The sequence below is a fragment of the Mustela nivalis genome (assembly GCF_964662115.1).
Source record: "Mustela nivalis genome assembly, contig: HAP1_SCAFFOLD_112, whole genome shotgun sequence".
Classification (NCBI taxonomy): Eukaryota; Metazoa; Chordata; class Mammalia; order Carnivora; family Mustelidae; genus Mustela; species Mustela nivalis.
In genome coordinates, this window is record NW_028136504.1 from 1,024,436 (window position 1) to 1,096,524 (window position 72,089).

The 72,089-nt window shown below is 37.6% G+C and overlaps 1 pseudogene across 1 annotated transcript; it reads left to right on the forward strand.

Moving 5' to 3' along the window:
• The first annotated feature begins 35,965 nt into the window (after window positions 1-35,965).
• LOC309856992 (small ribosomal subunit protein uS5 pseudogene) lies at window positions 35,966-36,893 on the forward strand (annotated as a pseudogene). The gene has a single exon. The product of its transcript is annotated as a small ribosomal subunit protein uS5 pseudogene (transcript).
• The last annotated feature ends 35,196 nt before the right edge of the window (window positions 36,894-72,089 follow it).

The following is a 72,089-nucleotide window of genomic DNA, read 5'->3' on the forward strand; positions in this document are numbered from 1 at the left end:
GCAGTCAGGCCTGGCCACGCACAGGTGACCAATGAGATTTTAACACACACAGGAAACTCCACAGTGAGGCTAGGTGACCAATTGAGGTTCAATTTACCCTAGTATAGACATTTGACCCAGCCTATTACACCTTGATTAGGATTAGTGCCAAAAAGGTTCCCAAAGAGCAGAGGAGTGGGGCATACTCATTAGTATCTAGGGAGACAATATGCAAACACCGCCCCCCCCCCCTCTGCTCATTGATGTCTCCACCTGGCCTGACCCACCCTTGTATATGGGCTTTGTTACCTGGAGCTGATTTCCAGGACTTGTTTTTAAGTGAATCCCCTGGGGGAAGGGGAGCAAGGACAGTTTAAGGGTTAACCTCAATGAAAGCCTCTTGCTAAAATATAAAAATATAAAATAGGTCCTTACATTACAACAACTCAGTAGGGAAAGTCCCAGTGTGGTGATAAAAGAAGTGAGGTAACTTGCATTGCACATTTTTTTTTAAAAAGTGTAAGTTGTATTATTCCGTGCCATGACATCATACTTTATCTTCATCTCTGTCTACTAGTTTAAAACTAGTTAAACAAATTCAACAATTTTTTTAAAAATATTTTATTTATTTATTTAAGAGCAAAAGCCAGAGAGAGAGAGAGAGAGAGCATGAGCAATATGGGGCTCGATCCCAGGACTCTTGAGATCCTGATCTGAACCAAAGGCAGACACTTAACTGACTAAGCAAATGAGACTCCCACAAACTCAACAATTTTATAAAATTTTTATTTGTTGGGGTGCCTGGCTGGAACAGTCAGTAAAATATATAAATCTTGATCTTGGAGTTGTACGTTTGAAATCCACCTTGGGTGTAGAGGTTTTATTTAAAAATAAAATCTTTAACAAAATTTTTTTCATTTTTTTATTTAAGCCATTGTATGGCAGTGTTGATCACTATATTGTACACCTGAAACTAATATTAACCTTATTTTAACTAACTGGAATTTAAATAAAAACTTTAAAAATAAAATAAAAATAATAATCATAAAAATAAAAAAGAGGAAAAATTATTTGGCAGGAAATTTTCTTAATTGCATTATTATTTATTATTATCATAGTCTGTGTGTGTCGGTGGGAAGTGGCTGGTATTACAGTGAGTTCCATATCTGTGTTACACTGAGTTCCATGTCTGTAGTCAGTCTTTTTTTTCTTTTAGTTTATTTTCAGGGATCCAAAATTCATTGTTTATGCACCACACCCAGTGCTTCATGTAATAAATTCCCTCCTTAATACCCACCACTGGGCTCACCCAACCACCTGCCACCCTCCTCTTCAAAACCCTCAGTTTGTTTCTCAGAGTCCACAGTCTCTCATGGTTTGTCTCTCCCTCCGATTTCCCCCAGCACACTTCTCTCCATCTCCCAGTGTCCTCCACGTTATTCCTTATGTATTGAGTCTTATAAGAACTTTTATTTCTTTCCCTATTCTGCTTTGCATATGCTTACCTTAGATGTTAAAATGTTATAAACCTCTCCTGCCTGGTCCATTTTCTCTCTCTTCTCTCATGATTTCTCATGCTCTCCCTGCCAACCCCACATGCCTTACAATATCTGGATATGACTAATTTCTTCCTGAGCTACTTTATTCTACTCTGCCATATGGTTGCCCTTCCCTCTTCTGTACCATAACTTCTATCCCCTGCATTTGTGCTTTAACAATACCTAATTCTTTTCACTGCATCTGTATCTTTGAGGTCAATACTCAGTAGTGCAATCGCTGGGTCATAGGCTAGCTCTATTTTACTGGAAAGAAGGGCCATATGCACCCCAGTGTTCATAGCAGCAATGTCCACTATAGCCATTCTGTTGAAAGAGCCAAGATCCCCTTCAAAAGACAAACGGATAAAGAAGATGTGATCCAAGGATACAATGGAATATCACTCAGCCATCAGAAAGGATGAATACCCAACTTTTGCATCAACATGGATGGGAATGTAGGAGATTATGTTAAGTGAAATAAGTCAAGCAGTGAAAGTCAATCATCATATGGTTTCACTTATTTGTGGAACCTAAGGAATAGCATGGAGGACATTAGGAGAAGGAAAGGAAAAATGAAGTGGGGGGATTGGAAGGGGAAATGAAACATGAAAAACTATGGACTCCAAGAAACAAACTGAGGGTTTTAAAGATGAGAAGGATGTGGGGATGGGTGAGACTGGTGATGGGTATTAAGGAGTGCACATATTGCATGGGGCATTGGGTGTTTTACACAAACAATGAATCATGGAACACTACTTCAAAAACTAATGATGTATTGTATGGTAACTAACATAACATAATTAAAAAGAAAAGGAGGGGGACAATACCTAACACTCAATCTTTGCTAGTTTCTTGTTTACCTCCTTTTAAGAGTAAGCTCATTAGTGTTTTTTGTTTGTTTGTTTGTTTTTGTCTCAACTAAAAGAAGAAAAATAATACACATTATTTTGAAAACTTTTTGAACAGTGTACAAACGTTAGTCAAGTCCACAATGTCTCATCTCTTCTGCCTCCTAACATGGCTAAGTTGAAAAACCCTTTATCTGGGAAAAGATCATTCTCCAGCCACCTTGTGTAAGATTTTGGCTTTAGCTTAGATTATCCTTTCTTTCCTTTTCTGAAAATAAGTTGAAAATATTAATAGCCTCAGTTTCTTCTTCCAAAATATGACTGCTTCTTTACCAAGTGCAAAAGCAACCCATTTTGACCATAGTAAACAGCTTGGACCTACTTTTTTTGGCTCACTGTTTTAGTGAGACAAGTGGAGTGAAGATGACACACCATTTCCAAATGTATTAATAATTGGTAGACCATACTTCTAAATTGAAGATTTGTTGCCATTAAACTACGACCAGACTCGCTATAATTACAGAGGTAAATTCTTTATATTTACTATATTTGAAATTACCATATAATACCAAAATAAAATTATGATTATGTGAAGAGTCTGTAATATTAAGAAGATGACTTTGAAATGATTGCTTATCTAAATGAAATTTCCCATTTTATAATCTTGTATAAGCTTCCGTTGTCATTTCCTATTTAAAATCTATTAGAAGGCACTCTTATTTTCCCTTAAGTGGGAAGTCAAATGTGGAACAAATTCATCCCAAAGGAACTGATTCTATATTCCACTGAAGACCAGGTGGCTTCCATGTGGCATTTTGCCTCTTGCATATTGTTCATCTCCTACAACAAATGGGGGTATGCTCTTTAGTAAACTAATTCAACTCAATTAGAGGCATTGTCTTCAAGGGATAACATCATAGAGACTAGAATCAGAATCATACTTTTGGGAAAATTGGGCCCAGGATTTTTGTTTTGTTTTGTTTTAAGATTTTATTTATTTATTTGACAGGCAGAGACCACAAGTAGGCAAAGAGGCGGGGGGGGGGGGAGCAGGCTCCCTGCTGAACAGAGAGCCTGATGCAGAGCTTGATCCCAGGATCCTGAGATCATGGCCTAAGCCGAAGGCAGAGGCTTAACCCACTGAGCTACCCAGGGGCCCCTGGGCCCAGGTTTTGATGGCTTCTTTCCTCAATCTTATAAAACCTATTTGAACTCTACTGGATGCCAGAACTGCTTAAAAATATTTGGTCCCTTGTAATTTTAACCTTCCAGTATTCAATGCACCTGATCCATGTAATATCCTATAGTATTTTTGTCAAATGAAGACTCTCAAAGTGTGTTTCTTGGGAGACACTTTTCAATTGGTTGCTTACATTTCTGCATTTATTATTTGTTCTAGGCCATCCTTTGAAGATGGTTGTATTGAATAGACTTGGAAGATAGAAATAGTATCTTTTTTTTTAACTTAACCTGTTGTGTTTGCAAATATTATCTGCCTCTGTTTTGATTCTTCTTGTGGGAACTGAGGCTCAGAACTGATATATAACTCCCACCCCTACACACACACACACACACACACAAACACAAATACACACACACACACAAATACTGTTAATATTCTGGCTACCTCTATTGCTGTGAATAATAAACTATATTATTTCTGAACCATGAGTCTGCGTCTTCTATCAACACCCAAGAAACTACGGCAGACTCATACACGAGCTTTCAAATAAGGGAAAATAATCTCAGATGCTTTATATTTTTTGATAGTGTTACCTACTTCTGAACATATGACTGAACACATATAAAGCTGGAGCCCTTTCCATTTAGAGCTTCTTCTGTGGAAGAACTATGCATTCACTAGTAAACAAAAGTAGATTCATCTTTTTTTTTTTTTCCTCCTGACACCATTTCCTCTCTCACACTGTTGCTCAAATTGGATGGAGTCTAAGGTCCTTTGAGGAAATTTTTGTTTAATGACTCAAAATAAAATAGGAAGAGTCTAAAGTGCTAAAAATACTTCTAGATAAAAGGTATAAGATAATGCCAGAAAGGATAGTAATTTTATCTAACAACTGCCTGTTCACCCCTTTTTTGTTCATTAACTAATCTCCAAATTCCTGACTAAATCCCTTTTGTAAGCCAGAATGTGAGCTAAAAACTGGGATTTTAAAAAATTTTCATTTGAAATCCAGTTAGTTAACATATATGGTTGTATTAGTTTCATGTGTACAATATAACATATAGCACTCAGTGCTCATCATGACAAGTGCTCTAATTAACCCCCATCACTTATTTAATCCATCACTCCTTTCAGATCCCGTCAAGTAACCATCAGTTTGTTCTCTGTAATGAAATGTCTGTTTCTTGCTTTGTTTCTCTTTCTATGTCTTATTATTTCCCCTTTGTTTGTTTGTTTTGTTTCTTTTATTCCATATATGAGTAAAGGTATTTGTCTTTCTCTGACTGACTTATTTCACTTTTAGCATTATACTGTCTAGTTCCAACCATGTTATTGCAAATGGCAAGATTTCAGTCTTTTTTATGGCAGAATAATATTCCATTGTATATACATACCACTTATTCTTTATTTATTCATCAATTGATGGATACTTGGGCGCTTTCCATATCTTAGCTTTATAAATAATGCTGCTATAAACATAGGAGTGCTAGAATCCCTTTGAATAAGTTTTCTTATATTCATTGGGTAAATACACACCAACAGGATTGTTGGATCACAAAGGACTTCTATTTTTAAATTTTATGGAAATTCCATACTGTTTTCAAATATGGCTGTATCAGTTTGCATCACCACCAACAGTTCACAATTGTTACTTTTTTTTTTTAAGATTTTATTCATTTGACAGAGAGAGATCACAAGTAGAGAGAGAGAGAGGAGGGAGCAGGCTCCATGCCTGGCAGAGAGCCCGATGTGGGACTTGATCCCAGGACCCTGAGATCATGACCTGAGCTGAAGGCAGAGGCTTAACCCACTGAGCCACCCAGGCAGCCCCCACAAGTGTTACTTTTTCACATCCTCTCCAACACCTTTTGTTTCTTGTAGTGTTGATTTTAGCCATTCTGACAGGTTTGAGGTGGTATCTCTTTCTAGTTTTGCTTTGCAATTTCCTGATGATACATGATGATGGACATCTTTTCATGTATCTACTGAACATTTGAATGTGTGCTTTGGGGAAACACTTGTTCTTGTCTTCTATCCATGGTTTTATTGGATTATTTGTTTTTGGATGTTGACTAAAAACTGGATATTAAGTAACACACAAGACAGGTTTCTTGAGCTTAAATTTTATTTGCATGAGTATCATTAACAGGAAAAAATATGCATATGGGTATGTACAAGTGTGTTTATGTATACATCTATCTATCTATCCTCTATCCCATGTCTTCTAATTGTGGTAAATCCTGTAAGGTGGGGAATGGGATAGTCTGAAGAAATATGCTTCTGGATATGCTGGGTAAGCAAATTTAATTGCACTCACATGCATTGGATATAAGTGATTCACTCAAATGAGTTATTTAATATTATATAGAAACAAATTAAAAGTTTATGTAGTTGAAAATAATAGGTAGTTAAAATAATTTTTTTGTTTGTTGTTTTTGTGTCTTTTTTTGTTTATATATACTATGGTGTGAATGTTTATGTCTCCCAAAATCATATTATGTAATCTAACTCTGGAAGTGATAGTATTAAAACTTAGGGGCCTTTGGGAGGTGATTAGGTCATAAGTGGGATTACAGTCCTTTTAAAGGAGACCCCAGAGAGTTCTCTTGATTCATTCATCATGTACGTTTACAGTGAGAAGATAGCCATCTATGAGGAAGTGGGCTCTCCCTGGATCTGCCCATTCCTTAATCTTGAACTTCTCCGTTCTAGAACTGTGAGAAATAAATTCCTGTTCTTTATAAGCTATTAAGTCTATATCATGTCCGTTATAGCAGCCTGCATGCAGAAGGACACTATGACCTAAAATGAGAGCAATAAATATAAAGTTTCAGTAAAGTCAGTTGGTACAATGTTTTTTTTTTTTTTTTACTTAGAGAAGACATGCTGCTTCATGTTAAACCTTGATATTGTATATGTTTCTTGAAGGGCCACTTCTTACTCCTTTGTGTGTTTTCCACAAAGTCCAGGATGATGCCTTACATAAAGGTAATATTTTATAAATACTGTTGGAAATATATACTTCTCTAAAATCTTATTTTGCCTACAGATTACTTGGATCCACTTTGCCTTGTGTAGAATATTTGAAATATATTAAGAACAGAATGTCTCTCTAAATAACATTTAGAATCATCATTAGTTTATGACTCCTGACTCATTTGTTTATGCAGTGATACTTACTTCAAGAACACTGAAATTTGTAATATAATTTTGAATTAATCACCAAGCTAGTTTATTTTAACTTATGAAAAAATAATTTCTCAGGTTGGTTTAATTCTGCTCTTATGTTATGGTCATGACATTTTCATTAAAATAAAGTAGAAAATAGAAGTAAATAATTAATGAAAAATAAAAAATAATAAATAAAAAATAAAAGCAAATCTCTTGTGAAATGTTAAACTTTTCTTACTTATTTTGTTTTGCTTTTCCTCTACCATGCTGGCAAAGCTGTATGTTGCAGATAAGTATAATTTTCTAGGTGGTAGGTTTGTTACTTTTACTAAAATTTTCAAAATATAAGGAGTTGAATAGTCATGGATTGTTTATTAAACTCCTTATCTACACATATAAAAATAAAACAATGATGGTGACCTGGGTATTTCTAAAATTGTATTCTGTTTTTCCATATTATGGTTTACAATGTAATTAATAAAGATTCTGCATATATTAACATCCATCCCCTTCTATCTCATCTGTATGTCCATACAGAGCATGTATGATTTCTATTCATTTCTATGTTGTGGTGAAGAGATTGTCTGAAGTAGCCTATATTTATGCAGGTAGATCTTAAGCTACGGTGCTCTTGTTTATTTGCTTGTTCGTGATCAGTATGTCTGAAAGATGATAACTATTGCATCAGGTGTGACGATTAAAAAATATTATTGGTGCCTGATACACTGTGATGAAATAGGTAAGTCAATTCATAATTTGCTAATTAAATTAGAAAAGAAATTCCTTTGGATTTGTTCTTTATTAAAGTTTTTTTTTAACGAATTCCTTGGGATGTTTTTTGTGTAATATATATCACATGCCTCAACCTTTAAATTTGAATGTAGAAAAGAGTTATCAGAATGAGCCTAGAAAATATTGTTATGGGGGCGCCTGGGTGGCTCAGTGGGTTAAGCCGCTGCCTTCGGCTCAGGTCATAATCTCAGAGTCCTGGGATCGAGTCCCACATTGGGCTCTCTGCTCAGCAGGGTGCCTGCTTCCTCCTCTCTTTCTGCCTGCCTCTCTGCCTACTTGTGATCTCTCTCTGTCAAATAAATAAATAAAATCTTAAAAAAAGAAAACATTGTTTTGAAATATTTTTGTTCTGTTATATTATGTTAACTTAGGAAATAATGGTAGTTATTTTTATTAGCATTTCCTACTTTCCACATGCCCTTACAGATGAGATATCATGTTTTTCCTACTCTTTTTATCGTGGTTGTTATATTCTTCATGATCAATAACAATCAATAAAAATTCATAACATTAATTTTCTTTGGGAAAGTGATATTTTAGCAAGAATCCATGACCAAAAATTTTAGCTGTTGTTCTTCCAGGAGATGAGACTATCAATGTTCCCAAAATTTTAAGAAATAGAACTTATTAATTGTGTTGGTTGATGTTTATTGTCTCTGAACTTAGAGGTGCATAATTCAATTTAAAATTTATTTTGGGGGCGCCTGGGTGGCTCAGTGGGTTAAAGCCTCTGCCTTTGGCTCAGGTCATGATCCCAGGGTCCTGGGATCGAGCCCCGCATCGGGCTCTCTGCCTAGCAGGGAGCCTGCTTCCTCTTCCCTCTCTCTCTGCCTGCCTCTCTGCCTACTTGTGATCTCTATCTGTCAAATAAAATAAATAAAATCTTAAAAAAACCGGAGTGGACATTATGGGGGTGCTTATCTGAAATTGAGGGACATTATAAAAAAATAAAAAATAAAATTTATTTTGAATTGAAAACAAGATCTTACTGAAGTTTAGGCATCCCACTTTATATCAGGCCTCCAGTACATTCTAATTTATTTATAGAAAATATCATAAACATGAATGACACTTTTCCTATTGCATTTATATGAAACTACAATGACTCAAAGATGTCAGATTTGAAAAGCACTACCTTTCTATAATTTCTGTTTCCTAGGAGGAATGGATATACCATTTTAGCTCAATTATCCAACAGTATTCAAAACCACCATGAATTTTAAAACATAGTTATTACACCCTAAAAATCAAGTATGAAAATGTATAAACAACCAAATCTCTATCTGTAAATGAAATACTCCCACACAGACGGGTTTTAAAACTTTCTAACTTAAGGAATTTGATAGCACAGACTCAGGGTAGTAGTTTCAGTGCCTACAGTATACTTTCAGGGAGAGAGTAATGGAAGCTCTGAGTCACTTTCTGCCTAGAGATGACCTAATAGTGGTTCTGGCATTGTTTGTTTGTTTTTGAAAATACGTTCCTGGGCGTCATTCAGAAAATGCAGAGTTTGGCATCTATATAAATTAAGGATGATCTTTTTGAACTTTTGTCTTTCATTACATCAAATTACCATAATTGGACAGAAATTCCACTAAATTAAGCATTGTTAGGAAATGTGTAAATTGGAGCTACTCAAATTAGTTGCTCTTTGAACTATGTGCTGTTGGTTCAGGATTAGATAAGGAGTTTGAAGGCAAACCTAAATCATTGCTTCCTTTTTTGAGAGATTCTCAGCATATTTTCTTAAAATTAGCTGAAATAAACAATGTGTTTAGTCGCAAAGTGATTTGCATTTTTGCACAAACTCCCTATCTCCTTGAGAATTATAACAGATATTTCATGAAACATCATTGATCTTTACTTTGTTACACTGCTGTAAAGTACATTCAGAGTTGCCAGTTAAAGGTGTTAGTGTTGAGATGAAATGTCATGCATTTTTCTTCACTTCCATGCAAATGAACACAGTAATTTATTAAGACACAATGAAGAAAAAAAAATTGACAATGAGTTCCAGATTTTAAAAATCACTTGCCATTCAATCCAAATTGTGAGTTTGATCGGTTACCGAACACTTTATAATGCACCCCCGGTAATTTTACAGAGATTACTTTTTTCTTACCAATTCTTGATTATTCTGTCTTGCAATGCAGAGAAAGCTAACTAATTTAAAATAAACTTCCGTTAATTGTGATTGTTATAATCTTAAAATTGACTAATTTCCATATACAGAGTTTAAAATGTTCACAATTTACATTAAATATATATTCTGTGTATACCTTGGAAAAATTATACTGAAAATTGAAATTAAAATGATGTTGTATATAGCTGCAAGAAGCCGCCTGTCCCATTTCATCTTACTATATAAGTTGTGTCAGGTAATTTATAAAATCCCTGCTGCATAACAAATCTATTTTTTGTTGGAATGGGTAGTAATGTTTCTTCTTATTTCGAAATAAGAGTTGGTCTATGAGTGCCTCTGCAACTGTATTTTTCCTAAGTGGCTTCATGGTCTTGAACTGAGAAAGTTCAGAGCATTAAACATCAAAGTAATATATTTTGACATAATTAGACATCAAGGAAATGCAATTAAAATGACACTGAGATATCACTACACACTTACCAGAATGGCTAAAATAAAATATAATGACAAGCCCAAAAGAAAAAAATATACCATTTGATGATACACAATGGCAAGTTGTACCATAACTTAACCATCTCAGACTAGTGTAGTGTTAAATTTGTTTTTCTAAGCCATGTTTTGGGTCACTTACCACTTTTCAAGGATATAAAGTGCTATCATTTTACTTAAAACTGTGAAATTTGGTCAGATTTAAATTTCAATTTATGTTAAAACATTCTGTAAACTGTGTTAGACTTTGACATTTGTTCCCTCAGTTCAGTGAATAACACTATATCATATTCTGAAAAATACGCTAATTTTTTATTATTTTGAAAAATATCCCTTTTTCCTCTTATGGTAATTATGAATATGAATTAATAGTAGAATTTGATATGGTCCAGTATGACCATAAATACTTTATTGTATATTATCAAATTTAATAATGAATATAAGGTACTTCTTTGGACAATTTTTAAAGACCAGTCTACTCTTAAAACAAAAAAAATGGAGATGCACTTCTTTAGTTCACACAAATTTCATTTTATTATATATGACCTCAGATAAATTTCAACAAATCATAATTTATTAAAATCATGTCTACTTAAAAATCTCATAGAAGAGTTAAACCATCAAAAATAAAAATAAACACACACAACACACACACATCACCCATGTATTGGCAAATCACAATTGCTGTAACAATACATTAGGCATTCCACAGTTAAGGGCTATCAAAATTTCCATCAGTGACAAAAAGATTTGTATCCAAATGGACTGATTTTCCAGAATCCAAGAAAAAGTCTCCTAGGATTTATTTAAAGATAAATATTTGAACAAATACTTCTTAAATTTAGGAAATTCAGAACATACGATTAAAGAATATTTGCAGTGCAGACTATATTCAATCCTTCCTTCAAAATGTGCCTTTGAGTACATAATTCTGTTTTCTCGATCTCAATTGAGCTGTCTTCCAAGGAAGTTTTCCAAAATGTGTGTCTCTGTGTGATAAATGTTCTAAGACCTAACATGCTTCATTGTATTTTTACTGTGCTCTCAAATTTAATCAATAATTTGGATTGATGTATAATACCTAGTTTCAAATATCTTTTCCATCTATAAAAACTCCCAGCTGTCTCTTTATATGCTATTAATATTGAGAATTGTGCTGTCAGTATTATTCTTGTACATTTTAGGTGATCTGTTCTTCTCTTGGGCATCATTTATGCTCTTCTCTGTTTTTGATATTCTTAAAACTCACCATAATGTATACGAGTGGTTTTTAGTGTGTGTAGTTTTTGTTTTGTTTTGTTTCTGATATCTCATGTTTGGCATGATTTTAAGTCTAGTATCTTTTATCTTTCTTTAATTCTCCAAAATTTATCTCAGTACTTATTTAAATATTTTCTTTATTTTTTTTTTCTCTTCTGCTGTATTTGGGCAGAAGTCATTAATTTGTTTGTTTTTCCCAACTCATTTATTCATTTTACAGCTATATTCATCTTAGTCTCCATTTATTGTATTCTTTATTTCAACAATTTTCACTTAATTTATATTCACAGTATAGTATCTTTCTTTTCCTTGTATATGTATATCATTATTTTATCATATACTTTTAAGCTATTTTTAAAAATATTTTATTTATTTATTTGACAGTGAGAGATCACAAGTAGGCAGAGAGGTGGGCAGAGAGAGAGGAAGAGAAGCAGGCTACCTGCTGAGCAGAAAGCCCGATGTGGGGCTTGATTCCAGGACCCTGAGATCATGACCTGAACGGAAGGCAGCGGCTTAACCCACTGAGCCACCCAGGCGCTCCTTTTAAGCTATTTTTTAAAAGTACAGTCATTCTTTTTTTTTTTAAGGTTTTATTTATTTATTTATTTGACAGAGAGAGATCACAAGTAGACAGAGGGCAGGCAGAGAGAGAGAGAGGGAAGCAGACTCCCTGCTGAGCAGAGAGCCTGATGCAGGACTTGATCCCAGGACCCTGAGATTATGACCTGAGCTGAAGGCAGTGGCTTAATCCACTGTGCCACCTAGGCGCCCCTAAGCTATTTTTTTAATTCCTGTTCCAATAACACTTGGATTGGCATATAAAGTTAACCACATCATATTTTTTAGGTAAGTAATTGTACTTTTTATGTGCATAGTTATTTTGGTCCATGAGTTCAGCTCTTCTTAGGATCATCAAATCTCTGTAAAGTCTGGGTATGCTAGGATTTTCTAAGCAACAATAAAATACATTGAAACCTGGTAGCTTAATTATAATAATGTTTTCTTTCTCAATCATTCATAATAGTATTCCATTCTGAGTAGCTTCCTTCTATTTTGCAGCTTTAGTGTTTGGAAAAACTTGAAATGTGATATTACTGTGATAATGTGAATTAGTCAGGGTTTTTCAGAGAATCGGGAAGAGAAAAAAAGGAAGATATTCTCCAGGGCCAACTCTAGAAGTGACTATTAAAACATCTGTCCAAATTCAATTGAACAAAACTCAGAAATGCCATCTCCAGTGAAATACAAAAAAGATTATATATAGTTCTGGGCACACACATCTCATTTGACCCAATGATGTATATCAATGAAAGACTGAAGGCCAATCACCACTCCATGGGAGAATTTAAAAATAAATTTACTAATGAGGCCAAGAATTCAGAATCACCAATACTTCAGAACTAATAATAACTGCCTTCACTTGATTTTATTCTATAAGATAAATCCTATGATCAAGTTTCAATTTTAAATTCTTACAATTTTAAATTCTTAAATCCTTATGAAGAAGCATCATTTGGAGGGAGCAGTTTTCATAATTTATCATCCATCAGCTTTTTTTTAAAGATTTTATTTATTTATTGGACACAGAGAGAGAGAAAGAGAGAGAGAGAGAGATCACAAGTAAGCAGAGAGGCAGGCAAGCAGGGAGGGAAGCAGGCTTCTTTTTGAGCAGAGCCCGATGTGGGGCTGGATCCCAGGACCCAGAGACCATGACTTGAGATGAAGGCAGAGGCTTAACCCACCACCCACGTGATGAGAGAGCCACTCAGGTGCCCCTCATCCATCAGTCTTAATTGATTGGAGGAAAATGTGTGGAGGAATAATGCCTTAGGGAGCTAATCTCTCTAAAGAATTTTCAAGTCTTTACCCCTTCAAGGTTTTTGTAAAGTTCTGATAGCCTCTAAACATCTAGTGGATTTCTACAGTGACAGGCCTGTTAAAACCTGTCTTCAAACCAGGAATAGAGCTTGAAACATACCAGTCAAGGGCAACTTTGAGTCTTTTAAGGAATTTATCATCATTTCTTTCTTTTTGGTTAATATCTGAAATAGTTCCATATTCCACTGGCATAATTTCTCCAGAGCTGACTTTGAAGGAGGCATTCAGTTCCAGCTAGTTCCATATTTTGGCAAGAACTATACTTCTATATTAAAAAAAACATATTTTAGGGCACCTGGGTGGCTCAGTGGGTTAAAATCTCTTCCTTCGGCTCAGGTCATGATTCCAGGTTCCTGGGATTGAGTCCTACAGTGGGCTCTCTTCTCAGCTGGGAGCATGCTTCCATTCCTCTCTCTCTGGCTGCCTCTCTGCCTTCCTATGATCTCTGTCAAGTAAATAAATAAAATTTTTAAAAAAACATATTTTATACCAGTTATCCATGTTTATTAACTAAGATATCACAATACAAATAATACAAACAGTTGCTCTTTATTAATACCTTCAACCAAGATCAAAAAATATGTCATATTTTCTCCAAAAATTTTATATCATCTGATAGGTCAGATATATATATAAAATTACTTTTAAAGTTTTAAAAATATCAGCAAATATTTTCATTTAAATGCAAATTTGAAAAAAAATCTACTTTTCCAAACACGACTTTTTATCCTATTTATTTTGAATTTTGTCAACAACTGATAAAATGTTTAGCGAGACTATAAATGTTAGATCGAAAAAAATGATTAATAGATGTAGGTTCAAATTATTATGTTCCATTAAAAATGATTTAGTCTTTGATGAACATCTGTTTGGTAATATATTGATCCAGATATAGTAAATTAAAGACATATATAAAATTATAGGGAAATGACATCTTTCGTTCCATTATGAGTAGAGCTTTTAAAATGCTATTTGTCACAACCTGTCATCTTGTCATTATGTAGCATTATGTAGCAATTAAAAAATGTATACTCTTCACTTAGAAGTCTTTTAGAAATCTAAAATATGACTTTCTATGTTTTGTGTCTCCATATTGCTTTATTGCCAGTTAAAACAAATCCACATGCTTTGATTCAAAGGTAATAAATTCCTCTTATTTGGAAAAAGGATGTTTATTTTTGTTCTCTCACCCTTAGCAGGTGGTTTCATTTTAGCACACTTCAGAGTTATAATTTCATGCTTATTAAAAATATTTATTTTGATCTACATAGATGAATGAAACTTTTATTTTATTAAATTATTTGCCAAAAATCTGTGAGTTTTAAAAATGTATTTCCTTTGAAGGGTTATTTTAGAGCATTCAAAGAGGATCTAAGAGTGTGGTATTATGCAGTTTTTAAGTAGGTATGAAATGGTTAATTATAGGATTGTTTCTTTAGGCTTATGTATATTGTCCATTATATGCTATAAAATATTTTGAAAGTAAATTTAAAGTATGTTTTATGTAGTTTATTTTTTGGAAAAAAATATTGAAATGACTTATGAAATTCAGTATACTCTCAACATTGATTTATTTTGAAATTTACCAGTTGTCTACTGAACTATTATATGGCAGATATTACTTCAGACTACACTGGTAAATGAAATACTTGGCTTTGTAGAACTTTTATTTTAATGGGTGAGACAATTCAAAGCTATAAACCTTAATAAAAATGGTATAGTGCATTCAAAAAGGAAGAGTACAATGGGGAAAAAGAAAAATTCGATCAGGGTGAGAAAAATCAAGGTTGCTAGGCAGGGGATGGGGAGTTAAATCTTTTAATAGAAAGATCAGGGTAGTTACAATGAAGCTGACAATTGAACAAATGTATGGAAAGGTGATGAATTTGCGCAGAACTATCAGCAATAAGGTCACTCCAGACAAAGGAATTGGCTATCTTGAAGGCCATAAGGTTGGATCATGCCTGGCATATCTGAGGAATAGCAAGGAGGCCACTGTGAGTGACTGAAGAGTAGCAGGGAAAGAGGTCACAGAGGTTAAATGAGTGGCTAGATCATGTAAAAGCTTCGAAGTCATTGTAAAACTCTGGCTTTTATATTTGGAAACTTACTGTGTGATAGAATTTTTGCTAATAACTGAGAGTTCAAATGTCCATAAAATTTCAAGGATTCTTATTCTAGTAAGACAGAATAAAGAGAAAGAGTTCATATTTTCACATGGTGTAAGAAATGCTCGGAGATCCAAGTGTAGGAAGCTATGGGAGCACAGAAGAAGGCACTAAAATCACACCATATATTTGATGACTGTGACTATATATAAATTTGTATTTTCTAGATTTTTTGTAGTCATGGAATCACACAGTATATACTATTCATGGCCTGGATTTTCTTTTCTCGGCATCATTACTTTGAGAATCTCCAATTGTCTTTGCTCTATGGATGGACATTGATGAACATTTCCACTGTTTTCAATTCTTAAAAATAAAGCTCCTATGAAATTCACATACAAGTCCTTGTATGAACATAGGGATTGTTTCTCTTGGTGAAATGCCTAGAATAAAATGGCTATTTGTGTAACTGCAACATATTTTTCATTTAAAAAAATTTTGAAACTATTTTCCAAAGTGGTTGTATCATGATATATGCCAACAACAGTTTAGATTTTTTGTTTCTTCTCAATCTAGCTCAGACCAAGTACAATTAGCCTTTATAATTTTAGCCATTCTAATAGATATGTAAGCATGTCTCATTATGATTTTAATTTGTATTTCTTTAATGTTTAAATGTTGAGAAATTGGCCATGTGCTTATAAGCCATCCATATACTTTTGGTGACATGTCTCTTCCATTATTTCCTTCACATGTAAAATTGGATACTCTGTTTGGTTATTAGTAAGGTTTTTTATTTTTATTCATTTTTAAATAATCAGAGTAGATGTCCATTATCAGATATTTAATTTGCAAATCCCTTCTCCATCTTTACGGATTCTCAATGGAGCTTTGATAGCTGTGTCTTTCAAGAAATATGCTACTTCTTTCCTGGTACACGGAGGTATGACTAGAACATTATCAATGTTGACCTTTGCAAAGAAAATCATGGCTTAAGATATATGTAGTCTGCAGTTGTTGGGAGTGTTCACCATCCTTGCCTCTAACTCATCTCTCACTGCCCACACATTCAGGTATAGGGGAATATTGATTGACAAAATATTAATTGCCAAATAACACTAGTTAGAGAATAAGAAAAATGCAGGCACCTGATTATATAATATTCCTTAAATAAAATATGTTTTTATAAGTGCTATTGGAAGTAAATTCCTCAATACTTTAATCACACAGAATGATGGAATCCTAGATTTTTTTTCCTTGTATTTACTAAGAAAATGATCATGCCTCAAGTATATTAAAATGGAATAGGGAAAATTAAAAATTGCTTTAAGTCGATTTGCGTGTGTTGTGCGTATGTGAGAGAGAAAGTGAGAGAGAAAGAGAAAGAGAGAAAAAGAGAAAGGGAAAGACAGAGAGGTGGCTGCAGTGAATTGATGAGTTGCAGGATAGATTTTAAAGTTTTTTCTTTTGCTTTCTACATTTCCTTTTCCTTAGGTTCAAGAGAACAATCAGTAATATCTCAGATGCCTGCTGGTAACATCAGCAGAAAGAGTTAGAGGTTCCTAGAAAATTAAAGAAGAGATATAGTTTTCCTGACATAAGAAAAGTCATTTTTTGTCCCCAGCTATTTTCAATGATCTATACCCCACCTGTGTACTTGCCCCAGCACACTTCTTCCAAAAATTCCTGGGAGGTTCTTACAAAGAAATGCAAAAACCTCACTCCTAAGGATTTTGAGGGAACAAGGCAATGGGAAAACTAACAGTCACCACCAGAGCAGGAAATAGCCTAAGCTATTGAGACAATAAATCAGTGGTAAAACTCCTAGTGCTATTTCAAAAGCAATCAAGGCCTTTCATTCCTTGTCCCAGAAAATGAGCCCAAGACCCCATCTAGTTTCTATCTGCTCTTGAAGCCTGCAGAGTTCCTTTCCCTTGTCCAACAGTTACCTCTGCTTTATTCTAACGTTGAAGTTTCTGCCCTCGGTGGAATACAAGCTTCATTCAGGTGAACATGCAATACATATTGCACAAATACATATGTGGATGTGCATGCATCCACAACCTTATGACCAACCATACACGGGATAATAAAACTCTCCCTTCTGAGTATTCATCTTAAATACTAAATAAAAATCTCTCTCCTGTTCAAACAGTCAAGGCTTTGGAACTTATTCCCTGTGAACTCCTTGTATGTTGTAAACAAAGATTCCTTTGTTTGATAACTCCACCTGTTTCTGTGATTCACCAAAGACTGACCTCAGTTAGTTCAGTTACTGTAATGTAATATCAAGCATATCTAGTTAGTTGATCATTTTGTTCAAGTCTTACATATCGTACCAATATGATGACCATTTGTCTATGTAATCTTAAAATAAGGGTGTTGAAATTATTTTCCATTTATCGTCCAAGGTAGAAGTTATGATTTTTGTTCTTAGTTTTTCCCTATATATCCCCAAATCTGTTGTTACGTATTAAAATTCAAGAATTATTATACTCCCGGGGCGCCTGGGTGGCTCAGTGGGTTAGGCCGCTGCCTTAGGCTCAGGTCATGATCTCTGGGTCCTGGGATCGAGTCCCGCATCGGGCTCTCTGCTCAGCAGGGAGCCTGCTTCCTCCTCTCTCTGTCTCTGCCTGCCTCTCTGCCTACTTGTGATCTCTCTCTGTCAAATAAATAAATAAAATCTTTAAAAAAAAAAGAATTATTATACTCCCTGATGAATTCATCCTTTTACTCTTCTGTAATTTTGACTTGATCTTTATGTCTGATAATGAAATTTGCTTTAAAATCACTTTTCATTATCTTGATATAACCACCAAAGTTATAGTGTGATTAGAGTTAATATAGCATATTTTTTCTTTTACTTTTTAAAGCACTTCTATATTGAATCCTGACAAAGAAACAAAACAGCTTTTTAACTCTGGAAGCATCTTTCTAAATTATCCTTTTTTTTTTTTAATGAAGCAGTAGCAATTTTTGTTAAGGGACCTAAACTGAAAGTAGGTTTAGAAATTTATTTATTTTTTTATTTATTTAGTAAAAGATTTTATTTTATTTATTGACAGCAAGAGAGAGAGAGAGAGAGAGAAGAAGCACACAAACAGGGGGAATCATGTGCAAAGGGAGAGGAAGAAGCAAGCTCCTTGGGGTGCAAGTAGTCCCATGCAGGGCTGGATCCCTGTACACTGGAATCATGACCTCAGCCAAAGGCAAACATCTGCTTAAACAACTAAGTCATCCAGGCACCCCTAGAAAATTAAAAAAAAAAAAGGCCTTTTAAAACATTTTGTTTCTTTCTTGTTTTTTTTTTTTTAATATTTTATTTATTTGACAGACAGAGAGACAGGAAGAGGAACTATAAGCAGGGCAGAGGGAAAAGGAGAAGCAGGTTTCCCACTGTGCAGAGAGCCTGATGTGGGGCTTCATCCCAGGACCCTGGGATCATGACCTGAAAAGAAGGGACACTTCTTGGAGGAAGCCACCCAGACACCTCTTTTCTTTGTTTTTAATATATGGCAACTGATGCTTCCCAGCCACGAGGAGCATATTACCCATTGATTAAATCTTTGATAACAACCTATTTAAAAAGGTGTGTAAATATATACTTACTCAGATTTATACACTTTGTGTTTTCTTCATAGTTTGGGGCTGGACCCCATGGTCACAACACTGCTTCCAGTCTTTGCCTTCCCATCTTTTGATACCAGGTATTTGGTCAGCAAAGCAAATTAGTATCAAAATCGATAAGCCCTTGGCACCATATCTCTGGAGCAGGGCTTGCTCTTAGCCAAGGCCCAGAGCAGTTGACCTCCCCTCACTAGTGCTATAGCCCCAAGGACTAGGTCCCTGCCACCAGAACTCAGTCTTACATGTTATGCTAAGCAGACAAAACCAAACCAGGAAAGCACCGACAGCTTTCACTGGCATGCCTCATCTCCAACTCTCTCGACGTCTAGGCAGTACCAGATGACAGGGAGGGGTCTTGGTCCAACATATGGGAGGGAAGGAAGTAGCCATGAGCAAGTACCTGCCTCTCTGTTCCTTTCTTTCATGAGCAGGTTGTAAGGAGGAGGAAGAGGAAGGGGAAGAGAGGTGAACTTCAAGGGGTGAAGGCCTCAGGTAGGCAGCTGGCTCCTGCCAGTAGGAAAGGGACAAAGGAGAAGGCAGTGAGTCTTGCAGGGAGGGTGGGGGTTAAGGGTTACAGCTTATGACGGAATCTGGACAGGAGTAATAGGGATACTAGTCATTTGAGTCCACCATTGGCAAGCTGGGCTGGGTGTCAGGGCAGATAGGCCTCCCTGGGCAACGGCACATGAGAGAAGGTGGAATTCTTCTCTGAGGAGCAGGTGAAGCTTTGGGTGTTGGGAAAGCATAGACAGTATTGTTCCAGGGCCAAGGACAGGTCCGGGTACTCCTGGTTGGAGGTCAAGGCCACAGTATGATCCAGGTCTTCTACCAGCAGCTTGAAGGTACCACATGCCAGCCACCCCCCATTATTGTGTATAACTCTCTGGTGCACTTATTGGCTTATCCATCAAATGACTCCTTCAGCAGCTTGAAAACCACCTCCACAGGCACTCCAGGATATGGGAGGCTTCCAGAGTGAAAATTTTGCACAGGATCACCCCCAAAAGACCAGAAGTCACTCTGGTGGATGTAGATCTGGTCAAACATGGCCTTAGGGACCATCCACTTCACAGGCAGTCCACTGTTGGTTCTCATTTTATAGTAACTGATGTGGTGATATCTCTGGCAAGGCTGAAGTCTGAGATCTTCATCATGTTGTCCTTTGTCACCAGCACTTCCCTGGTGGCCAGGTCTTGGTGTATGCACTTCTTGGAGGCAAGGTACTCCATGCCTCAGGCTACCTGGTAGGCAAAGTATACCGGGTGCTTGGAGGAGAGTTACTCTGCTGCATTGTGGCTGATATTGTAACAGTACTCCAGGTCAGGAGGCCTCTGGGCCTGCAGGTACTCCTGTATGTTGTCTTTGGAGGCATATTCCATGATAGTGTACGAAGGACCATCCTGTGTGCAGGACCCAGCAGGTTGATGGTGTCCTTGTGCTGTCCAATCATCTTCATCATCTCCATTTCTGAGATTAGGTTTGACAGGTCTTTCTCTGCTGCATCTGACTTCAACATCTTCACAGACACTTTAGTCAAATGGTTGGATTTGTCTTTGTCCAGCCCAATGGCCTCCTCCAACACCACCTGCCCAAAGTAGGCCTCTCTTAGGGGTCTGCCTAAACTGCCTACAACCAGCCTGCCTCAAGGCAGTTATGAACTCTAGATTATCCTCAAAAACATTAAACCACAAGCTAAAAATTCTCTTCACTAGGTCTCTGTCGCAGGTCTAATTTTCTTATCTTTCATCATTTATCTTTTTCCTAATTCTTATTTTCAGTATAGTTTATTTGGCTTCCAGGTGTTTCCCCGGGTTTCTGTATGCTGTTTCATAGGGAAGAATTATCCTGTCATAAAATTATTTCTTGAGCATTCATTACATCTCTCGGTTAAAATGGGTTCTTTTATGGTATTGATTCATTTGAGTTTTCTCAAAATGGGAAGAATTTTCAAAATGGTGTTTTCCTCAAGGTTCAGAGTATGTCTTAGCCTCATCTTTACTCTTTTTGAAATTCACTTTTCAAATTCTTGTCCCTCTTTTTATCTTTTTAAATTAAAATGTTTCCTTTTACTATTTTTTTATTTGAGTGTAGTTGATAGTCAGTGTTACATTGGTTTCAGGTTTTCAAGATCTCCATACATTATTCTATGATCACTACAAATATAGCCACCATCTGTCACCATATAACACTATTATAATATCATTGACTATATTCTCTACACTGTCCCATATCTCTTTTTAAAATCTCTGATTTTTATGTTTTCTGTTATTCCAATTTTCGACCTCATTTTACTTGGTTACTTTAATAAAATATGCCTGATTACACACTCTATGCTGAAAACCATAGCATTTGATTTATAGTAGTCTTCTTCTTCTTCTTCTTCTTCTTCTTCTTCTTTCTTCTTCTTAATTAACATATAATGTATTATTAGCCCCAGGGGTACAGGTCTGTGAATCGCCAGGTTTACACACTTCACAGCACTCACCACAGCACATACCCTCCCCAATGTTCATAACCCCACCACCCTCTCCCTAACCTCCCCACCCCCCCCCCCCGGCAACTCTCAGTTTGTTTTGTGAGATTAAGAGTCTCTTATGGTTTGTCTCCCTCCCGATCCCATCTTGTTTCATTTACTCTTTTCCTGTTCCCCAAACCCCCCACATTGCACCTCCATTTCCTCATATCAGGGAGATCATATGATAGTGACTTTCTCTGGTTGACTTATTTTGCTAAGCATAATACCCTCCAGTTCCATCCATGTCAACGCAAATGGCAAGATTTCATTTCTTTTGATGGCTGAATAGTATTCCATTGTGTGTGTGTATATATATATATATATATATATATTTCATTTGTTGATGGACATCTAGGTTCTTTCCATAGTTTGGCTATTGTGGATATTAATGCTATAAACATTTGGTGCACGTGCCCCTTTGGATCATATAGCAGTCTTCTTTACCTCTATCAGAACCCCAGGAAGCTTTATTTATTTATTTACTCACATAAACAGATGATCCAACACAACGTTTTTTGATGTTCAAATATATTATAATGTCTTACCGCTTAACACTATGCTTACTGCTCTCTTTCACTGTCTGACTAAATCCTCATCATCACTATGCCATTTAATGAGAAAGAACATTTGAACTCAGAGTTCTCTCCATATCAGGGAATGAAGACTCCACCCTTCTGTTTGTGCAGGTAAAATAAATGTTGATGTCTGTCCTGCACATACCCCATCCTGTTCACCAGAATATTCACCATCAAAATATATACACAATGAAAACCATACCTCACCACTTCTATTACCACCCAGCATGCTAAAAACACCATCATATGTTCCTGAATTATTGACTTGATTGATAACCCCACTTCCACACATACTGCACTCCTTTCTCCATGCAAATTTATTTTGGTACAGCAATTTAACCTAAAAATCAAGTCATATGATTTTATTCTGCTGTTGAAAGACTTTTGGTATCTTCCCCTTTCATATTAAATAAAAACTGAAGGCGTTTCAATGTACTAGAAGGTCATACATCAATACGTTCTTCCTCTCTCCACCACTATGAACTCCTCATTGGCCTCCTTGCTTTTCCTCAAAAGTAACAGACAAGCTGTTCACACAAAGTCTATATACTTACTTGCTCTGCCTAGAGCAATCTTTTCCTTTAATATTTGTATAACACTCTCCTTCACTTCCTGGGTCTTTGTGCAAATAACATCTCATAAATGAGATATAACCACCCAAAACAAAATAAAATTAACTTTCATCCCAGCATTCCCCAATGGCTTTTACCTTTCTTGTATTTCTTTGTATCACTTATCACCATCAACCATCAATCATTATTCTATTACTGGTTTATTTTCTTATTTGAGACAGAGAGAGAGAGAATTGGGAGGGTGCGCAGAGGAAGAAGAAAACACCCCACTGCCTAGAAAGCCTGCTGGGGAGTTACATCCCAGGACCCTGAGATCATGACCCAAGCCAAAGGCAGTCACTCAATGGACTGAGCCACCCAGGTGCCCCTCTATTATTGGTTTATTTCACTATTATATTTCAAAAGAATGTGAGCTCTTTGTGGTCAGGTATTTTATATGTTTTATTAATTGAAGTATTCTCAGAAAGGTAGCTGGCAGATTGTAAGGGCTCACTAAACTGTATTTTGTTGTTATTATTGGGCTCCTTTATGGGCTTTACCTCTTACGCTAGAAGTCTATCCTTCAGATGTAAGCGATAAGAATAGAGCCCTGCTGCCTGTTCAAATGTGTAAAAAGCCTGTATTAAGTGGATATTTTAAAAGCTAAATGAATGGCTTAATAGTTGTATATAGGGGAAAAGGGAACATATTTTCCACAGTTTAGAAGTGGAGTTCTTTTATAGAGTTCTTGTACAAGCCTACACTATGGAACGATAATGGGCAGTTGTACATTACAATTATACAAACACTTTGGTAATTTATATCCTTTTTTTGTAATTCTTGACTGGATCATTTAATTCCTTAGGAGCATTATAGCATTTCAACTTTTCATGTTCAATAAACTTATTGGGGTTGCTACCTTTTTTATTCAAATGGAGAAATAGTCATGATTTAATCTAAATAAAGTGTTATTGATTGTGTTGTTTTCTAGGAATGAGTCGCACATGCTAGTTTAAAAGTTTTGTTAAATTCCCAAGTCTGTCACTGATAAAAGCCTTTTGTAGATTAGTAACTTGATCAAAACGGAAAAGTTATGTATCACCTATTGTTATACTATCTTTGTTTCCATCTTGCATTGTAATAACACCCATCTTAACTCTATTTAAGACAAATCATTGCCAGATGGATTTCTGGCATTGATTGCAGGATATGAAATCTAGTATAACTAAAAGTTTTTGGTTTTAGTAGCATATAAATCAATTTAGAAAAATATATGTATTTGAATATAAGATAAAGTTTTAAATTATTTGGCAATAATAAACTAAACTTTTTTTTGTAAATTTTTATTTTCTAAAATTTCATTGAGCTCTCTTGCAATAAGAAACAAGTTACAAAAAATTAAGGTTTATTTACCCCAATTCAAAATTATTAGGAATATAATCATAGAGGTTGAAGTATTTAAAATATTGAACCCAAAATGTTTTATTAGGTAAATTCATGAATGCTGAGCATTCACTGTTAAAATATACTAATAACATTGATAGACTTGTAGAAGCCTAAAATCAAATATTTATTAAATATTTATATCCATATCTTTTCATAGCTTGGTAATTCATTTCTCTAGCATTAAATAATATTCCATTGTTTGCATGTACTACACTTTCTTTGACCTTTCACTTATGGAAGGATATGTTGGTTGCTTCCAAGCTTTTGTCAGTTATGAATAAAACTACTATAGACATCTTTGTGTGTATAGATTTCATCTTCTTTGGATAAATACCAAGAGCTGCTACTGCTGAATCATCTGGCAAGAATATGTTTAGTTTTGTAAGAAACTGCCAAGTTGTTTTCCATTCTTTATTCTCAATACACATGGAAGAACATTCCTGTTGCTCCACATCCTCACCAACATTTCGTGTTCTGTTGTCAGTGCTCTGGATTCTGGGTATGTACTGGTGTCTCTTTTATGTTTTAATTTGCATTTTCCTGATGACATATGATGTGAAGCATCTTTTTATATGCTTATTTGCCATCTGTAATATTTTCTTTGGTGAGGTATCTGCTAAGGCCTTTGGCTCATTTTTAATCCGGTTTTTCCCCCATTGTTGAGTTTTTAGGGGTCTTTGTGTATTTTTGATTAACAGTCCTTTGCCAGATGTGTATTTTGCAAATTTTTTCTCATAGTCTGTGCTTTGCCTTTTCATTCTCTTGGCATTGTGTTTCACAGAGTAGACATTTTTAAATTCAGTGCTTGTGCTTTTGTAGCTAAAGTTATTGCGAAAACCAAGGTCATTTAAATTTTCTTCTATATTACCTTCTACATGTTTCATGTTTAGGTTTATAATCCAATCTGAGTTAATTTTTGTGAAGAGTGTAGGATATCTGCCTGGATTTATTTTATTTTATATTTTTAGATTTAGCTTCACCATTGCTACAGAACCATTTGTTTAAAAGATTGTATTTTGCTCTCTTGTATTGCTTTTGCTTTTCTATTAAATATAAAATATAATTGAATATATATATTCTGTTGCTTTAATCTAGTCTCTCTGTGGTATTACAATATCATGCTTACAATTATCGTTATGGTAAACTTTTTTTTAAGATTTTATTTATTTATTTGACAGAGAGAGAGATCACAAATGGGCAGAGAGACAGCCAGAGAGAGAGATGAGGAGAAGCAGGCTCCCTGCTGAGCAGAGAACCCAATGCGGGACTCGATCCCTGGCCCCTGGGATCATGACCTGAGCCGGAAGGCAGAGGCTTAACCAACTGAGCCACCCAGGCGCCCAATCGCTTTAGTAAACTTTGAAGTCAGTCCTCAGTCTTTGTTCTCCTTCAACACTATGTTGACTATTGTGAGTCTTTGCCTCTCCATATAAACTTTAAAATAAGTTTGTTAATATTAAAAAAAAGAACTTGCTGGAATGCATTAATTTTATAGATAAACTTGGAAACCAGTGACCTCTTGAGCTTAGCAGGAGATAGACCATGGACATCAGTTGTCACAGTGGTGCCTCTGGCAGAACCTATTGCAAATCCCTAGGCAAAATGAGATCTCAAGGATCTGAGAGAATGTCTAAGAAGTACTTGATACATCCCTTGGGTATGGTTTATTGAAGTGTCCACCTGTCTGAAAGCTGGGGAATCTAGATAAGGGAGGGAAAATTAGTTATGATAAAACATATCAACAAACATCAATAAATTTTGTAAAACTAATTGTCATGGCTCATATACAATATGACCAACAGAGGGACCATCAGAAGGAAAGCATCAGTTATGTTTATTGTGAAATTTTTTATTCAAAATAAAGCAATGTGAGGGGAAGACACAATGAGAAAATTACCATTTTTTAAATGGTAAACATCTTACAAAATGGAATAGGTTTTATATTCTAAGTAGTATATTGAAAAGTAAAACATTGGGGCGCCTGGGTGGCGCAGTGGGTTGGGCTGCTGCCTTCAGCTCGGGTCATGATCTCAGGGTCCTTGGATTGAGCCCCGCATCGGGCTCTCTGCTCCGCAGGGAGCCTGCTTCCCCCCCCCCTCTCTCTCTCACTGCCTGCCTCTCTGCCTACTTGTGATCTCTGTCTCTCAAATAAATAAATAAAATCTTTAAAAAAAAAAAAGAAAAGAAAAGTAAAACATTAAAAAATAAAATTTCAATGAAAAAAATTATTTAATTTTTAAAAAGGTTAAAAATAGCAGAACCATTTTTCTTATAACTGGAAAATACACTGTATATACATCTATCAAAATAACTTGTCATGGGAGAGCCTGGGTGGCTCAGTAGGTTAAAGCATCTGCCTTCGGCTCAGGTCATGATTCCAGGATCCTTGGATCGAGGCCCACATCGGGCTCTCAGCTCAGCAGGGAGCCTGCTTCCTCCTCTCTCTCTCTGCCTGACTCTGCCTTATTGTGATCTCTGTCAAATAAATAAATAAAAACTTTTATAATAAATATTTGAAAAATAACTTGTCATGTCTGGAATCAGGAGCATATGGAAAAAAATAATATCTGAGGACAATACTTCTGCCATGTTTTGTGCCTTGCTAATATTTTTAAACAGTCAGGCAAATTTTAGCCTTATTGAAATACCTGCTAAGATACCTGCAGTGCCTTTTGGAGCCCTATGACTATAAAAATTAATTGCAAATATTCAAAATGTTTACTATGGTGTCACTATTTAGGGCCACCACCAAGTATGTTTCAGAAGTAAGCATAACTGTTACTCTTCCATAAGGCAAAAGGGCATATTTTCAGGAGTTCCATCTGCTGTACCAGGAGGTGAATCAAGTAATGATTTTTGTCTATAAAATAATTCACTTTTCAATCTAACATTCCTCATTCCACATTATAATAATAAAAACTAGGAGGAGACTAAAACAAACAAACAAATACAACTACAACAACCAGCTTTTCCTACAGTGGAAAAGTAAATATAACCTTAGGAGTAGCCTAAAATTTATTTTTAAATATTTTAAGATAAACGTTTTTGTTAGAAAACCATATAATTTATATTACTAAGAAATAACAGGCAACGTTTTATTAACTTCTAAAAAGTCTAGTTACTTGTATTTATCTATTAACTCATCTCTTTATGAAGTAGAACATGATCACACCTCTTGTATCTACCCAAGTTTGTATGCTTTGGTTGTTTTATGTTTGCTATTTCCTTGCTTAATTTTTACAATATTTGATACATAATAGTATCTTTAAGTCCATCTATGATTTCACAGAATTTGTTTGAACTTCATAAAAATGTACCATACTTTTTGCACTGTCCTTGTTTTACTTCTCTATTAGCTTTCCAAGTTTTATTCACTTTAGAGTGTGTAGATATCATTTATTTTTACTCCTCCATAATGCTATGTTTACAAATTTGTATTTATCTGTACTTTTAAAAATATCTTAATTATATACCATTTCTCATCTCACGTAACACTCATGTTACTTCTACACTTATCAGATATTATGTAACGGAAAACCACAACTCAGCAACAATAGAACACCAATTTTCAAAATTAAATGGCTTACCAGAATTCTTTAATTCTATCCTTTATTTGTATTAGATGACCCTTTGTTCTGGTATTTGGCATTGTTCATATGGAGGAAAGCTTATAAGTTGATATTCCATAAATAGAAGGATTTTTATGATCGATTAATTATTTTCATTTAGAATGCATAGAATATGGTTGATTTAATATTTCTTTCTTACTCTCTGCCTGGAACATAGTGCTATCTATGCAATAGCCACTAAAATATTAAGTTAATTACCTAGACTTTAAACTGCATATTAATAGAAATAGCATACAGAACTCTTCTCAGATTGGGACACCTGGGTGGCTCAGTCAGTTAAACGCCTGAGCCTTTAGCTCGGGTCATGATCTTAGGGTCCTGGGACTCAGTTCTGCAACAGATTTCCTGCTTAGCCGGGAGTTTGCTTCTCCCTCATCCTGCTGCTCCCCCTGCTTGTGCTCTCTCTCACTCTCTCTCTTACAAATAAATAAAATTAAAAAAATAAATTCTTCTCAGATAGCTAATATAGAATATCGTCTTTGTATTCATCAAAGGGAAAGTGCCATATAATAATGAAATCCAGACTACTTCAAATTCATTTTTTAACCAGTAAGAAAGTACTGGAAACAAGCCAAAAATGTCTTCAATGAATTAAAGAAATAGATTGATTTTCAATATCTTAATGTTTCTAATGTTAAATTGCAAGATTTTTATACTAGATATCAGTGTAAATATTCATTATACAAGGATATTCTAAAAATAAACCTGAGAAAACTACTTGACATATATGATGACAAAAACCAATGTCAGTTTGGGTAAAACTTACAACACCTACCACCTGAAACTCTTGTTCTATATGGTGCCATCTTGTGATGCTGGGCAGCGGCAGTGAGCCACAGCTTCCAGTCAGCTAGAAGATTACAGGGGTGAACACCTGATATTCTTACAAGCATTCTATATATAGAATATATATATTCTTCTTTTTTTATTGTAATATTTAATAAATTGCATGTGATATTTGATACTTTGTTATAAAATAGGCTTTGCTTAAGATGATTTTGCCCAAATGCAGGCAAATGTAAGTGTTCTGAGTATGTTTAAATAAGCTTAAGGTAAGCTATGATATTTGATAGTTTTGGGGTATTAAATGCATTTTCAATTTTTTATGTGTTTCTCTGTACATAGCCCCCTTGTAAGCTGAGGAACATCTCCATATGTATATGTAGCCTTGGTATGGCTTACATATTATTGGCATGAAACATCTAGAACAGTACGTGTGCCATAGAATTGTCTACAACATCAAACAAGTTTCTTGAAAACTTGTGCCAAAGGGGTTATGTCTTTAAGGATTCTTATTTCAGAAGGGTTCTCTCAAACGTAAGATTTTTCAGAAGTTAAGTGAAAATCTGACCAAACTAAACATTTTTCCATTTTCCCTAGTGAGCAAAGATAGCTAAAATCTATCTGCCATTTTCAACACTGTACTCAACGATTGTAATTCTAATTTAAGAACAGATTATTTATATCAAAACCACATGTTGGCCTAATCTTATACAATATTCATAAGTCACACTCAGACCCTTGGACACTTTTATTTGTTGAGTCTATATGGTACTACGGACATTCATCTTTTTTGACCTCATAGCTTCATGTATGTCTATACTTTTGAAAATACATGCATCATAGTTCCATTGTAAAATGTCTGGGTTATAAAATGTGCTATGCTATCAAAATGGTAATAAGAACATACAAATGACCTGATGTAATGAACTGGACCAGATTGCCAGATATCACATTGCATACCAGAAAGATTCAGTGGTAAGTTTTAAAATGGCCATAACTCATTTAGCTTCTTTCTTTGTGTACAGTATTATACATTAGTCAGTATTATAGTAGATAAGTACTTTGGACAGATGTAAATATGCTGTAATAAAAAATGTTTTTCTTCTTTCTTTTAGTCCTTTTTACTTGTAAGACTAGCCACAAATACCACGCCTCCCCCAAAATAATTTGCAATCCAAATTTATCTCTAAATGAATTTATTGCACAGAAAAATATGTATATATATATATATATATATATATATATATATATATATATACACTTACAGAAGACATGTTCAAAAATAGTTACACAACAGCAGGGCCCTAAATGTAAGCAGTATAGTTGTTTTGTTTTGTTTTGTTTTGTTTTATTTCTTTTAAAAAAAGAGGTTATGTGAAATATTAGGATTTTATTTCCAGGCGTAGTATTTCAAGACAGTTAACTACACCTATGGTGTCAACAGCCTCTTGTTGGCAGTATGATTTTATTGGCTCCATGGAATAACAGCAAGAATTTACTATTGCTTCTTTCTTTTATGACACACACAGAAAAAAAAAATTGACACATTTGCTCAAGACCAACCAGAATCATTTTAACCTATCAAAATTGATGGGAGGCCTTCACTGCCAAAGTCACTGCTGCGTTTTCACAATTCACTGCAGACAATCTGCTACTCCCATTATGATAAAGGAGAGCAGAGTCATAATCAGGGAAGAAAGCTAGATTAATACTTGTAATTATCATTGAATATTTAGCCTGCTATAGGATTATTATTATTAGTGTCATTTGATAATTTTCTCTCATTTTATTAAACACAACTGTGAGTAATTACGCTACCTAATATTTCTCTGTATTGGCTGACTAGCTAGCAAACATTCATGAAAATATCCATTAGCCACACATATAAAATGCTGCATTATGATGCTGTTGAATCAGAACATACCACTACCTGATCCTGTAGCTCTTTGGGGATTTGCAAATCAATTAATTCTATGTTTATTGGATTCTTCCCATACAATTAGAAAATTTATAATCGAGTCCATGAACATTATTAGTTTTACCATTTTAAACCAGCAATCACACTTTGATTTTTACAACAAAAGCAGAAATATAAACACACACATTTGGATCAGTTTTCTCTTAGTCTGTCTGGACTTCAAAATCCTATTCCTCAAGATGATGCACACCAAAGTTCTGGATTAAACAAGAAATTAGATGGCACCTGAACACTTGGTTTAATATTCTCAAAAGGATTATGCAACTTCTTTCTTACAATATGACATTGTTTTACAAAGATCCACACTTTTATAATGTTAGTATTTATAATAATCAATAAAGTCAATTAATCATGATTAAAAATCAAACATAAAAATTTCTACTTTTTGCTTTTGCCCCCTCCATTTAGAACTTATTTATAGCCTGATAATTCAAAGGTCCCTATGTTTATGAAAATCTGGACAGAAATAGCTCTAAGATCCCATTCAGAACTTGATATTAATCTAAGTCTTTTGGCTCCATTTATCCTGAGAGCAAAGAGTAGGACAAAGTATTTGAGTACTGTTAGTTTATCTGGGAGATTATCCAAGGTAGAAAAGAATGGGAAAGTGATACAGTGAAGAAGCAACTTTGTCAAAGAGGTACATTGTTGATATAATTGTTGTGGATAGAAAATGAAGGCTTGCTTTTACTGAAAGGTCCTGAGAAACTTCTTTAAGTTGTCCTCATGAAGACCTGAAAACTGACAATTTTACCTATGGTTCTTATTTCCACTTTACTGAGAGCTGTCCTCAGAGGACATTAACTCTCCTACACTTTCAGGTTGTGTTGGAGACATTCTAAAATGAGAGAGAGAACATGAGATGCTATCAGTGTTAAGTAACTGCAATTTCCCATGGAACTATCCACCACAGGTTTGGCTATAATCAGGTGTTGGGCCTTGATATCAGAGGGATTTGAGGCAGTATCATTTTAGGTTAATCATTATATCTGAAATTTCCAAAAACTTCAACTGATGAAACTTTGATTATAAACCTATAAATATAACAATAAATCTACAGTATTCAAATTATTTTCATAGAAATACACAAACAAAGCATCAACTGATTAATATTTAAATGTTACAAAATACTGAACTGAAAGAATTTGGTCATATAACAACGTGTAAGAAGTAGAGCTTAGGTTTAGGTTAGAAGTCAGGATGCATTTGGGACTCAGTTAAGAAATTGAATGGAGGGACGCCTGGGTGGCTCAGTGGGTTAAGCCACTGCCTTCGGCTCAGGTCATGATCCCAGGGTCCTGGGACCGAGCCCCAAATCAGGCTCTCTGCTCAGCAGGGAGACTGCTTCCTCCTCTCTCTCTGCCTGCCTCTCTGCCTGCTTGTCATCTCTCTCTGTCAAATAAATAAATAAAATCTTAAAAAAAAAAGAAATTGAATGGATGTCTGACTATCTTATAGGTTTGCTAAAAATCAGTGACTTTGTGTTCACGTGTGGCTATGCGGGAATTTTTAACTTTCTCTAAGAAGTTATTAGATTGATTATATAATGGCAGTAAAGGATGGGGAAAAGCAAAGTACAAACCCCATAAAGACAAAGACACTGAGTATGAGAAAAGAGTAATAGATAAGAAGAATCAATGCATTTGAGGAAAATGGGAATTGAAATACACAATGATTGTTGATTTTTTTAGATGCAGAAATCAAAACTAGCTTGCAAGAAGGAAATAACAGAAGACATGTTGTGAAAAGGCAGTAACGTGGAATAAAGGAGTAGGGAGAGCATATCAGGTAATTTGGATAGGAAGGAGTTAGGAGATAACTGCTTGATAAATTTTATATGGCCCACTTAAATGCACAGATTTCTCTTCTTTAATTTATATGGAGAACAGGGTGTCGTTTCTCTTCCCTTTCAGAGCACCCGAGGTGTACTCTTTCAGACTGAAAACCTGAAAAGCTCAGGACTCAGTTGCTTAAGCACAGCTGAGAGGACATATTTCAATTAAGATTTACAGTTTGCTGTAGGTAGTAGACTGTCAAAAGTGGTTTAACCATATTTTTCATTTAACAAGAAGACTACAGAGAGTGTTTTCTGGTGTTGGTTCAGAGTCTTAAGAAAGTCAAGTGAACTATCTTAGAGGTTTTCATGGCTTTTTATTCACAGTTGCAAAAATTGCTGTTGGAGTTCTCACTATTAAGCCCACATTTCTGGCAGAAAGATAGAGGTAAAAGAGAATGATATCTTGTACGACTGATACTTTGTCATATGGTTACAATGTAACTAGAAAAGAGACAATAAAATATTTGATGTTGTTTTAAGTTTCCTTGTTGTCAATCCCTCAGTGCTTTCTGATACTAAAGGAAAAAGTAGATGGATATTGACCTGGCAACTATCAACACCTGTCAGTCTCTCTTGGATAACCAATATCTCTATAATCTCTTCTTCCCAGTAAAAAAAAAATAAAATATATTCATAAACCACACTTTGCCATCTCAAGTTACTGCACCAAGATAAAATTACAATGATTTTCAGTTGTTCCAAATGGACAGAATACCCTTCCTTATGATATCATGTCTTATAAGATAGATAATTGGCTTGCTACCAATATACCCAGATGAGACTGTGGAAGAGACAGGAAAAAAATAATAATATTTATTTATTCCTTGGGTTGACCCTGTTTACACAGATGCATTACTATTAGAAAAGGTTGGTTTGGGACATTGGAATGAATTTACTTAATGGGTCTGTATGTAATTGGGTTGGAGAAAATTTTTAATTTCTACAAAAATTATTAGAATTCTATCTTATTCCCTTTTGATAATTTTCACATGTTAACAAAGCCAACGTTTTTGTCTAGCAGACAAGATCTTAAATCCTAACAAAACTCAATTTTTTCCTTTTTTTTTAAGTTTGAGAGCCTCATGTTCTCTCATGCTGCTTTAAATACAACTCAAAAAAACAAAAGGAGCTAAATGGGGCAGTAAGCCCAGACTTTTTATTTTAATTTATTTATCTTATTTTTAATTAAAAAATTAAAGATTGTATTTATTTATTTGAGAGAGAGAGAGCATGAGTGGGGCAGGGGGATGTAGCTGCAGAGAGAGACTGAGAAGTATACTCCATAATGAGCAGGAAGCCCGATATGGGGCTCGATCCCAGGATCCTGACTGAGATCATGACCAGAGACAAAGGCAGATACATGTGCAAAATCCCTTTTTTTCTGGGAAACAATACTTTACAAGAGATGTTTGAAAAAGTACTGGGGAAACAACTTTAATCAGAGATACAAAAATTTAATTGACTTCTGTAAAGCTACAGGGATCCAAATGATGGGAATCCCAGGCCGTTTAGGTTGTGGACCACAGAGTATTCTTCTCTGTAATATTTTATTTTCTTCCATGTCTACTAACTCCAGTCCAAGTTCACTGATCTCTTTTTAGATAGTGCAAAACATGGCAAAGAATACCAAACAAGTGCCCAATATTCTACATTTATTACATCATTTCTAACATATAGAAGTGTGTTATCAAGGCTGGTTCTGTGAACAAACCTAGTTATGCTAAAGTGTGTTTTGTTCTCCAAAAATTAAATTCATGATTATCACACAATTATAAAATACTTGTGTCAAGAATTTTTATTCAAAAATTAATAAGAGAAGCAGATATTAAAACTAGTTCACATGGTTATTTGGGATATAAGCAGAGTTGTGCAGCAGAAGTGCTCTGGGCCCATAATTTGGGTTATAGAATTTATGTTTTCTAATGAAAAATCACTAACTTGCATTATTGTTAACAAGAATCCTGTGCATTACCATCAGTTTTCTCCATTATAACCTCTTGCTCTACAGTTTGTAAATAACTTTGTCAATAGCAAGCTAATAAACGGGGTGACTCCAATGGATTGAGATAATCTCCAGAGTTTCTGCTACATAATGAACAGGACTCCATTGAAAGGACACCTAAGAGTTTATTTTGCCCAAAAATTTGATCACTTTTTTCACTGTCCTTACCTATTTTCCAAACCTAGTTCTTTTCAGTCTACAGACAACCCTGTATCTGACTGACTTGTTAATTCTGGGAATGTCTTGCAGATTAATTTGCTTGCCCGAGGTGGTTCCTCTAATTGATGTCTAAGAACCCTAATTAGTTAAGAAAACTTTTTTTTAACATTTTCATTGCTATTTATTATTATTATTATTATTGCTAATATCTCTATTATAAATAATTCACAAGGGCATCTTTCTGACAAAAGACAAAGAGCTGGCTACTAGTAGAAAAAGTACATTTGACTCTGTCAGTGAAAGTGGTAAAGGGATTTGAGAAAATAAGGCAAAGCAGTGGAATTATGTGTTAAAACTTTAAATATTATAGACACATTTACTTAATTTCTAATACTGCTTATAATTTTAAAAGATGTTTTCCATGAACCACGCATTACAGCAAATATATTGTTTATACAGATTAAATTTTCATCAAAAGGGACGCCTGGGTGGCTCAGTTGGTTAAGCAGCTGCCTTTGGCTCAGGTCATGATCCCAGCATCCTGGGATCGAGTCCCGCATCTGGCTCCTTGCTCGGCCGGAGCCTGCTTCTCCCTCTACCTCTGCCTGCCATTCTGTCTGCCTGTGCTTGCTCTCTCGCCCACTCTCTCTGATAAAGAAATAAAATCTTAAAATAAATAAATAAATTTTCATCAAAAAATTATAAGTGTATTTTTTTGTAGGATCATGATAAGCATTTTGCAGATGAGAAAAGTGAAATTTAGAAAAGTATGTCTCTTCAAATCCCTCATACAATATCTGGCCTAGATAGAAGGATATACTATCACAATTGAGGAAGATAATTGAGATTACTTAAAATGATAAACTTTACTGTATAGGGTTTTTTTACAAGTTTGCCACAGATCCACATTTTTTTAAATATATATCTATTTGTGTAAAGAGAATGCACTGAGAAGTAAAAAGATAGTGATATATCAGTGCTACCAACTAATGGCTATAATATCATCACCTTATTTATGAACAATGAAACAGTGTGTAATATTTAAATAAATTTAAATAAATTCCTATTTATTTTATATATTTATAAATTTAAATGAATTCCTATTTATTTATTATTAAAGAAATTCCTCTAACAAACAGTATGTTTTGAAGGTTGCTAGCAGGAAAGTGTTGTACGACATGGAAGTAATCAGAAAATGTGATCTAAAATTCTGCTTTCAAGGGCGCCTGGGTGGCTCAGTGGGTTAAAATTCTGCTTTCAAGAAGCTATAACAGTAAGTACTGAGCATTAGCTATTATATGCTATGGATGAATAACTGAAATCTACATTTGAAACTATTGGTACACTATATGTTACCTAATTGAATTTTAAAAAGTTAATAAAAAAAAACCACTATTTTATAAAACAATATTCCCAACAGGCTCTTTTGCTTTAAAATACTCACTTTGTTTCCTCTCCGAGAGAACACCAAATGGCGGATGACGCCGGTGCTGCGGGAGGGCCCGGAGGGCCCGGGGGCCCTGGAATGGGAGGCCGCGGCGGTTTCCGCGGTGGCTTCGGCAGCGGCATCCGGGGCCGGGGCGGGCCGGGGCGTGGTCGGGGCCGGGGCCGAGGCCGCGGAGCTCGTGGGGGCAAGGCCGCGGACAAGGAGTGGATCCCCATCACCAAGCTGGGCCGCCTGGTCAAAGACATGAAGATCAAGTCCCTGGAGGAGATCTATCTCTTCTCCCTGCCCATCAAGGAGTCTGAGATCATCGACTTCTTCCTGGGAGCCTCCCTCAAGGACGAGGTTTTGAAGATCATGCCTGTGCAGAAGCAGACGCGCGCGGGCCAGCGGACCAGGTTCAAGGCATTTGTCGCCATCGGAGATTACAATGGACACGTCGGTTTGGATGTCAAGTGTTCCAAGGAGGTAGCCATGCCATCCGCGGAGCCATCATTCTGGCGAAGCTTTCCATTGTCCCTGTGCGGCGAGGCTACTGGGGGAACAAGATCGGCAAGCCCCACACTGTCCCGTGCAAGGTGACTGGCCGCTGTGGCTCTGTGCTGGTGTGTCTCATCCCCGCCCCCAGAGGCACTGGCATTGTCTCGGCCCCTGTGCCCAAGAAACTGCTGATGATGGCTGGTATTGACGACTGCTACACCTCGGCCAGGGGCTGCACTGCCACCCTAGGGAACTTTGCCAAGGCTACTTTCGATGCCATCTCCAAGACCTACAGCTATCTCACCCCTGATCTCTGGAAGGAGACTGTGTTCACCAAGTCTCCCTATCAGGAGTTCACGGACCATCTTGTGAAGACCCACACCAGAGTCTCTGTTCAGAGGACCCAGGCTCCAGCTGTGGCTACTACATAGTTTTATACAAGAAAAATAAACTGAACTAAAGCTTGAAAAAAAAATACTCACTTTGTAATGAGAGTCATTACTTTTGTCTAGCCAAATCTTATAGCACTGTTTATCCCTTCCCTGCTTTATCCCTTCCCAGTATCAATAAAGGCTCACTTGGGTTACCTAGAAGCCATGAGAAAGCTTGTAATAGATCTGGCTGGTTTTCACCAGCAATTTGACCACCATGTGCACAGGGAAGTCTATTGATAAAGGCTTTATTGCAATAAGTTGCAAATACATGGATGATTTTGAATTCTCTTTCTTGAGGTCTTGTTTCATGATAATAAATTTAGGGTGGCTTATTGGAATGGATGTTATTAACATATCTTCATAGTTATAAGCACATGGAATTGTAAAATAGATGAATGAATGTGCATTACTGACAACTGTCCTCATTTTGAAATCAAATTACAGTGTACTAAGATGAGGAAGCAAAGCAGATTTGGGATTATGAGTGAAATAATTTTAAAAAGTATTAGGGGTATGATCGGACTATTGGGTAATTCAGTAGAAAAATGTCTACTGATTGAGATTCTGTGTTCCCTGATTTCAGAGAGAAGTTAAGATAAATAAGTAACACGAGGAGACTAGGAAGCCAAACATAAGTGATAATTTTGTGCCAGGGTGTGTATACATCTGTTTATCTTCTTGCTTTACCACTAAGGTTGCTCCTAGAGGAGAGTTTAAATATGTGTTGGAGCTAATCTCTGTGGATTACACAAGAAACCACATCCTACAGCTCTCCCTGAAACACCCCTTATGATTTCAATGTAATTTGGTTTTTGCATTTTTAGAAATAACAAAATACTTTGCAAACTCATCTACTTTATTACCATCACAAGTGAGTCAGCTGACTCCACATTTTAACACAGTGACAGTCACAGAGGAATGGAGGAATGAGTAGAGTTATCAATATATGTGCTTTTAAGAAGTATGACAGGGTAGCAGCTATTTCCAGGAACCAAAACATGGGTCAGCAGCTGTGCAGGAAAAGTGATGGAATAAATGACTCATTTCAGAGGAGTTCTATAACATATTAGTTCTATAATGTATCTTCAGCCCCCAATTACCCGCTTTGATCTAAAGATAAGGATTTACAGTTAAGGTCCCATTTATGATTTGACTGGTAGGGTCTGAATCATGTTTACTATTGTTTTGACTATTACTTGAAACCTATAGTAGTACTTGGGATATGTGTTGTGTATTCTGTGAACATGTGCTATTTTTAGATTAGATAATTTCTGTCTCGAACCCCTGTTCATTTGTTTGTTTTTGTTTATTTGATAGTGGTTTCAGTAAATGGATATATCTGAAAAATTGCAAAGCCACTATTAAAACAAGTTATTATTATATATAGCATGGAATTGCACATTCCTCCTTTGAATCCGACAGAGCTTCACCATATCCTTAACAATTTGGGAAAAACATGCTATTATTTTTCTTTATAAAATTTCTCCTGTTAGGCTGTGATGGTTGTCATCAGCAGTAACTCCTCTGAAGGCTTTGTCAAAAGAGTTGAAAAAATTGGAAAGGTGTGTGAATGAAGCTGTTTGTTGAATATAAAGAAAAGAGCATTGAAATACAATTCACACTCTTACTTCTCCTTCTATGCTTTCAGATGTTTGTCATTTGAAAATTTTGCTTCTAGAAGAGATGCCCTATATAATTCTTACTTTAAGGAGCAAGTTGCTTTTATAATTTTTTTATTATTCTACCATTCCAGTATTTCCATTTAAATTAAATTCAATACCATTTAAAAAAAATCAAAAGTGCAGCCAGTATTCAATTCCTGGGCTAAATAATTTTAGAAAGCTTTGTGTTATTGAACCTACGGGGTTTTTATGTAGTTTGAACTCTTTCTTTCTGTGATTTTTCCCATTAGTCATGTAAGTGACTGCAATATAACAGACATTGAGGATAAAGAAGGACTGAATAGAACAATCCTTGGCCTCATGAAGTTGAGAATCTAGCAAGGGAGTCAAACAATTCAATCATTCAGAGACAATTTATTGAGTGCCTGGCCTAAGATGAGCACAACAAAACCCCAGCCCAGAGGAATCATTTTAATGGGAGAGATAGATAATAGGTAAGCCAACTTTAAAAAAAAAAACGTACTGATTTTTCTTTAATAGAGATGCATATTTGAACTAAATAAGCACATTTTTAAAAGAGCAGTGATTGAGAAGAGGTTTTTAAACTGAGTGGTCCAAAAGGGCCTCCCTGAAAAAGTCTGTTTTGAACAGATTTCTGAATAATATCAGCTAGGAAGCTGCGTAAAAATCTCAGGGATGGGTGATTTTTCCAGTCGAAAAACTGTAAAGGCTCCAAAGTCACAATAGAGCTATAAGTTTCTCTAATAAAGTAACTTCTGACAAAGAATGAGAAGAAATAACTAACCCAGGTTTGAAAGAAAAGGGACAGACTTTCTATGGAATTCATATTTAATTAAAGCTCTAAAGGACAAAAATACAATAGAGCAAAATTCTGGTCACGCTGATATACCTAACGAAAGTTCATAAACAAGGTGTGGGTAGCAAAGAGTGTGTGGGAATGTTGGTAAGAACAGTGGGGAAGAGTCATCCCTGAACATGTTCTTAAATGAAGCAATTCTTGTGTTGTATTAAAGGGTAAATTGGAGTTTGCCTAAGTGATTAGAGAAGGATGCCTCAGCTTATGGAAGTTCAAAGCCATAAAGATGTGATAAACTACTGCAGATATTTTCATGTATATTTGTTGTTGCTTCTAGTAATGGTGATCTAAAAACTCCTACTTAAGACAACTAAAAATCCAGACAAAATAGCTTTTAAAGTTAAAAATATCAGAATGATTATAAAAATAAGTGAGGGATTACTGGGCCAAAATACGAAATACAATGAGAGCCTAGAGATATATGCCCTGAAGCCATTTTAGCTATGAGAGCATTTGAAACTGCTAAAACACACTGAGCTGTGTTGTTCATAGACTCTTGATACTAGAGAAACAAAATTCAAAATCCAGCAGCAATCAAATTTGAGGACTTTGGTACAACCCAAATTTAACTTGAGATCCACAAAGCACAAGGAGAAGCAGAAATAAGACTATAGCCTACCTTGCCTTCTGTGTAAACTGAGAAAGTCAATCACTGAATTTGGAGTATGATTGTCTTGTAGAGTCTCAGATATAAGAGAAAATCCTACCAAGGAGGACCATACCATTATTATAGCTCTTAATTATCCCTACTCAATAAGAGTTTCAAATATAATGTCTTGAACATAGCAAAATGTAACAAAGCACACAAAGAAAAACCATTAACAAGATTTGATAGACAAAATGGGATTAAGTATGATGTTAAAATGATCAATAAAGATTGTAAAATGGCTTGATTACTCTGCTCAAAGAAATGAGAGGGGAAGCAAATTGAACCAAAAACTGACACTAAAAATGATATTGAGAAAGGTTTTATAAATGAACAAATGGATACTCTAGAACTTTAAAAATATGACAGCTAATTTAAGGTACCACAGGGGTGCCTGGGTGGCTCACTTAATTAAACCTCCAATTCTTTTTCCTTTTTTTTTTAACACCTTAATTTTATTTTATCTCTTTCATTTGGCTCAGGTCATGATGTCAGGGTTGTGAAATAGAGCCCAGAGTTGGGCTCTGTGCTGAGCCTGGAGCCTGCTTAAGATTCTTTTCCCTTCTTTTTCTATCCCTCCCTGCACTCTCACTTGCTCGCTCTCTCTTGCTTGCAAATAAATAGATAGATAGATAGATAATAGACAAAGAAAAATAAAAGCAGATTATGAAAATAAATATAAAGATTTTGAAATGAAAACAAGTTCAAAATAAAATAGAGAAGACCTACACAGCTTAAAGTTCATTCAGAAAATCTACTATTAAAGAAGTCAGTATGACACAATGTTAAGATATCAAAAGATTTGAGCATGCACTTTTCAGAAAGGGTAATCCAAATGGCCACTCATATATAAAAACTGTTTATCTTTATTATGAATCTGGAATTAAATTAAATTAAATTAATAATAAATTAAAACCTAAAATGACATACTATTACACACTTACCATATTGGGCAACAGTAAAATTGCCTTGCAAGAATGTGAAAGAATGAAAGTGCCCATAATAAAAACATTTGAGGTAAGTTGGACAATATTTAGAAAACTTAAAAATAAAAATAAAAATTTGGTCCATTCCTAGAAATACAACATGGAACTAAATGAATATTTTCACCAGGATATGCAAACAGATGATTATAGCTATTTCATTCATAACAGCAGATCAGTAGTGGTCTATTTGCACAATGTTACATTAAATAAGAGAGAATATTAACAAACTGGGAGGAGGGGCTAGGTTGTTATCATAAAGAGATCTTCTATGGTGCTGATTATGTTCTATTTCTCAAAATCTTTAAGTTAAAAAAGTTTTCACATTATATCTAGATAGATAGATGATAGATAGATATCCCAGAAGCTGCAATGCTAGGCTAAGACCAGGCTTTAAAGGGCTTTTCTATACTCTACTAAATACTTGAAACCATTCATTATATCATAGCTCAGTGTTCAAATCTCCATTTGTTTCCTCAGTTTCCTAATATTTACCTTAAGGTGACCTGATCCAGACTTTTGATCACCTTTGTCTAAATATTTCTATTTTAACAAAGTCCTTTTTAACACTGAGAGACTAAAACTTAGAAAAATACTCTTTTATCTCACTAGAGTGGAAAATATATAGTTACCCATTAACTAATGATATCCATGTCTACATTAGATCAATGACATTTTTAATTCTTGGGAGCTTTTGGTTAAATGAAATTTTTAAGCTTCCTTTAAATGAAGCTTTAAGCCATCACCACATGAATAAAATTAAAGAACCAAATGAAAACAGGCCAAGTATTTACAGAGTAATAGAATGTGCAATGGTAAGAGTACAATTCTGAAATCATAAAGCCTAAATTAGTGTGATGCATTTTTGCTACCCATGTAATCATAAACCAGTTATCCAAATGTGTTAGCCTCAGTTTTTTCACCCATGAAATGGTGATGATAATACTTATTATGCTGCGTTGTTGTGTGTATGTGATGAAGCATGGAGCATGAGAATCTCATATTCCATGCTAAAATGATAGCTATTTTTATACTTATAATAATTCTAGTAATAGTAATTAAATTGTTCAAAATGGTAATATTCATTTATATTGAGGCATTGTATTGACTATTCATAGACACATTTACCAAAATAAATTTCATTTTACTTTACCCCCTCTGAGGATATATATTCCCTAATTCAATATGAATCTCTTTATGAATAATAATTATCATAATAAATATGCTGATTTGTCTTCTATTTGTTTTTAGGGAGGTATCCTTTACTGTTGAACATGAAACTTAAGCAAGTCTGTCTTATTCAAAATTTGCATGCTGTTTTCTTATGAAACTAGATTATAGAGTTGTATGAAATAAATTCATGCAGTTAAGACATTGATGTTTGGAACACTGGGTGGTCAGTTTAGTATTTCAAAAGAAGATTTTAAATTTAAACCTTAAAACTGAGCTCTTTCAGCCTTATTTATAGACCATCCTTCATGTTTCGTAAGTACTCCTCCATTGTAAACTAAGTAATACTTTTTGTCACAGTGTATATAATGAAAATGGATTTTATATTCTATTATTTCAGAGTTAGTTGCAGTTTCTACTGCCTTACTTCCTTTTTTGAAAAATAGATTAATTCTACAAAAAGTTTTTTCCAGGTTTATTGAAAAAAATCGACATATTTGTAAATTTAAGAAATGATTTCTTATAACATTGCAAACCTTTAACATTGTGTAAATTTTGTACAATTTGATAAATTGGTATACATCTTTATTGCAATATAATCCCACACAAAAATGTTAATACATCTACTATCTCGTATAGTTGCCACTGTTTTTTATGCATTTATCATAAGGAATTTTAAGATCTACTCTCTTAGCAACTTTTATGTATATAGTATAGTAGAGATAAACTTCAGAGGTCTTGTGGGTTTTGTTCCAGACTGCCTCAATAAAGTGATTATCTCAATAAACTAAGTCAAATTATTATATTTTTTGGTTTCCCAGTGCATATAAAAAATTATGTTTCCCAGTGCATATAAAAAATAAAAACTATACTGCACTGTTCAAAAGCATTATGTTTTTAAAGAAAAACAATGTATATACCTTAAGTACACTAGTTCTGAGTTTTCAGTGGGTCATAATTACTGATCACAGATCACCATAACAAATACAATAATAATGAAAAAACTTGATATATTGCAAGAATTACCAACATGTGACAAAGAGACACAAAATGAACAAATGTTGTTAGAAAAATGGTGGCAGCAGACCTCTTTTATACAAGATTGCTATAAACTTTCAACTTGTAAGAATGTGATATATGCAAAGTTTAATAAAGGGAAGCACAATAAAAAAAAGTATGTATATCTTATTAACTATGATCATCATGCTGTACATTAAATCCCCAGAACTTTTTCATATTATAGTTGCAAGTTTGCACCCTTGGACCACCTTACTCCACCCCAGGTTCACTCCTTGTCAACTCAACTCTAAGTTTCCATTAGTTTTCCTTTTCCTCAGATTCTGTATGTAAGGGATATCATAATACATAAATTAAAAAAATATATAAAATCTTTGAAATATTTCACTTAGAATAATACCTTCAAGATCCATCCATGCTGTTGTAAATGGCAGTATTTCTTAATTTTTCATGGTTAAGTAGTATTCCGTAGTATATATTTACCATACTTATTTTACTCATTCATCCATTAATGGATACTGAAGTTATTTCCATCTCTTGCTTAGAGTTAATAATTTTATAATAAACATAAGAGTGCAGATATGTCTTTGAACAGTGAACTTCGTTTTCTTTAGATAGATACCTAGAAGTGGGATTACTGAATCATATGGTAATTTTACTTTTAATAATATGAATAATCTCCATACTGTTTTCCATACAAATTTATATCCCTATTACAGTGCATAAGTTCCCCGTTTTCCCCAATATTTACCAAAATTGGTTAGTTTCAATTTTTTGGTAGTATATATTCTAATATCTTGCTGTGTTTTTCAGAGGTAAACAACAACAACAACAACATAAGGACTTTGCCCTGAGATTTTTACGTTGAGCACTTTTTAATGCTCCTGTTGGTCATTTATATAACTTTTTTGAAAAAAAAAGTCTATTGAGATCCTTTTGCTATTTTTTTAATCATATATTTTTTTCTATTTGTATCTGTTGGTTATTAACCTCTTTTCAGATATAAGATTCGTAAGTATTTTCTTACATTCTGTGGATTGTGTTTTCATTCTCTCTCCCTTTTTTTGGCAATGCAGAAACGTTAGTTTGATGTAATACCATTTATTTATTTTTGCTTTTTTTGCTTGTGTTTTTAGTCTGGTATCCAAAAAACTATTGGCAAGACCAATGTCAAGGAGAATTTTTCCTATGTTTTCCTTTAGGAAATTTAGTTTCATGCATCACCTTTAAGTCTTTAATCTATTTCAAGTTCAGACTTATGAGTGATATAAGGTTCCCTTTTCATACTGTTTATGTGACTATTCAGTTTTAAATATCATTTATTGAACAGACTATCTTTCCCCATTACATATGTTGGCCCCTGTCAAATATTAGGTGACTGTATGAAAGGATTTATTTCTGGACTCTCAATTCTGTTCTACTTGTTTATTGGTCTGTTTTTATGCCAGTATACTTTATTGTTTTGAGCATGAGGGCTTTGTAGTATAGTTTCAAATCAAGAAGTGTAATCTCCCTTCTTCATTCTTTCTCAGAACTGCTTTGATTATTTCTTGTCTTTTATGGTCTCATATAAACTTTAGGATTCTTTACTTACTTCTGTAAAACAATAATATTGGATTTTTTTTTAAGATTTTTAATTTATTTATTTGACAGAGAGAGATGACAAGCAGGCAGAGAGAGAAGAGGAAGCAGGCTTCCTGCTGAGCAGAGAGCCTGATGCGGGGCTCGATCCCAGGACCCTGGGATCATGACCAGAGCCGAAGGCAGCGGCTTAACCCACTGAGCCACCCAGGCGCCCCTAACATTGGATTTTTGATAGGAATTGGATTTACAGATGGTTTACGGTAGTATGGACATTTTAACAATGTTAATTCTTACCATTCATAAATATGAGCTATCTTTCCATTTCTGTCACCTTCAATTTCTTTATCAATGTCATAGTTTATGGAGTACAGATCTTTCATCTTCTTAGTTAAATCTATTCCTAAGTATTTTATTATTTTTGATGCTATTGTGAATTAGATTGTTTTCTTTATTTTTTCAGATAGTTCATCATTAGAATGTTAAAATGCTCCTGTCTTGTGCTTACTTTGGCAGCACATATACTAAAATTGGAATGATGCAGAGAAGATTAGCGTGATCACTGAACAAGGATGACATGACAAACTGGGAAGCAGTCCATAAAAAAAAAAAGAAACAAAACAAAATTCTTTTCTTTTATATATTGATCTTGTATTTGGTAATTTTACTAAATTTGTTTATTCAAATTTTTTGTGAATTTTTTAGGATTTTTTAACATGTAAGTTCATGTTATCCAAAAAAAGAAAATTTTACTTCTTCCTTTTTTTTTTTTTTTTTTGGAGTCTCTTATTTCTTTTTGTTCCTTGTTTCTTTGGCTAGGACATCCACTACTGTGTCAAATGAGAGTAGTGAAAATGGACACACTTGTCTTTCTTCTGATCTTTAAGGGGAAAACTTTCAAAAGTTTTGATTGAATATGAGATTAGCTCTGGGCTTGCAATCTGTGTTTTTTCTTTAATGGGTTTTTTAAATTATTTTTTAAAATTTTTTATATAATGTGTTTTTATCCCTAGGGGTACAGGTCTGTGATTCACAGCACTCACCATCACTCACCATAGCACCTGCCCTCTCCAATGTCCATACCCCCACCATCCTCTCCCAACACACCTCCCCCCAGCAACCCTCAGTCTGTTTTGTGAGATTCAGTCTTTTATGGTTTGTCTCCCTCCTAATACCATCTTTTTTTATTTTTTTTTCGTACGCCCGAAACTGCCTATGTTGCATCTCCACTTCATCATATCAGGGAGATCATATGATAGTTGTCTTTCTCAGATTGATTTATTTCGCCAAGCATAATACCCTCTAGTTCCATCCACGTCATCACAAATAGCAGGATTTCATTTTTTTTGATGGCTGCATAGTATTCCATTGAACATATATACCACATCTTATTTATTGATTCATCTGTTGAAGGACATTTAGTTTCTTTCCATAGTTTAACTATTGTGGACATTGCTGCTATAAACATTTGGGTGCATGTGCCCCTTCAGAATGCCACGTTTGTATCTGTAGGGTATATACCCAGTACTACAAGCACTGGGTCATAGGGTAGTTCTATTTTCAGCTTTTTGAGGCACGTCCACGCTGTTTTCCAGAGTGGTTGCACCAGCTTGCATTCCCACATACAGTGTAGGAGGGTTGCCCGTTCTCCACATCCTCACCAGCATCTGTCATTGACTGACTTGTTCATTTTAGCCATTCTGAACGGTGTGAGGTGGTATCTCATTCTGGTTTTGATTTGTATTTCCCTGATGCCGAGTAATGTGGAGCATTTTTTCATGTGTCTGTTGGCCATTTGAATGTATTCTTTGATGGAACATGATAGTGAGCTTAGGGAATCACCAAGTTAATGAAAGAGGTGCCTCTTGTAGGTGAAGTAAGAGTGAGAGAAAGAAAAGAGGGCTTATCCTAGATTGGAGAACTCGGGGCTGAAAAGGACCCTCATCTGGGAGCAGAGAAAGTGGTCCAGAATCAGAGGCACAGAGGACTCCCAACACCTTCCACAGAAGCGGAGCACCTAAAGACATAGTGCCATTCCCCCCGGAAAATCTAGGCATGGAGGTATTCTCTTTAGGCAAATAGGCATCGGAGAATAGTTTGTCCATAGCCCAGTCACTGACTTCAAGAGGAAAAGCTATACCAGCTCTCGAAGCAGGCCGGATAGCTCAAGCAACAGCAGCCAAGCCAAAATCCTTATCCCCTGCATTTCTGAACAATGACAGAGCAGCGGTTCTGTCTAGAACCAGGAGGTATTCAGAAGTCAATTGTTGGGTCCCGGGTTGTGTCCATCAGTTCAGACGCGGCCTTCAGATCAACTCATGATTCCAGGGCCTTGGCATTGACTCTGTTCTCAGGTTCTCTGCTCAGGGGCAAGTAAGCTTCTCCCTCTCCAGCTCCACCCCCTGATTGGGATCTCTCTGCCTCTCTGTCCAAACGTGCATGTGCATGTTCGATAAGATAACAAAGACAAAAACAGTGCACAATAATTGACTGGGGCCAAAGGATGTTTTATTGAATTTGGACCTAGGTTCCTATGGAGGGCAGCCAGGTATAGAGAACCTCCCACCATCCTAAAATGCCCGACCTTCGCTTGGAGCTTCCTTGTTCATTCTCCTGTTCTTTGCCTTCCTGGATCTCCTCACCAACCTGCAGCATCCGCTGTCTGTCGTGCTGTACTGACCCCTTGTTAACACATTGTGCATCCTCTCGGGGCTCCATTGGAACATGCCCATCTTCCTCAAGAGGCACTGTTTGCTTATCGCATGTAACCATTTGGGGGATGGTCATGAGAGGGTGAAGGCAGGCTTGTGCTGCCACATCTCCATGCAGTTCCACAGAGGGTAGCTGATCCACCATGAGGGAGTGCTCAAGGTTCTTCCACATTCGAATCCTCTTCAATGCGTCCTTTTGCACATACAAGTTGTCTTCCGAAATGGGCACCGAAGTCTTTCAGATGGCTTCACTTGGGCTTGGGTCTCTTCCAACATGCTCTCCGTTGGCTTCTGTGGACTCCAAGAACATGAGTCCGTCCTGGACCTAAGGTTCTAGGGTGTAGACTCTGCCTTGGATGCATGGTCTTTTTGGAAGATTGGGAGGCCTTGTTGGCACCGTTTCTGGAGACCATTGAGGTACTCGTGTGCTTTCTGTGGAAGACTCCAGACATGTCTTTGGCACGGTTGCGGGGGTTCACTTTGAGCTTCCCTTGGGTGGACCTTTTCCTGTTGAGATGCTCCATGATTTGGTGGGAGGGTCTCACCCTTACGCAGGGCTCAGATTTCCTCCCCTGAGGCATTGCTTGCGGTCTGTTAGTTTCTTGGCTTGTCGTTGCTAAGATGGAATGCGGCATCTTGCCTTTCTCCGAGGTCCAGAGGGCTGGTGCTGACACTCACGACCAAATACTATGAATTGGGCCATGGAGAAGGTGACACCGACTCGCTTCGCAAACTGCCTGGTGAGAGACCCAGGCGGCTCCAGCAGTTTGGGACGGCCTGGGGTCCTCTTGGCCCACCCATGACTACTCCAGTCAAGTGTAGTGATCAGGCCTGGGTTGATGAGGAGTGGTTGCTATGACCTCAAAGCTTTGTGACATCACAGATGCTGGCTTCACTGAAGCAGCTGTCCCTCTCCCATGACCTTGGTGTCCTATGGCTTTAAGTAGGAAGCCCCAGGAAGGACAAAACAAGAGCCCTCTGAACCTGATCAAGAACTCAGGATGTCTTGTGGTTTAATGTCCAACTTCCCCTTTCTGGAGACATAGAGGAAGGAAAATGACATTCAGTATACCTTCCTTTAGGCCAACATATCCCCAGAGACGGCAAGGTGTCCTTTTACACTACAATTTCTAGATATCTCAAGAAAAGGTGAGGTCGCGTGTATGAGCAGCTCTCCGTGGGGTTTTTCGTCCTGTGGGTGAGAGCGTACTTTGTCAGCGTCTTTTGCCTATGGGTCAGTGATGACTAAGATACGGAAAGTCCCTTTCGGAGGTAAAAGGTGAGGGCATCGCTATATGGTGCTGTCTGTGGCCTCGTCTCCTAGTGTTCTGAAACACGCGGCTAAGGGATGAGGCCTCTGTCTACCTGGCTTTCCCTTAAATACCTTTGCAAAGTCTTTGAGGAGAGTGATATTCTGCATCTGAGCTAACTCTCAATGAAGAGGCCTGGACCGAACCCGTTGTTATTATTAGTTAACTGTACTTGTTGTGGTAACGGGTATAAACATGTGGACCAAGACTCTTTAGTCAGAAGGAAAGGGACGGCCTATACCGAAGGCTTGCAAGGCCCATTCGAGCAGAACTTTGGAGTGAGTCGCAATGCCCTTGCAAGGACTAGTGGATCAGGAAGTTTGGGTCCATTTCGGCACCACAGTATTCCTCTGCCGTCGAGTGAATGAACCCCTGGACCTTGCCTTGACATGAATGTCCCATGCCCTGCTGTTGGGAAATGGAAAAGGCAAGCAAACAAAGGGAAATGTCATATGGCTACCCACAATATGTGCCTCGGGAGGAATACCTTGGCCCACTTAAGGAAGGGAATAATAAAGGGCAAGAAGTCAGAGAAGGAGACCCACCAGGAGTGACTCAGGACTCTGAGAATCCAGCTGAGGGCTACCGAAAAGAGAACTGATTAATGGGTGGTCAGGAGTTGTGGCATATATTAGGAGGAGCACTAGGACGTCCATGCAACTAAAGCATCCGTGAATACTCTGTCAAAAATGGATGATGGATGATAGGCAGGCTTTCTCAACAGAACAGCAACAAGAACAACATCAATTCATAGGAAAACAATGTGGCCCTCTCAAAACCAAAGGAAGTCACAGGGAGAAAAGGAAAGAATTATATTGTTTATTATCTTTCCTTATTGAAATGACATGGGTGGGTTTCCTAAAATGTCCTTCTTTGAATTGGGTCTTTATCCTTGTAAATTAGAGTTTACCCACCTCTTCCATCTCTGGATTTGATGAGAGGACATGACAATGCCTTCACTAAATACATAGAAGAGTGGCCCAAGCAAATGACTTGACCTGGCCTTCTGTGTGTTGGCAGGGGTTGGATTACTGCTTCAAAGGCTTCCGTCTAAACTAGAGAGCTGAGATTTTGTAGGTTTCCTGACCTAATCTTGGAAGTTTCTATGTGTCTGGGAATTTATCCTTTTCTCTCAGTTCTTGGATTTGCTAGCATAAATGTGTGGCTATGCCTTTTCGGTTATTCTTTTTTCCTTGCTACCAGTTGTGATGTGGTTTCATACTTGCAGCTGTGTGCTTGTCTCCCTGTTTTATCCCAGTAATGGCTTCTGCGGTTTGTTCCTGTTGTCAAAACTCAAGTGTGAGATCTCCTGATTTTTTTCCTATTGGTTTGTTTGTATTTCCTTAATTTTGATAATCACATGTCTGATTTCAATTTTTCTGTTAACTTTGGAGTTCGGTTTTTCTTCATCTTGTTCCTTCAGTCGTCCTTTTAGGTGGCTTTCTTTTTCGGTGTTTTTAAATTTTGGAAATGCACACATTTAACCCTATATTGTTTCCCCATAAAATGTTTTGGCATCCTCCTCTAAGTTTCTTAGAATTCCTTCGTTCATGGCTCTTCTTTTCCTTTGGATTTTCTTTCTTGCATTCATTGCAGTTCGTGAATGTGTTGTGTTTTCCACTTTAGTGTCTGGCTGTATTTCCAATTTGAAAGTGATATCTTCCTGTTTTCATACCTTCGTGATGATAAGTGCACAGGATAGGTTTTGACTTCTCTTCCATGAATTATGACTGGATTTGGACTCGAGCTCATGACCTGCGATAGACAAAGTTAGGTCTGCTGCTGGGAAGAACATATCTTATTGTCCTCAGAGACGCAATCTTACTCATGGACCCCCAAAGTTCAGGTGGTCTCGAATGCCCATGTGGACGTCTGTTATTCCTTAGCACCTTCCCATCCAGATAATCTGTCCTGTGCTTAACCTGGATATCATAGTTGCCAACAGTATTGGATAAACGTCGCCATCTCCATTCCTGTGTGTTCATAGGCTTCCAACGTTTAGATACACCTTTTTTCATGGTGGATATGTTGGCAATTCTTCCAGGTTTCTGATGTTTTGATGCTCCATCAAGACAAAACACCTTCCGCTTAGCTTTTTTCTCTCGAAGGCATAAAATGACTCTCGCTGACTTAGGCACAAACACTTTGGCTCTCTTCTCCTTGGGAATAGCATAACCTACATCTTCCCTGTTTCTTCACTTGCAAGCTATGAGTATCTTTATAGTCGAAGGAAATCTCCTATGGGCAACAGAAGGACGAGCCTGTTTAATATTTGCTGTTTTCTTATGGATGTTTTTTTTTTTTTTATTTGGAATTTCAACCACTGTTACAAACTGTTTGTATTGACGGGAGTCTTTAGTCCTGAGTACTGAATGTATTATTGATAGGTAATAGTTCACTTTCTCATTTCGGTTGGCTTCTGACTTGGATTCTATTTGCCTTTCACCTATATGGTATTTTCTTGGGGTTGCTTCATTGGTACGATTCCTCGCTTCCTTCCCATATTTTGCATGTCTTATCTTTGTGTGTTTGCATGTGCATGTGTTAATGCTGTGTGGTGTGTGTGTGTTTCACATCACAATTATTATTAAAATACGAGAGAATGGAATTCGGTCTCTTGTGGGTAGCAATTCAATTTGACATGCCTTGAAATCTCACATTCCATTAGTTTCAGGAAATCTCCTTAAAGGAATGTCATCTCTTGTCCTCTTCAAGAATCCCGTGTTCTCACAAAACGGCCTTCCAACAAACAGCACCATTTGAATTCCTCATTAGAGTCATAATGTTTGTCCCAATACCCTTTCTTTTTCGTATGTTTCTTGACTGTCATGAGTTAGTGAAATCGTCTGTTTATTGTCTTTCTGAGAATGATAGATGTGACAAAGTCCAATGCTCTCCGCAAGACTGCCATAAGAGACATGTGGAAGAATTCCTTCTTGCTTATGTCACAGTACAAATTGTGGTGACATGAAGACACTGAGATGGTAGTAGTGTCTAATAACCTCATGCTTCTTCAACCATGAAGGCAACAAAAAGATGACCACAACAACTGCAGTGGGGTGGAAATTGACCTGAAGCCTACAAGGTAAACTCCACAGCGAAAGAGAACGGAAGTTGCAGAGATGATGGGAGAAGGTTGGAGACATGGCTCAGGGGAGATTTGGTTGGTTCGTGGATCAGAGGGCTGGAGTCCATGAAGAGGACCAAAGCACAGGAGAGCAGGGCACCCTGGGAACACACAAGGAACCTGTTTCCCAGTGCCGTTGACTGTGAGACGCAGAGGGTCTGAAGGGCACGAGTACTTGACAACACAAGTGTTGAGGGCTGAAGTTTTCCTATCAGCAGGCTTGGCAGACATCAACTTGAAAGAACACCATCTTTTTCCTGCATATGACACCAACAAGCGACCAGGAGCAGACAGCCTGGAGACAATGATCAGAGAGAGACAATACCAAGAGACGCAGTGGGAAGATGATGAGTCGTGGGAGTGATTCCGTGAAAGGCAGTGTTCGTGGAGATGACTCAATGTGGACATAATAAATATTGGCTCTCACAACAGCAGCATCAAGACAGAGCTTGGCCAAGACAGGTATGTGAGGACAGAGACTCCCTAGCCAGCCAACACAAAATACCAACAGTGGAACACTTGGAGGATTGCCTTCCTCAGTCCAAGATGCTTAGTCCAAGGAGAACAGACTCTCCCATACGGGACGAGAAGAAAGCTTTGACCACATGTTCTCTTCTGAACACAGCATTCTGCAGGCCTGCGTTCTGTTGAGTTGGTAGAGTTTCTCCTTTCACAGGCACACCAGAGCCCACCAAGGTAAACCTCAGCATATTCAGCCCGGACCCTAAAAACAACAAACGGCCGGAAAGGAGAGCTACTGCAAATGACTGGCCTCCAGGACAGGGTCAGCCACAACACAAACAGCAGTGGCATGCATGCCACATACACTCTCACAAACACACACACACGCATGCACTCAACAAACCTTAAGGGCGAGCCCTGGGTCACTCACGGATCACTTCCTCCTAAATAAATTACCCTCAGGTTAGAAAACAGAATGAGTTTAACGAATACAGAGAGGTGACAGAGACTTAGATCCAATGCAAAGATGGAAGAATCAATTGATTCCCAGGTAAAGGAAGAAGGAGTGATTACGACTAGGCAGTCAGAGTGAAACCTCTACATAGAGCACGCCCGATGCGGGATAGAAAGCTGTGGCCTGGATACTCGCTGTACATCAGAAAACATAGGAGATATCAGAGAGTCTCGAAACACAGAGATAAAACTGATAAAGATAAAAACACCTAAAGAACTCCTGAAGAGAAGATTGGCAGGAGACTGGATGCAAAGTTCGGGAACATGGTAGAAGTGGAGGATCCAATTAGGAACCGAGAAGAACAAGCCTAGAAAATAAGGATGCAAATTCTAAGAGAAAAAGCAGAATGATGGAACATGATAGTGAGCTTAGGGAATCTCTAAGGAAATGAAAGAGGTGCCTCGTGTAGGTGAATTAAGAGTGAGAGAAAGAAAAGAGGGCTGATCCTAGATTAGAGAACTCGGGGCTGGAAAGGACCCTCATCTGGGAGCAGAGAAAGTGGTCCAGAATCAGAGGCACAGAGAACTCCCAACACCTTCCACAGAAGCGGAGCACCTAAAGACATAGTGCCATTCCCCCCGGAAAATCTAGGCATGGAGGTATTCTCTTTAGGCAAATAGGCATCGGAGAATAGTTTGTCCATAGCCCAGTCACTGACTTCAAGAGGAAAAGCTATACCAGCTCTCGAAGCAGGCCGGATAGCTCAAGCAACAGCAGCCAAGCCAAAATCCTTATCCCCTGCATTTCTGAACAATGACAGAGCAGCGGTTCTGTCTAGAACCAGGAGGTATTCAGAAGTCAATTGTTGGGTCCCGGGTTGTGTCCATCAGTTCAGACGCGGCCTTCAGATCAACTCATGATTCCAGGGCCTTGGCATTGACTCTGTTCTCAGGTTCTCTGCTCAGGGGCAAGTAAGCTTCTCCCTCTCCAGCTCCACCCCCTGATTGGGATCTCTCTGCCTCTCTGTCCAAACGTGCATGTGCATGTTCGATAAGATAACAAAGACAAAAACAGTGCACAATAATTGACTGGGGCCAAAGGATGTTTTATTGAATTTGGACCTAGGTTCCTATGGAGGGCAGCCAGGTATAGAGAACCTCCCACCATCCTAAAATGCCCGACCTTCGCTTGGAGCTTCCTTGTTCATTCTCCTGTTCTTTGCCTTCCTGGATCTCCTCACCAACCTGCAGCATCCGCTGTCTGTCGTGCTGTACTGACCCCTTGTTAACACATTGTGCATCCTCTCGGGGCTCCATTGGAACATGCCCATCTTCCTCAAGAGGCACTGTTTGCTTATCGCATGTAACCATTTGGGGGATGGTCATGAGAGGGTGAAGGCAGGCTTGTGCTGCCACATCTCCATGCAGTTCCACAGAGGGTAGCTGATCCACCATGAGGGAGTGCTCAAGGTTCTTCCACATTCGAATCCTCTTCAATGCGTCCTTTTGCACATACAAGTTGTCTTCCTGAAATGGGCACCGAAGTCTTTCAGATGGCTTCACTTGGGCTTGGGTCTCTTCCAACATGCTCTCCGTTGGCTTCTGTGGACTCCAAGAACATGAGTCCGTCCTGGACCTAAGGTTCTAGGGTGTAGACTCTGCCTTGGATGCATGGTCTTTTTGGAAGATTGGGAGGCCTTGTTGGCACCGTTTCTGGAGACCATTGAGGTACTCGTGTGCTTTCTGTGGAAGACTCCAGACATGTCTTTGGCACGGTTGCGGGGGTTCACTTTGAGCTTCCCTTGGGTGGACCTTTTCCTGTTGAGATGCTCCATGATTTGGTGGGAGGGTCTCACCCTTACGCAGGGCTCGGATTTCCTCCCCTGAGGCTTTGCTTGTGGTCTGTTAGTTTCTTGGCCTGTCGTGGCTAAGATGGAATGAGGGATCCTTGCCTTTCTCCGAGGTCCAGAGGGCTGGTGCTGACACTCACGACCAAATACTACGAATTGGGCCATGGAGAAGTTGACACCGACTCGCTTCGCAAACTGCCTTGGTGAGAGACCCAGGCGGCTCCAGCGGTTTGGGATGGCTTGGGGTCCTCTTGGCCCACCCATGACTACTCCAGTCAAGTGTAGTGATCAGGCCTGGGTTGATGAGGAGTGGTTGCTATGACCTCAAGGCTTTGTGACATCACAGATGCTGGCTTCACTGAAGCAGCTGTCCCTCTCCCATGACCTTGGTGTCCTATGGCTTTAAGTAGGAAGCCCCGGGAAGGACAGAACAAGAGCCCTCTGAACCTGATCAAGAACTCAGGATGTCTTGTGGGTTAATGTCCAACTTCCCCTTTCTGGAGACATAGAGGAAGGAAAATGACATTCAGTATACCTTCCTTTAGGCCAACATATCCCCAGAGACGGCAAGGTGTCCTTTTACACTACAATTTCTAGATATCTCAAGAAAAGGTGAGGCCTCGCGGGTATAAGCAGCTCTCCGTGGGGTTTGTCGTCCTGTGGGTGAGAGCGTACTTTGTCAGCGTCTTTTGCCTATGGGTCAGTGATGACTAAGATACGGAAAGTCCCTTTCGGAGGTAAAAGGTGAGGGCATCGCTATATGGTGCTGTCTGTGGCCTCGTCTCCTAGTGTTCTGAAACACGCGGCTAAGGGATGAGGCCTCTGTCTACCTGGCTTTCCCTTAAATACCTTTGCAAAGTCTTTGAGGAGAGTGATATTCTGCATCTGAGCTAACTCTCAATGAAGAGGCCTGGACCGAACCCGTTGTTATTATTAGTTAACTGTACTTGTTGTGGTAACGGGTATAAACATGTGGACCAAGACTCTTTAGTCAGAAGGAAAGGGACGGCCTATACCGAAGGCTTGCAAGGCCCATTCGAGCAGAACTTTGGAGTGAGTCGCAATGCCCTTGCAAGGACTAGTGGATCAGGAAGTTTGGGTCCATTTCGGCACCACAGTATTCCTCTGCCGTCGAGTGAATGAACCCCTGGACCTTGCCTTGACATGAATGTCCCATGCCCTGCTGTTGGGAAATGGAAAAGGCAAGCAAACAAAGGGAAATGTCATATGGCTACCCACAATATGTGCCTCGGGAGGAATACCTTGGCCCACTTAAGGAAGGGAATAATAAAGGGCAAGAAGTCAGAGAAGGAGACCCACCAGGAGTGACTCAGGACTCTGAGAATCCAGCTGAGGGCTACCGAAAAGAGAACTGATTAATGGGTGGTCAGGAGTTGTGGCATATATTAGGAGGAGCACTAGGACGTCCATGCAACTAAAGCATCCGTGAATACTCTGTCAAAAATGGATGATGGATGATAGGCAGGCTTTCTCAACAGATAGCAACAACAACATCAATTCATAGGAAAACAATGTGGCCCTCTCAAAACCAAAGGAAGTCACAGGGAGAAAAGGAAAGAATTATATTGTTTATTATCTTTCCTTATTGAAATGACATTGGGTGGGTTTCCTAAAATGTCCTTCTTTGAATTGGGTCTTTATCCTTGTGAATTAGAGCTTACCCGCCTCTTCCATCTCTGGATTTGATGAGAGGACATGACAATGCCTTCACTAAATACCTAGAAGAGTGGCCCAGGAAAATGATCTTTTAGGCCAACCTTTCTCCAGAGATGGCAAAGTTTTCCTATTTCCTCTGAAATATCTAGAGATATCAAAAACAACAAGTCCTCTGGTATATCATCCCGTCTCTCTGAGGTTTGTCATCCTTTGCATGAGAGAGTGACATTATACATTATAGCTAATCCTTAAGGAGGAGCAATGGACAGCACTCCTTGTTACCATTATTTATCTCTACCTACTGTGTTAATGGGTATAACCCTGTTGACCAAGTCTCTTTAATCAAAGGAAAATTAATGGCTTATATCGATGGTCTGCAAGGCTCACTTGAACAGAACTGAGGATTGAGCTGCTATGTCCTTGCAAAGACTAGTGGATAAAGAAGGTGTGGTCCATATTGGCAACAGAGTATTCCTCAGCAATTAGGGAGGATGAACTCTTGATTCTTGCACTGGCATGAATGCCACAGGACTGGGTTTGTGAAATGAAATGGGCAAGGAGACATAGGGAAATATCATATGGCTTCTCTCATATGTGCCCTTGGACGAATACCACGGCCCTTAGTAGAAAGAAGGAAAAACTGAAGGGGATAAGTCAGAGAAGGAGACAAACCAGGAGTAACTCAGAACTCTGAGGAATCAAGCTGAGAGTCAAGGAAAAAAGAGACATGCAGGGAATGAGGGAACGGGCTAATGGGTGTTGAAGAGTTCTGGCATATCTTAGGCGGAGTACTAGGTCATATATGGAACTGAAGCATCAGTGAATACTCTGTCAAAAATGGATGATGGATGACAGGCTGGCTTCCTCAACAGTACAAAATAATACAAAAACAAGCTGGCCCTTTCAAATGCAGGTGAAGACAGACAGAGAAAAGGAAAGAATTATATTTTTATTATGTTTAATTATTGAAATGGAATATAATTTATTTCCTAAAATGTCATTATTTGAATTGGGTCTTTATACTAGTAAAGTGGAGTTCATCCACCTCCTCCATTTGTGGAATTGATGAGAAGAAAATGGCATTGCCTTCTCTAAATGTCTAGAAGAGTTGAACAGGAAATGATTTGCACCTCGCCATCTGTGTGTTGACAGGGGTTTGATTACTGCTTCAAACGCTTTAGTCACTACTACAGAGCTGAGATTTTGTAGGTTTCCTGACCTAATCTTTGGAGTGAATATGTGTCTTGGAATTTATCCTTTTCTCTCAGTTCTTTTCTTTTGGGTTTGCTTCATTAGTGCTATTCTTCACTTCCTCCCCATCTTTTGTGTGTCTTATCTGTGTGTGTGTGTGTGTGTGTGTGTGTGTGTGTGTGCTGAGTGTGTTTCAAATAACAATTATAATTAAATTGATGGAGATAGGAAGTCGGTATTTAATGGATAGCAGTTCCATTTGACATGCCTTGAAAACTCACATTCCCTCTCTTTCAGCCACATTTCCTACAAAGAATGTCATCTTTTGTCCTCTTTGATAAACACATATTTTCTCAAACCTGACCTCAACAAACACCACATTTTGTGTGCCTGGGTAGTGTCGTATTATTTGTCCATTTTTCCCTTGCTTTTTCATATGTCTCTTGACAGTCATGAGAGAGTGAAATTGTATGTTATTTGTCTTTCTGGGACTGATAGATGTGACGTAGGCTAATGCTCTCCACAATTCTGCCACATGAGGCAAGTGGAAAGAATTCATTCTTGCTTATGGCTGGGTAAGATTCTGTGGGGCTTTTTCAGGACAGTGAGATGGTAGTAGTGTCTGGTAACTCCAGACTTGTCTTTATCCAGGAACACAACAGGAAGATTACCACATCAACTTCAACATGGCAGAAATGAACTGGAGCCCACAAAGCAAACTCCATAGCAAAAGAGAGAATAAGTTGCAATCACTATGGGAGAAGATTGGAGACATGGTTTAGGGGAAAAGTGGAAAGTTGGTAATTCAGAAGGCAGTGAGACAATGCAATGGGCAAAGCCACAAGAGATCGGAGCACACTTGGAACCCACAAGGAGTACGTTCTCCAATTCCATTGATTCTGACCATCAGGGGGTCTGAATCATACTAGTTCATGCCAACAAAGGGCCTTGAGGCCTGGAGATTTTAGATCAGCAGCCTTGGCATATCAACTCAAAAGAACACTGTATTTCTCTGTCAGAGAACACCAACAAATAGCCAGGTGAAGACAGCCTGGAAACCACGATTAGAGACAATACCAGGTGACACAGTGGGAAGATGGTGGGTTCTGGCTGTACATTAGTGAGAGGCAGTGTTCTTGGAGATGATTTGATGGGGGCAAAAGAAATTTGGGGCTCTCGCACAGGCAGCATCAAGCCCGAGCTACTGGCCAAAGACAGGTTGGTGAGGGCTTTAATTGCCTCTCCTGCAAACACGAAATTCTAACCATGGAACACATAGGGTACTGTGTTCCTCAGTCCAACTTGCTTCATTTTAAGAGAACAGATTCTCCCATAGGGGACTAGAAGAAAGCCCTGTCCATAGGCTGTCCCCTGACCACAGAATGCTACAGGCATTCATTCTGTTGTGAAGGTTGAATTTCTCCTTTCACAGGCACACCAGATCCCACCAAGCTAAACCTCAGCCTATTCAGCCCAGACCCCAAACACACCAAAAGGCTGGCAAAGAGAGCCTCTGCAGATGACTGGTCTCAAGGACAGGGGGCAGCTATGATACAACAGCAGAGGGCATGCATGCCACACACATACCTGAGACTCCCTCAAGGGCCAGCCCTTGGGCACTCCATGATATCTTATTTCTAAAGAAATTACCATCAGGATAAAAAACAGAATTGATTTTTCAAATACTGAGAAAGAGTCAGAGACCTATATCCAAGACAAAGATGGAAGAATCAATTGTTGCCAAGGAAGAAGACAAGAAATTATCATGGCCAGGTAATCGGAGTGAAACCTCACATATAACACGCCCAATGGAGGATTGAAAGCAGAAAGATATCAGGGAGTCTCAAAACACATAGATTAAACTGATAGAAATAAAATAAAGTAAAATAAAATAAAATAAATAAAGAATTTCTAAAGAAAAGATTGGTAGCAGACTGAAGGAAAAGTCCAAGAAGCTGGCAGAAGCAAAGGACCAAATTTTTGACCTGGCAGAAAAGGAATGGTAAATAAGGAAACAAATCCAAAGAAAGAAGGAAGAATGATGAAACATGACAATGAGCTTAGGAAAGTCATTGACTCCAAGGAATAGAAAGAGGTGCTTATTGTAGGAGAAGTAGGAGTGAGAGAAAAAAAAGAGGGCTGAACATGGATTTGAGAATTCAGAGCTAAAACTGTCCCTCATCTGGGAGCAGAAACAGAGATCCAGATTCAGAGGCAAGGAGGACTCACATCACCATCCACAGAAGCATGGAACCACAAGACATAGTTTCATTCAATGGAGGAATTCTCTTTACCTAAATATGCGTGGGAGTGTAGTTTGTACATAGCCAAATCACTTACCTCAAGAGGACAAACTATACCAGCTCTCAAAGGAGGCCAGGTTGCTCAAGCAACACCAGCCCAAGCCAAAATCCATTTCCCCTTCATTTGTGAACAATGACAGAGCAGTGGTTCACGTCTAGAACTAGGACATATTCAGAAGTCAAAGGTTGTGTCATGGATTGTGTCTATCAGTTCAGAGGCGGCCTTCAGCTCAACTCATGATCCCAGGGTCTTGGCATCGACTCTGGTCTCAGGTTCCCTGCTCAGGGGTAAGTCAGCTTTTCCCTCTCCAGCTCTACACCCTGATTGTGATCTCTCTGTCTCTCTGTCAAATATGTGCATGTGCATTGTTTGACAAAAAGACAAAAACACAACCGGGGTACAAGGATTGACTGTGGCCAGAGGATGTTTTCTTTAATTTGGACCTAGATCTCTATGGAAGGCAGCCAGGTTCAGAGAACCTCCCATTATCTCAAATGCTAGACCTTCGCTCAGAGCTCCAATGTTCATTCTCCAGTTCCTTGTCTTCCTGAATATCCTCACCAACCTGTAGCATACGCTGTCTGTGGCTCTCTAATGGCCCTTTGTTGTCCCACTGTTCATCTTCTGCTGCCTCCATTAGAACACGCCCATCTTCCACAAGAGGCATTGTTTGCTTATCCCATGAAACTATTTGGGGGATGTTCATGAGAGGGTGAAGGCAGGCTTGTGCTGTCACATCTACATGTACTCCTCCAGAGGGTATCTGCACGACCCTGTGGGAATGCTCCAGGTTCTTTGACATTTGAATCCTCTTCAATGCGTCCTTTTGAAGATACAAGTTGTCTTCCTGAAACGGGCACGGAAGTCTTTCAGATGGCTTCACTTGGGCTATGGGTCTTTTCCAACATGCTCCATGCTTGCTCCTGTGGACTCCAAGTACATGAGTCCATTCTGGACCTAAGGTTCTAGGATGTAGAATCTGCTTTTGGTAAATCGTCAGTTTTGAAGATTTGGGAGTCATTTTGGCTCTATTTCTAGGGATGCTACAGCTACTCATTATAAGGTCCGCTAGGCCAGAGGGAGTCATTTTGTGTTTCTGCAGTAAACTTATATTGAACCCATGCTGTAAACAAAATTGACCCTACTCCTCCCAGAGGAGCTTACTCTCAAAGCCTAGATACAAGGGTGAATCAGGCCAGGTGAAGACATCCCATTAGAGGGGCACGCATATATCTACTAGGTTAAATTGAGATCCAATTGTCCACCCATGTGTTACCTAGCATTTTTGTTTTTGTGGTGTAGCAGACTTAGCACGACTGTGCAGTTTTTTTCTGTATTGTTATCTCATTGGCCACGTCTGTATAGCCTGGCTAAACTACCGCTATAAATGTTAGTCTCTGAGGCTGGGAGGGGTTGCCTCTTTGCAAGAGAAGGCCCTGACCGGTCAATATGATTCTCGATGCTTTGTGCAAAATTAACGTTTGCTTGACCTTCACTTTGTATCAGTCTCGCTCTTTTGAATAAGGACCCTATCTTTGGAGGGCCACCCGAATTCAAATGATGAGAACTGAAACAGCATTGGAATTTTTGGAAAAGCCTCTGGAGGTAAGATCATGGGATCCTGCATGGAGCTGCAGTGTACAGTCTCCTACCAATCTTCTCTTCAGGAGTTCTTTAGGTGCTTTTATCTTTATCAGTTTTATCTCTGTGGTTCGAGACTCTCTGATATCTCCTATGTTTTCTGACGTACAGCGAGTATCCAGGCCCCTGCTTTCAATCCCGCATCGGGCGTTTTCTATGTAGAGGGTTCACTCTGATTGCCTAGCCATAATCATTCCTTCTTCCTTTACCTGGGCATCAATTGATTTTTTCATCTTTGCATTGGATCTAAGTCTCTGTCACCTCTCTGTATTCGTTAAACTCATTCTGCTTTCTAACCTGAGGGTAACTTATTTAGGAGGAAGAGATCCGGAGTACCCAGGGCTGGCCCTTAAGGTTTGTTGAGTGCGTGCGTGTGTGTGTGTTTGTGAGTGTGTATGTGGCATGCATGCCACTGCTGTTTGTGTTGTGGCTGACCCTGTCCTGGAGGCCAGTCATTTGCTGTAGCTCTCCTTTCCGGCCGTTTGTTGTTTTTAGGGTCCGGGTTGAATATGCAGAGGTTTACCTTGGTGGGCTCTGGTGTGCCTGTGAAAGGAGAAATTCGAGCAACTCAGCAGAACGCAGGCCTGCAGAATGCTGTGTTCAGAAGAGAACATGTGGTCAAAGCTTTCTTCTCGTCCCCTATGGGAGAGTCGTTGTCCTTGGACTAAGCATCTTGGACTGAGGAAGGCAGTTTTCCAAGTATTCCACTGTCGGGATTTCGAGTTGGCTGGCTAGGCAGCCTATGTCCTCACATACCTGTCTTGGCCAGTAGCTTTGTCTTGATGCTGCTGTTGCGAGAGCCCAAAATTTATTATGTCCACATTGAGACATCTCCACGAACACTGCCTTTCACGGAATCACTCCCACTACTCACCATCTTCCCAGTGCGTCACTTAGTATTGTCTCTCTCTGATCATTGTCTCCAGGCTGTCTGCTCCTGGTCGCTTGTTGGTGTCATATGCAGGAAAAAGATGGTGTTCCTTCAAGTTGATGTCTGCCAAGCCTGCTGATAGGAAAACTTCAGCCTTCAACACTTGTGTTGTAAAGTACTCGTGCCCTTCAGACCCTCTGCATCTCACAGTCAACGGCACTGGGAAACAGGTTCCTTGTGGGTTCCCAGTGTGCCCTGCTCTCCTGTGCCTTGGTACTCTTCATGGGATCCAGCCCTCTGATCCACTAACCAACCAAATATCCCCTGAGCCATGTCTCCAACCTTCTCCCATCATCTCTGCAACTTCCGTTTTCTTTCGCTGTGGAGTTTATCTTGTAGGCTTCAGGTCAATTTCCACCCCAATGCAGTTGTTGTGTTCATCTTCCTGTTGCCTTCATAGCTGAAGACAAGCATGAGGTTATTAGACACTACTACCATCTCACTCTCCTCCATGTCACCGCAATTCGTACTGAGACATAAGCAAGAAGGAATTCTTCCACTTGTCTCTTATGGCAGTCTTGCGGAGAGCATTGGGCTTTGTCACATCTATCATTCTCAGAACGACATCAGACAGACGATTTCACTAACTCATGACACTCAAGAATCATACGAAAAAGAAAGGGTATTGGTACAAACAGTATGACTCTAATGAGAAATTCAAATGGTGCTGTTCTTTGGAAAGCAGTTTTGTGAGAACACGTGTTACTTGAAGAGGACAAGAGATGACATTCCTTGCAGGAGATTTCCTGAAACTGATGGAATGTGAGATTTCAAGGCATGTCAAATTGAATTGCTACCCACAAGAGACCGAATTCCATTCTCTCGTATTTTAATAATAATTGTGATGTGAAACCCACACACACCACACAGCATTAACACATGCACATGCAAACACACAAAGATAAGACATGCAAAATATGGGAAGGAAGCGAGGAATCGTACCAATGAAGCAACCCCAAGAAAATACCATATAGGTGAAAGGCAAATAGAATCCAAGTCAGAAGCCAACCGAAATGAGAAAGTGAACTATTACCTATCAATAATACATTCAGTATCAGGACTAAAGTCTCCCGTCAATACAAACAGTTTGTAAGAGTGGTTGAAATTCCAAATCAAAAAAAAAAAAAAAAAGGTAGAAAACATCCATAAGAAAACAGCAAATATTAAACTAGCTCGTCCTTCTGTTGACCATAGGAGATTTCCTTCGACTATAAAGATACTCATAGCTTGCAAGTGAAGAAACAGGGAAGACATAGGTTATGCTATTCCCAAGGAGAAGAGAGCCAAAGTGTTTGTGCATAAGTCAGCGAGAGTCATTTTATGCCTTCGAGAGACAAAAGATAAGCGGAAGTTGTTTTGTCTTGATGGAGCATCAAAACAACAGAAACCTGGAAGAATTGCCAACATATACACCACGAACAAGGGTGTATCTAAACGTTGGAAGGTATGAACACACAGGAAGGGAGATGGTAAATTTTATCCAATACTGTTGGCAATTATGATATCTACGTTAAGCACAGGACAGTTCATCTGGATGGGAAGGTGCTAAGGAATAACAGACGTCCACATGGGCTCTCGAGACCACCTGAACTTTGGGGATCGATGAGAAAGATTGCGTCTCTGAGGACAATAAGATATGTTCTTCCCAGCAACAGACCTAACTTTGTCTATCGCAGGTCATGAGCTCGAGTCCAAATCCAGTCATAATTCATGGAAGAGAAGTCAAAACCTATCCTGTGCACTTATCATCACGAAGGTATGAAAACAGGAAGATATCACTTTCAAATTGGAAATACAGCCAGACACTAAAGTGGAAAACACAACACATTCACGAACTGCAATGAATGCAAGAAAGAAAATCCAAAGGAAAAGAAGAGCCATGAACGAAGGAATTCTAAGAAACTTAGAGGAGGATGCCAAAACATTTTATGGGGAAACCATATAGGGTTAAAAGCATGCATTTCCAAAATTTAAAAACACTGAAAAAGAAATCCCCCTATAAGGACGACTGAGGGAACAAGATGAAGAAAAACCGAACTCCAAAGTTAACAGAAAAATTGAAATCATACATGTGATTATCAAAATTAAGGAAATACAAACAAACCAATAGGAAATGAATCAGGAGACCTCACACTTCAGTTTTCACAACACGAACAAACCACAGAAGCCATTACTGGGATAAAACAGGGAGACAAGCACACAGCTGCAAGTATGAAACCACATGACAACTCGGAGAAAGGAAAAAAGAAAAACCGAAGAGGCACATCCACACATTTATGCTAGCAAATCCAAGAACTGAGAGAAAAGGATAAATTCGCAGACACATAGGAACATCCAAGTTAGGTCAGTAATCCTACAAAATCTCAGCTCTAGTAGTGACGGAACCATTTGAAGCAGTAATCCAACCCCAGCCAACACACAGAAGGCCAGGTCAAGACATTTTCTTGAGCCACTCCTCTAGGTATTTAGTGAAGGCATTGTGATGTCCTCTCATCAAATCCAGAGATGGAAGAGGTGGGTAAACTCTAATTCACAAGAATAAAGACCCAATTCAAAAAAGGACATTTTAGGAAACCAATTCCATGTCATTTCAATAAAGGAAAGACAATAAACAATATAATTCTTTCCTTTTCTCCTGTGACTGCCTTTGGTTTAGAGAGGGCCATAATGTTTTCCTCTGAAATTATGTTGTTCTTGTTGCTGTTCTGTTGAGAAAGCCTGCCTATCATCCATCATCCGTTTTTGACAGAGTATTCAGGGATGCTTTAGTTGCATGTACGTCCAGTGCTCCTCTTAATATATTCCACAACTCCTGACTACCCATTAAGCAGTTCTCTTTTTGGTAAACCTCAGCTGGATTCTCAGAGTCCTGAGTCACTCCTGGTGGGTCTCCTTCTCTGACTTCTTGCCCGTCAGTATTCCCTTCCTTTTCCATTTCCCAACAGCAGGGCATGGGACATTCATGTCAAGGCAAGGTCCAGGGGTTCATTCACTTCGACGGCAGAGGAATACTGTGGTGCCGAAATGGACCCAAACTTCCTGATCCACTAGTCCTTGCAAAGGCATTGCGGCTCACTCCAAAAGTCTGCTCGAATGGGCCTTGCAAGCCGTCGGTATAGGCCGTCCCTTTCCTTCTGACTAAAGAGACTTGGTCCACATGTCTATACCCATTACCACAACAAGTACAGTTAACTAATAATGACAACGGTTTCGGTCCAGGCCTCTTCATTGAGAGTTAGCTCAGATGCAGAATATCACTCACCTCAAAGACTTTGCAAAGGTATTTAAGGGAAAGCCAGGTAGACAGAGGCCTCATCCCTTAGCCGCGTGTTTCAGAACACTAGGAGACGAGGCCACAGACAGCACCATATAGCGATGCCCTCACCTTTTACCTCCGAAAGGGACTTTCCGTACCTTAGTCATCACAGACGCATAGGCGAAAGACGCTGACAAAGTACGCTCTCACCCACAGGACGAGAAAACCCACGGAGAGCTATTCATACCCGCGAGGCCTCACCTTTTCTTGAAATATCTAGAAATTGTAGTGGAAAAGGACACCTTGCCATCTCCGGGGATATGTTGGCCTAAAGGAAGATATACTGAATGTCATTTTCCTTCCTCTATGTCTCCAGAAAGGGGAAGTTGGACATTAACCCACAAGACATCCTGAGTTCTTGATCAGGTTCAGAGGGCTCTTGTTCTGTCCTTCCCGGAGCTTCCTACTTAAAGCCATAGGACACCAAGGTCATGGGAGAGGGACAGCTGCTTCAGTGAAGCCAGCATCTGTGATGTCACAAAGCTTTGAGGTCATAGCAACCACTCCTCATCAACCCAGGCCTGATCACTACACTTGACTGGAGTAGTCATGGGTGGGCCAAGAGGACCCCAGGCCGTCCCAAACCTCTGGAGCTGCCTGGGTCTCTCACCAAGGCAGTTTGCGAAGCGAGTCGGTGTCACCTTCTCCATGGCCCAATTCATAGAGGAAAAAGGGATATTTTTCAAAATAAAAATTAGCGTATTTTTCAGAATATGATATAGTGTTATTCACTGAACTGAGGGAACAAATGTCAAAGTCTAACACAGTTTACAGAATGTTTTAACATAAATTGAAATTTAAATCTGACCAAATTTCACAGTTTTAAGTAAAATGATAGCACTTTATATCCTTGAAAAGTGGTAAGTGACCCAAAACATGGCTTAGAAAAACAAATTTAACACTACACTAGTCTGAGATGGTTAAGTTATGGTACAACTTGCCATTGTGTATCATCAAATGGTATATTTTTTTCTTTTGGGCTTGTCATTATATTTTATTTTAGCCATTCTGGTAAGTGTGTAGTGATATCTCAGTGTCATTTTAATTGCATTTCCTTGATGTCTAATTATGTCAAAATATATTACTTTGATGTTTAATGCTCTGAGCTTTCTCAGTTCAAGACCATGAAGCCACTTAGGAAAAATACAGTTGCAGAGGCACTCATAGACCAACTCTTATTTCAAAATAAGAAGAAACATTACTACCCATTCCAACAAAAATTAGATTTGTTATGCAGCAGGGATTTTATAAATTACCTGACACAACTTATATAGTAAGATGAAATGGGACAGGCGGCTTCTTGCAGCTATATACAACATCATTTTAATTTCAATTTTCAGTATAATTTTTCCAAGGTATACACAGAATATATATTTAATGTAAATTGTGAACATTTTAAACTCTGTATATGGAAATTAGTCAATTTTAAGTTTATAACAATCAAAATTAACGGAAGTTTATTTTAAATTAGTTAGCTTTCTCTGCATTGCAAGACAGAATAATCAAGAATTGGTAAGAAAAAAGTAATCTCTGTAAAATTACCAGGGGTGCATTATAAAGTGTTCGGTAACCGATCAAACTCACAATTTGGATTGAATGGCAAGTGATTTTTAAAATCTGGAACTCATTGTCAATTTTTTTTCTTCATTGTGTCTTAATAAATTACTTTCTTCATTTGCATGGAAGTGAAGAAAAATGCATGACATTTCATCTCAACACTAACACCTTTAACTGGCAACTCTGAATGTACTTTACAGCAGTGTAACAAAGTAAAGATCAATGATGTTTCATGAAATATTTGTTATAATTCTCAAGGAGATAGGGAGTTTGTGCAAAAATGCAAATCACTTTGCGACTAAACACATTGTTTATTTCAGCTAATTTTAAGAAAATATGCTGAGAATCTCTCAAAAAAGGAAGCAATGATTTAGGTTTGCCTTCAAACTCCTTATCTAATCCTGAACCAACAGCACATAGTTCAAAGAGCAACTAATTTGAGTAGCTCCAATTTACACATTTCCTAACAATGCTTAATTTAGTGGAATTTCTGTCCAATTATGTTAATTTGATGTAATGAAAGACAAAAGTTCAAAAAGATCATCCTTAATTTATATAGATGCCAAACTCTGCATTTTCTGAATGACGCCCAGGAACGTATTTTCAAAACAAACAAACAATGCCAGAACCACTATTAGGTCATCTCTAGGCAGAAAGTGACTCAGAGCTTACATTACTCTCTCCCTGAAAGTATACTGTAGGCACTGAAACTACTACCCTGAGTCTGTGCTATCAAATTCCTTAAGTTAGAAAGTTTTAAAACCCGTCTGTGTGGGAGTATTTCATTTACAGATAGAGATTTGGTTGTTTATACATTTTCATACTTGATTTTTAGGGTGTAATAACTATGTTTTAAAATTCATGGTGGTTTTGAATACTGTTGGATAATTGAGCTAAAATGGTATATCCATTCCTCCTAAGAAACAGAAATTATAGAAAGGTAGTGCTTTTCAAATCTGACATCTTTGAGTCATTGCAGTTTCATATAAATGCAATAGGAAAAGTGTCATTCATGTTTATGATATTTTCTATAAATAAATTAGAATGTACTGGAGGCCTGATATAAAGTGGGATGCCTAAACTTCAGTAAGATCTTGTTTTCAATTCAAAATAAATTTTATTTTTTATTTTTTTATAATGTCCCTCAATTTCAGATAAGCACCCCCATAAGGTCCACTCCGTTTTTTTTAAGATTTTATTTATTTTATTTGACAGATAGAGATCACAAGTAGGCAGAAAGGCAGGCAGAGAGATAGGGAAGAGGAAGCAGGCTCCCTGCTAGGCAGAGAGCCCGATGCGGGGCTCGATCCCAGGACCCTGGGATCATGACCTGAGCCAAAGGCAGAGGCTTTAATCCACTGAGCCACCCAGGCGCCCCCAAAATAAATTTTAAATTGAATTATGCACCTCTAAGTTCAGAGACAATAAACATCAACCAACACAATTAATAAGTTCTATTTCTTGAAATTTCGGGAACATTGATAGTCTCATCTCCTGGAAGAACAACAGCTAAAATTTTTGGTCATGGATTCCTGCTAAAATATCACTTTCCCAAAGAAAATTAATGTTAGGAATTTTCATTGATTGTTATTGATCATGAAGAATATAACAACCACGATAAAAAGAGTAGGAAAAACATGATATCTCATCTGTAAGGGCATGTGGAAAGTAGGAAATGCTAATAAAAATAACTACCATTATTTCCTAAGTTAACATAATATAACAGAACAAAAATATTTCAAAACAATGTTTTCTTTTTTTTAAATTTTATTTATTTATTTGACAGAGAGAGATCACAAGTAGGCAGAGAGGCAGGCAGAGAGAGAGGAAGAAGCAGGCACCCTGCTGAGCAGAGAGCCCAATGTGGGACTCAATCCCAGGACTCTGAGATTATGACCTGAGCCGAAGGCAGCGGCTTAACCCACTGAGCCACCCAGGCGCCCCCATAACAATATTTTCTAGGCTCATTCTGATAACTCTTTTCTACATTCAAATTTAAAGGTTGAGGCATGTGATATATATTACACAAAAAACATCCCAAGGCATTCGTTAAAAAAAAAAAACTCTTAATAAAGAACAAATCCAAAGGAATTTCTTTTCTAATTTAATTAACAAATTATGAATTGACTTACCTATTTTATCACAGTGTATCAGGCACCAATAATATTTTTTAATCGTCACACCTGATGCAATAGTTACCATCTTTCAAACATACTGATCACGAACAAGCAAATAAACAAGAGCACCGTAGCTTAAGATCTACCTGCATAAATATAGGCTACTTCAGACAATCTCTTCACCACAACATAGCAATGAATAGAAATCATACATGCTCTGTATGGACATACAGATGAGATAGAATGGGATGATGTTAATATATGCAGAATCTTTATTAATTACATTGTAAACCATAATATGGAAAAACAGAATACAATTTTAGAAATACCCAGGTCACCATCATTGTTTTATTTTTATATGTGTAGATAAGGAGTTTAATAAACAATGCATGACTATTCAACTCCTTATATTTTGAAAATTTTAGCAAAAGTAACAAACCTAGCACCTAGAAAATTGTACCTATCTGCAATATACAGCTTTGCCAGCATGGTAGAAGAAAAGCAAAACAAAATAAGTAAGAAAAGTTTAACATTTCACAAGAGATTTGCTTTTATTTTTTTATTTTTTAATTTTTATTTTTCATTTATTATTTACTTCTATTTTCTACTTTATTTTAATGAAAATGTCATGACCATAACATAAGAGCAGAATTAAACCAACATGAGAAATTATTTTTTCATAAGTTAAAATAAACTAGCTTGGTGATTAATTCAAAATTATATTACAAACTTCAGTGTTCTTGCAGTAAGTATCACTGCATAAACAAATCAGTCAGGAGTCATAAACTAATGATGATTCTAAATGTTATTTAGAGAGACATTCTGTTCTTAATATATTTCAAATATTCTACACAAGGCAAAGTGGATCCAAGTAATCTGTAGGCAAAATAAGATTTTAGAGAAGTATATATTTCCAGCAGTATTTATAAAATATTACCTTTATGTAAGGCATCATCCTGGACTTTGTGGAAAACACACAAAGGAGTAAGAAGTGGCCCTTCAAGAAACATATACAATATCAAGGTTTAACATGAAGCAGCATGTCTTCTCTAATTAAAAAAAAAAAAAACATTGTACCAACTGACTTTACTGAAACTTTATATTTATTGCTCTCATTTTAGGTCATAGTGTCCTTCTGCATGCAGGCTGCTATAACGGACATGATATAGACTTAATAGCTTATAAAGAACAGGAATTTATTTCTCACAGTTCTAGAACGGAGAAGTTCAAGATTAAGGAATGGGCAGATCCAGGGAGAGCCCACTTCCTCATAGATGGCTATCTTCTCACTGTAAACGTACATGATGAATGAATCAAGAGAACTCTCTGGGGTCTCCTTTAAAAGGACTGTAATCCCACTTATGACCTAATCACCTCCCAAAGGCCCCTAAGTTTTAATACTATCACTTCCAGAGTTAGATTCCATAATATGATTTTGGGAGACATAAACATTCACACCATAGTATATATAAACAAAAAAAGACACAAAAACAACAAACAAAAAAATTATTTTAACTACCTATTATTTTCAACTACATAAACTTTTAATTTGTTTCTATATAATATTAAATAACTCATTTGAGTGATTCACTTATATCCAATGCATCTGAGTGCAATTAAATTTGCTTACCCAGCATATCTAGAAGCATATTTCTTCAGACTATCCCATTCCCCACCTTACAGGATTTACCACAATTAGAAGACATGGGATAGAGGATAGATAGATAGATGTATACATAAACACACTTGTACATACCCATATGCATATTTTTTCCTGTTAATGATACTCATGCAAATAAAATTTAAGCTCAAGGAAACCTGTCTTGTGTGTTACTTAATATCCAGTTTTTAGTCAACATCCAAAAACAAATAATCCAATAAAACCATGGATAGAAGACATGAACAAGTGTTTCCCCAAAGAACACATTCAAATGTTCAGTAGATACATGAAAAGATGTCCATCATCATGTATCATCAGGAAATTGCAAAGCAAAACTATAAAGAGATACCACCTCAAACCTGTCAGAATGGCTAAAATCAACACTACAAGAAACAAAAGGTGTTGGAGAGGATGTGAAAAAGTAACACTTGTGGGGGCTGCCTGGGTGGCTCAGTGGGTTAAGCCTCTGCCTTCAGCTCAGGTCATGATCTCAGGGTCCTGGGATCAAGTCCCACATCAGGCTCTCTGCCAGGCATGGAGCCTGCTCCCTCCTCTCTCTCTCTCTACTTGTGATCTCTCTCTGTCAAATGAATAAAATCTTAAAAAAAAAAGAAAAAGTAACAATTGTGAACTGTTGGTGGTGATGCAAACTGATACAGCCATATTTGAAAACAGTATGGAATTTCCATAAAATTTAAAAATAGAAGTCCTTTGTGATCCAACAATCCTGTTGGTGTGTATTTACCCAATGAATATAAGAAAACTTATTCAAAGGGATGCTAGCACCCCTATGTTTATAGCAGCATTATTTATAAAGCTAAGATATGGAAAGCGCCCAAGTATCCATCAATTGATGAATAAATAAAGAATAAGTGGTATGTATATACAATGGAATATTATTCTGCCATAAAAAAGACTGAAATCTTGCCATTTGCAATAACATGGTTGGAACTAGACAGTATAATGCTAAAAGTGAAATAAGTCAGTCAGAGAAAGACAAATACCTTTACTCATATATGGAATAAAAGAAACAA